A 60,948-nucleotide genomic window follows, 5' to 3' on the forward strand; every position below is an offset into this window, starting at 1 on the left:
TAGCCACCGCTGAGATCGGCAAGCTGGTCGCCGTCAGCGGCGTCGTCACCCGCACCAGCGAGGTCCGCCCTGAGCTTCTTCAGGGCACTTTCAAGTGCTTGGAATGCGGAAGCGTCATTAAGAACGTCGAGCAACAGTTCAAGTACACCGAGGTTTGTTTCGTGCTATTTCTCTCTTTCTCTGAAGAACGGATGAATTTGTGTATGATCAGGTTGTTTGATGTTAAATTGAGTTAGAATTTGAGAGGCTCTTAGTTAACATTCTATGGATTTGCTTCTTGTGTTCCACTGTTCCTGTTCTTGAGCAATCACTGGTGCGTAGCCACGGAAACTTTATAGATTGAAATCATAAAGTAACTATTGAAATCTTTTAAGTAACTTAGTCTTAATTTCGTGGCAGCTTAACCCTGTCTGCAGCATAATGAATTAGTGTTTCTTTAGCTTTGGGAGATATTGTATAAGACTAGCTGTGCATATGCTATAGAGGAAATCGATTGAAGTAATAGATGTGGTACACAGGTTGTAATGTTTGTTTTTTTGCTGTTTCGTTCATCTTTCATGCTATTCCAATTGTGGTCTAGTGTTCTCCATTGATGACAGGGTGGTTGAGTTGCTTTTTGTTGATGAATTTCAACAAAATCATGTTTATTTTAGATCACTGATAATTAGTAGCATAAGTAGAGAACTGTGCATTGTGTCTGAGAATCATTATTTCCAAGTTCCCATCTTACTTCTTTGAGCAAAGATAGTGTATCTGCCATTTGCTGATAGTGTATCTGAGAAACACCATCTTGACTTGCAGCCAATTATTTGTTTGAATGCGACATGTCATAATCGGACAAACTGGGCTTTGTTGAGACAAGAGAGCAAATTTACAGATTGGCAGAGAGTCCGCATGCAGGAGAGCTCTAAGGAGATACCTGCAGGTTCACTTCCCAGGTCACTTGATGTCATCCTTCGCCATGACATTGTTGAACAAGCCAGGGCCGGAGACACGTATGAATCACATACTTAGACATTTATTTCTTGCACGCTCTTCTCTACTAGACGGTCATCAATTTGCTTATGTTCTTTTCATTTTTTTCATACGATTGCAGGGTTATTTTCACTGGCTCAGTGGTTGTTTTACCTGATATTCTAGCATTAGCATCTCCAGGAGAGAGAGCAGAGTGCCGAAGAGAATCTTCCAGCCAGGCCAGGACTGGTCAAGAAGGTGTCAAGGGGCTTCGTGCATTGGGTGTGAGAGATCTGTCTTATCGACTTGGCTTCATTGCCAATTCTGTACAGGTTGGTACCCTCACTGAGTCACCCATGCTCACACTTAACTGATTTCTGTTTTGTGCTTTTAGTAACATATCATTCCATCTTTATTTATGGATATTAATTTATTTTTGTCCATTCTAGATTTCTGATGGCAGAAGGGATGCTGATATTAGAAAAAGAAAAGATGCTGATGAAGATGTTAGTCAGCAGTTCACAGTAAGTTTCTCAAATCACAACATTATATATCATTATCATTTGACTGTTCATCTACAATGAATAATACCCTATCTCCCTTCTAGCCATCTTGCTACTCATCTTTCTTGCCCTCAGCATTTATAATTTTTTCTTTATTGCTAGTTCCTATTAAATTTGCTGCATTTCCCTCAAATTTTTTTTTGCTGCATTGCTCAATTCTGAGACAGTGAGTTAGGTAATTGGCACACTCATTTTGGGGCAATTAATGTCTGGCAGGCAGAAGAGTTAGATGAAATACAACGAATGAGGAATACTCCTGACTTCTTCAACAAGCTAGTTGATAGCATTGCGCCAACTATTTTCGGTCACCAAGATATAAAGCGGGCAATTCTGCTAATGCTTATGTGTGGTATCCATAAATTTACACATGAAGGCATCAACTTAAGGGGAGACATCAATGTCTGCATTGTGGGTGATCCCAGCTGTGCAAAGTCTCAGTTTCTTAAGTGTGTAACTCTTCTATTATTTTGGTTTGTGTGTGTGTGTGTGTGTGTGTTTGTGTCGATTCCCTTTCTTATCAAATCATCTCTAAGTTTCCTCTTCCTTTCAGGTATACGGCAGGCCTAGTTCCAAGATCTGTCTATACATCTGGGAAATCCTCCTCTGCGGCAGGGCTTACTGCTACTGTGGCCAAAGAACCAGAGACGGGTGAATTCTGCATTGAGGTATGGTTTTCTTTGGGGTGGGGACTTTTGATACGACATTTTATCTTGATGTGCTTCCTAAGTTCCTATCATTTGCTCTTAGGCTGGCGCACTGATGCTCGCTGATAATGGCATCTGCTGTATTGATGAGTTTGATAAGATGGATACAAGAGATCAGGTAATTTTAAATAATGATTTTACTCCTCACCTGCCCTAACTGCTGAGATAGCTATCTACAATTCTAAATTAATAATTTGTACCAGCAACTTCTTATACTTGAATCGTGATTATACTTTAAGGTTGCCATTCATGAAGCTATGGAACAGCAAACCATAAGCATTACTAAAGCTGGAATACAAGCAACATTAAATGCAAGAACATCAATCTTAGCTGCAGCGAATCCCACAGGAGGACGTTATGATAAGACTAAACCCTTGAAGGTAAACATGTAACTGTATCTGGCTAGCTACTTGGTGTTGAATACTCCCAACTTTGCTATAGTGTTGCATACTAATTGCTCCTATATATCTTTTACAGTATAACGTGGCACTTCCTCCAGCTATTCTTTCAAGGTTTGACCTCGTGTATGTGATGATTGATGACCCAGACGACCAGACTGATTACCATATTGCTCATCATATTGTGAGAGTCCACCAAAAGAAGGAAGAAGCACTTTCTCCAGCATTTACTACTACACAATTAAAGCACTACATCTCATATGCAAAGACTCTAAAACCAAAGGTTTCCCTCGTTGTTTCCCCATAAATGTGACTCTAGTTCTGTATAAACATTTTGTCGTGTTTGACAGACCTATATCTTATGCAGCTGAGCCTTGAAGCTAGACAATTGTTGGTGGAATCTTATGTTGCCCTCCGCAGAGGAGACACCACTCCAGGTAGTAGAGTTGCTTATCGTATGACGGTGAGACAACTGGAGGCTCTGATCAGGCTCTCAGAAGCAATTGCAAGGTCTCACTTGGATACTCAGGTGCTTAACCTTTCCTACTAACTTAAAACCTTTTGTCAGAATTTGAAATTATTATGCCTTAACTCATTTACTTATTTCGGATAGGTTCAACCTCGCCATGTGCGTCTTGCTGTGAGATTACTCAAGACATCAATAATCAGGTCAGAAATTAAGTAACAACTTTCTTGCAAGACAATGCCCTAATGCTCTAGTAAATTCACTTGTCAGTAAATAATATTGTCTACATATGTTGGTTTTGATCGTCTTGCAGCGTGGAGTCAAGTGAGCTCGATCTATCTGAGTTTCAGGAAGAGAATAATGATGTTGATGGAAACGATGGTAGTGGTGGCAATGAAGATAATGCTTCTGGTCAAGGTGAGACTCTCACTCCTTCAACAAATATTTGAGTTTATCTAAAGGCAAGCTACTGATCTTGCTATATCATACGATCATGCAGAAAATGCAGAACCAGAAGCAGCAGCAGCGGCAGCCACTGCAAACAAGCAAGGAAAGAAACTCGTAATAACTGACGAATACTTTCAGAGGGTTACTCGAGCCCTTGTCATGCGACTTCGCCAACACGAGGACACTGTCACCCGAGAAGGTGATCATCCATATGCATTGTTCATCACAAAATACAAAATTGCTTCATAAAGAATACAAAAAAGAAATTAAATCCATTCCTAATTTTAATGATATATGCTTATTCTGTATACTCGTAAAGGAACGGGACTTGCTGGTCTGAGACAGAGGGACTTAATACAATGGTATATCAGTCAGCAAAATGAGAAAAACAGTTATAGCACTGTGGAAGAGGCTGCTGCTGAAGTCACAAAAGTTAAGGCCATTATAGAGGTAAATAGCCTTGTATATATATATCAAGCTTAGACTGCTCCCTCCCTCTCTCTCTCTCTCTTACTTTGCTTATTGATTATGGTGCAGAGCTTGATAAGGAGGGAAGGGTATCTGATAGTTGTGGGTGATGGTAGAGAAGAAGCAGCAGAGGGTGATGGCACTAGGCCTTCAAGAGATGACAGGATTTTGGCAGTGGCTCCTAACTATGTAGTAGATTGAGTGATTAATTACTTTCTCCAAATTCATTCAAGTAGTTTGCCCTTTTGTAAGGAACTTGTACTATATGTAACGCTGAGCCTACAAACTTAACTATTCGTTTATAATTTACATAGTACAAATTAGTACTATTACATAACTTTATTTGATGTTGATTATTGAAATATTAATCTCTGCATAGTTTAAAAGAAGCTTTTTAAACAATGTTTATTGACATCAGGTATATTACACTAGTTAATAAGTGGGATATAAGTGCTAACTGATAGACATTAAAACAAAGAAATGAGTGACTCATTCCGATAGCGCTTCAACATCATCCACTTTATATTACTCTTCATGTTTATCATTTTCTTTCTCTTCTTCTTCTTCAATTCTCCAACTCCTTCATTTCCTTCTCCAACATATTCAAACTATATTTGAATTCGAATTTTAACAGGCTCAAAATAAAATTGGATTGCTATATGCTTATCAATTATCAAGCTTCATAACCATATAAGTCCATCAATCTATATATAAATGTTTATATAAATTTTTTTATATATAAATGTTTATATAAATTTTTTAATGTATAGAATTTGATTAAGAATTAATGAGAATTGAGGAAAATTAGAATGAAGTGATTATGTGATGCTGCATAGGATAGATTTTATTTTGTCATTATATATATATATATATATATATATATATATCACTTTTTTTAAATTTTAAAATCTCATTCGGTCCCTCCCATCTCTAACTTTCTAACCCTAATTCCTCAAACTTCATCTCTCCCACACTCCAGCCGCCACGCGCAGGACTCCAGTTTTCCTCTGCGGCCTGCGTGTCCGACTCTATCAAAACCTTCACGCTTCAATCGGTTCCAGCTCTCGCCACCAGAGTCACCACCTTCACGCGATCATAGGCTTTCTTTTTATTATCGCATTGCTCGACTACAGAGAGCTAATATCTGCAGGTAATGCATATTATTATGCTTTCTGGGTAGAAACTGATGTTTTGAAGGGAATGTTACAGTAGATATATCAATATAGGCTTTGCATCTTTATTTAGTTTGATCCAATTGAAATCGGTTGATTCTACCAAAGTTATAGATAATAAGGTTTTTAAACCCTAGTTGAATTGAACCTTTGATTGTATGCAAATTTGACCCCAAAACAAAAATAAATAGCAAATTTTCTCTTGGACTGAACCCTTATTTTGTGTTCCTTTCCAAAGCGCCGCCGCCGCCTCCGCTCCCGTCGCCATGGATGTCGAAGCCGCAGCCGCTCCGCCGCAGAAGCCTACGGTTCTATTCGCACAGAAACCGAACTTCCGGCCTCTGAAGGCGCACGAAATCTCCGACGGTCAGATCCAGTTCCGCAAAATCTCGGTGCCGCCGCACCGCTACACGCCTCTTAAAAAAGCGTGGCTCGAGATCTACACCCCGATCTACGAGGAGATGAGAATCGACATCCGGATGAACCTCAAGGCGCGCAGGGTCGAGCTCAAGACCCGCCCCGACACCCCCGACGCGAGCAGCCTGCAGAAGTGCGCCGACTTCGTGCACGCGTTCATGCTCGGCTTCGACGTCGTCGACGCCGTGGCGATGCTCCGGATGGACGAGCTCTACGTCGGGTCGTTCGAGATCAAGGACGTCAAGACGCTGAAAGGGGAGCACCTGTCGCGCGCGATCGGGCGGCTGAGCGGGAAAGGCGGGAAGACGAAATTCGCGATCGAGAACTCGACGAGGACGCGGATCGTGATCGCGGATTCGAAGATTCATATGCTCGGCTCGTTTGCGAACATCAAGGTCGCGAGGGATTCGCTTTGCAGCCTCATTTTGGGATCCCCTGCTGCGAAAGTGTATTCGAAGCTCAGAGCAGTCACAGCTCGCCTCGCTGAAAGGTTTTAATTTTTACTATTTTTTTTTTCTTTAACTTTGATTGCGTTTTTGATACTATTATTGTTTGTTGTGAGATAGTAGCTCTTGATTTTTGGGGCAATTTTTGATAGTTTCTTGTTGATTATAGTGGAAATGAGGTGAAATGTCTTTTGTTTGTGATGTTTTCTTAATACAATGATGCCATATGAGATCCCTATAAACGACAAAGTTATTCAACACTATTGTCTTGATCAAAAAAGCATAAATTTTTAATGGTTTGAAATTCGGCTCAAAATTTGTTACTCCCTCCGTCCACCAATTAAAGGCCTTATACGAAAAAACACGGGTTTTAAGAAAAAATGTATTTTTATTAGTTGAGTGGAGAAAAGGTCCCACTTTTTTAAAAAAAGTGTATTTTTATTAGTTGAGTGGAGAAAGAGTCCCATTTTTTTGTAAAGAATCTTTGACTTTTTTGATTAAATAATGAATAAAAACTTACCAAAAATAGATAGGTCTTGTTTTTGTGGACGGACTAAAAGGACAAGTAGGCCTTGAATTGGTGGACGGAGGAAGTACATGACAATTCAAAAGCCGCAACTCCCTTCGAATGCAATATTTTGAATTTTGTAGAGAATTTGACACAAACCAAGATTATTTATGGAGGCAAAGAAGAAGATAATATCTATGTCTTAACTTGAATTTTTTACAAACGGCGCTACTTGTTGAAATCGGCAAAATATAAAAGCATAAAATGACACAAAGCATGAAATTGATCTCAACGGAAAATATAGAAACATAAAATGACTCAAGAATTTTACATGGTTCGATCATAATGATTTATGTCAAACGGAAGGTCACCGGAGAAATTTCATTATTGATGACCTGATTTTTCAATTACAAGGTTGAGTAATGCCAAAAGAATGAATTCCTCCCCCCGATCATAATGATTTATGTCAAACGGAAGGTCACCGGAGAAATTTCATTATTGATGACCTGATTTTTCAATTACAAGGTTGAGTAATGCCAAAAGAATGAATTCCTCCCCCCAATCTACCTACGAGAGTCATATTTATAGATGGTAAAGTAAACTTAGCCCTAAAGCTCACTAATTCAAGTAATTGGGCCCAAGCTCTAGTTACAATTACAATTATTCTTATCTTGGAGTTGAGTTGTCCGAGTTAGGCTCTTGACATAGCTCGAATGCCAAGGCTGAGTTCTGTTCCTTCGCGAGGAGATTCGAATCCTCGATGCCCCATGAGACCAGCCCTGTGACAGTCAATGCTGCGTGACATAATAATAATAATAATAATAATAATAATAATAATAATAATAATAATAATAAAGATCGAGAAAGATTTCAACCAAGTCTTCATGCAGTGCTAGCACATATTTTACTCATCATCAGCTAGAATAAAACAATTTTAAAAGCAAGCCTGCAAGAACCAATATTATTTCTGCAGTGGTCTTTAAATTCAACATACAATACCTGTATTTTCTCCTTATTCTCAAGTGAGTTGTCTGGTTAAAAGGGTACCCTCCTACCTAATGCAGACTCACAAAATAATCATTAAAATCAAACTTACAACACAGAAATGAGAGAGACACTACTTCCCTTTTAACTGCTCAACCCACTCAAAAGTAAGGAGAAAAATACAACAAGAATTTCATACTCTTCCAAAAATATTTTTCTTTATGCCAAAGATTAATGGCAATTTCAATTTAAGGAAAAGAATCAAATACTCCTACCTAATATCATATTCCTCTTCAGGTTCATCCACAGAGCAATTATTGGTGCCAGAGAGAGAGAGAGAGAGCATACCTGTGCAATGCTTGAGGTCTGACTTCCAGAAGAGGAGAGCATTGTTATGATTTACAATAAAAGATATCATTTCACCTAAAGCTTTAAAGGAAGATCAAAATCTACAAAAATCAAGCAGCATTAAACTCAAGTTCACTATGAAAATGGATTCTCAAATTCAGATCTATAAACACTTTCCAAATTCAGCCAATATAGTTGCTCGACAAAGAGTGACGTACCGATAAGATACTTTTTACATAAGAAAACATAATATTACAATGGCCCCAAGAGGAGAATGGTGCATGCAAGCCTTATGCCAAATCAGAATCTAACTCGATATATATTCAGACATACACACACTACGCTATTTATTCTACAAGATTGCAACGAGGCACAGGTTTGTACGAACTCCAAATCGCAGACAGACCCAGTTAAAGCGATATATGCATCTTATTAATGCTCACAATAAATACCCTCATCTATCAATAATTTTCCTCTACCTCAGAGAAGGATTTTCTAATCACAAGACTCTACTTTTCCTATGTTCTTGTCAGCATTTTCTTCTTCACTATCTTTTGCCGCTTCAAAAATTTCAAAATCATCAAAACCTGCAAATTGAAAATTATAATGAGGCCAAAGAAAAGATCACACCCTACGGGTATCTCTAGATGTAGCTCCCGTACCTGCACCAAGGGCATGAACATCATCAATCTGTGGGCCTAAGTGCACATCATTGACAGAAGGTGGATCGACATCCGTCCATCCCTTTTTTGTAGGGTTCTCTGAGCAAAAATCCTTCTCCATTACCCAGTCCTCAACTAAATCAATGTTCTTGTAAGAAATGATGTCAACACCTTCCTGTTGTTTGTCACCCGAAAACCTATGGATTGAGTAGGAATATGATTAAACTTATATTGGTTTTTAACATTTTATAACTCCAACATCATAAAATATCAAAAGGAAGGCAGATTTTCTACTTACATATGCTTCAAGGACATGTTGTACTGAACATAGACAAGATCGTTGAGCCTTTTATGCTCCAACCAATTTGTTTTGTTATGCAAGTGTTCGAGAGGAATTTTATCTAGCTTATGCTGGATCAAGCAGCAAGTTTGGCTGAGAATCCGGACAGCCAAGCGAGCCAAATTGGGACATCCCCCACCATATGTAAGCCACCACTCAGCTAAAAACAGTAAAGTTGAGGAAATAATAAGATGATTGCAGAATGTGATTTATCAAGTAAGAATAAGGATCAGTAAGGTTAAACTCTGCTGTAGTTCACATGCCAAACTATCTTCTCGTGCTCGCTCATTAACTAATTTTACTATTCTACTCACCATATATGAAACTACAGTCTATTCTTTGTGCATGCCTATATAGAGTTAGCAATGTGAGAATGGCTGAAGATGTTACATTAACAAGCTAATCATGGAATACAAGTGAAAAGATGGATAACATAACACAAACCTCAGGTACAAAAACCAATCCCCCCCTCCCCCCTCCCCCCAACTCACACATCCCACCCCACAGAAATGCATGTAGATTGACACCAAAATGCTACCTTCTTAAATCCATATGGACCCTTACCTCGTCACAGGGAGTTCATGGGGGCTAGAATGATGGTTGAAAGAAATTTTTTTAGCTACTGCAGAAACTGATATATAAACTGTAAAAGTTCGGGTCAGGAAGAAGACTCACTGGGAAGTAAAGTTTCTCTAGCTCTGATTGCCATCTTCCGCCCAAAGTCTCCAGCACCACTATGGTAAGAGGCTGTTTCCTTCATAATTTTATCCAAGACCTTAAGGTCAGGAACCAGTCTCTCTATGCAATCGTATACTAGTGACCGAATGTGAAGATGTCCGTCTCCTTCAAGACTGTAGAAAAATTTAGGATTCAAATAAAAACCAGCTGCATGAAGGGGATGCCTTTGAAGTTGTTCCCACCTGCGATCTATGATACTCCAATAGGCCATGTATTCTTCCTTAGTGTCAAGTTCCTTCTTAATAGCTTCTTTGGCTCGATACAACCCCGCAAAGACATACCCCATGGCAGGCATCTTTTGACTTCTGGCTATCCTTAATAGTCGCAAAAGTGGATCTGTTAAGCGTGTTATTGAGGCACATGAAGACCAGAATGATTGGCTACTAATAGAGTCTAGTACTGCATAAGCTTCCTGGTCCTTGGAGTAAGAGCTTTCCATCCATTCGTCAGAAGTAACCATGGCCTGCAAACTAGGTCTGATATTTACCATCCTTTTCAATGTCATAAAATTAGTAAATGACTGCGTAGTTCCCAGATCAACTAAATCCATTCCATATGTGTACCGTCTCATCATGTTTATGACAGCAGCGTTTGAATAGATATACCTCGATATTGATCTTGCCTGGTCAAGTATCATCTTCACTCTGGGTAGTTCTCCTATGTCCTGAAGCATCAAATCAATACAATGGCCAGCACATGGAGTCCAAAAAATAGAAGGATAAGTATCGGTGAGTCTTTTCCCAGCAATAACATACCGATCTTCACTGGTGGTTACCACTTGCAGAACATTTTTCAGGCCAACCTGTTCCACTATTTCCTTCAACAATTCATAAAGGACATCTGCAGAATCTATTGCACGAGATATATCGTCCGACCTCAAAAAAACTGTACCTTCTGGACAGTATGCAAAGAAGTTGACAAAGGTTTTACCTTTTCCTGAATTCCATTCATCTACCAAAATTGAGCAACCAGTCCTTCCCCAAGCTGCGCTGCACTGATCAACGTCATATCTCACTTCATGAATCACATTCTTCAGAACTGAGTTCCTAAGATCATGGTAGGAAGGGCCAACAGCTTCTGCACCTTGAGAAGCTATTGCATCAATCATTGGTTGAAAATAAGGAGAATTAGCAGCATCTGCAGGTATCCCAACATCAAAGAAAAAACGACCTACTGCCATACTAATCACAGTATTAGCCCTCTTCGAGTTCCCAGCAGTAAAACCAACCAAAGCTGCATTATTCGAATTAACCACATCCGGGGCCTTCCTCACCCTCCCTTTCTTCTTCCTAACACCACTTTTCCCACTCATACCATCCTCCCGATCCCCATCCACATCCCCGTCGTGTTCAATCATCTCGGGGACAGGAAGCAACACAATATCACTATTCAAACCATTCACTACTTCAACACCACTGTTCCCAGGGTTCCCAAATCCAGACATCTCCTCTGCAAGTTTCTGTTTTTTCCTCTTTCTCGCAGCAACCCCATTCAGGCTATCGAGCATTTGCATCCGTACATCGGGCTGAACCCTCAAACAAGTGGCAGCATTCCCCTTTTGGCCAGCGAGGTGTTCCTTAATCCTATGAATCCCACCGCCCTTAAAAATCTTCCCACAGTATATACACTTGAGCTGAACCTTATCCCCAACCTTAAACATTTGGCAATGCTTCCATGCCGGGTCATGCTTCTGCGAATTTACAGCTACTGGCTCCATAGTTGAAGCCATATCCTAAAACAACCATCAAACCAAGGTAAAAAAATTCAATCTTTGAATAGAACGTGAGAAGATCACGCAGCCTGGAGAAGAAATATCCTTGAAATTATGCCAAACCCCATAAAACAGAAGGAAATTATAGACAATAACTCCGGAAATCGACCAGGAAATCCAATTCCAGAAATGCAAAAGTGCCCTCATTGTTAACGTTTATGATCAAAACTATGAAACAACATACGAATTGGGAAAGAGGGGAGATGGGTTCGAGCAAATTTCGCTAGTTTTTCATAAGAATTCCCCAATTACACACATTGTTGAATTCAACAAACGAATCGAGCTCTGAAACATGCAGATGTTGTCATAACAGGTTTAGGACAGTACAATCATGAAAATTACACGAATTAGAAAGGGGAGGAATATGGGTTTGCTGTGACTTACTTGAATTCGATAAGAAAAAATACTCCTTTTTTGTTGAATCGATTCGAGATTTTGATTTAGGAGAGAACCGAGTTAGAGGGATTAGGTTTTTTCAGTTGTTTCGTATAAATGCGTAAAGAGCCGGTCGGGGGCAGCGATCATTGAGCCACGCGATTCTCAGCCAATATTTATTTTATTATTATTCTTATAGATAAATATAAGAATTATAAAAAAAAATCACAAAGCCCATTATAACTTTTTAGTTTGAACTTATAAAAATTATAAATATAACTTGAAATTATTTAGGGTGTTCAATTTATAGTTCGAATCAAAATTTTCTTTGCAAATATCATTGTTTCACTTAAAATTTCAAATTTCAATGTGATTTAAAAATTAGACGTTTGAGAGCTGATGTGTATAATAATAAATTGAATTGCCAAGTCAGCTTCGGACGAGCTATGTCACTCGTTACTTGGTCAATATAGATAAATTTATGCTATATTTATAATTTTTGTAAGTTCCAACTAAAACGTCTCATGAAACGATAGTTTGAAAATAATATTAAAAAAAAGAGAAAAAAATAAGATATTACTATAACATATTCTTTTTTTTTAGGAGAAACGAGAGACCCGTTTATTGATCACACGAACATGGGATATGAAGATGACCCACCACAGAATTCGGCGGTTCACTCCAAACATGATGTGAAAGAAAATCTCTCGCTAACTTCGCCAAACAATGGGCGATAACATTTTGATCTCGTTTAACATGCAAAATGCGAAAACCCGGCAGGGAAAGAAGCTCAGTCCGGCAGAGATCGGAAATGATACCCAATTCTGATAAATTCTTGTCTCTCGCGGCAATGGTATCACAAGCGCGCTTACAATCCGACTCAACCAAACCCACAGTATAACCAAGCTCTTTTATCCAAGAAAGCGCCTCCTTTATGCCAAACATTTCACCTTCCTCAACACTCCAGCAACCCCTCACCTTCATCGATTTTCCAGTAACAAACTCGTCCATATGATCTCGAATAAACATGCCAATACCCATCATATTTTCTTCTTCAAAAAATGCAGCATCCACGTTACATTTGATGGTACCCGTAGGCATGGGGTGCCAACCTTTACACAAGACAGCAGGGGCTGGACAAGAATTGGTCCGAGAAGGCAGCTCACGGGCAAGTTTCCAATCAGACCAAGCAGTGGTAGCAGCCACGACAGACCGAGCTGGAGCAGGCTGCAACTCTTTCCAAACAGCTCAATTTCTATCTTTCCATATTTGCCATAAAAGCATGCAAGCCCTCACCTTGAAGCTACCAACTGGATGATCAATAATCTTGAAGATTGCAAGCTCAAACGAATCACAGCTGGACGTAATACTATCAATCTCTCTCCAAAGATTGTTGTGCCGCCAGCAATCCTCCGCAAAGGAGCAGAAAAGGAAAACATGCCAAAGATTCTCGAAACCTTGTTTACAAATAGGACACTCGCCTCCAACCATAACCCCACGAGAGAGAAGCCGCTCTTTAGAAGGGAGGTTGTTTCGAGCCGCACGCCATAAAAAGTTCTTCACCTTAGGAGGGACGTCAAGCTTCCATAAACTTCCCCACTTACCCTCCACCGAATGAGGCACATCAAGCGTGAGGGAGCTTGCCAAATGATAGGCGGACTTGACAGTATAGCACCCATTGTTGGAAAAATGCCAGATAAGTTTATTAGGCCCAGCATTACAGAAGATGGGAGTGCTAATGATCGCCCGAAATTTCGCTTCAGAAACCATGTTATGAATAAGATCCACATCCCAACAGTTACCTCCCGGCATCAACAACTCCTGAATAGTAACATTCTCGAAACCCACAGGGCAAAGCTCCGGAGAGACTCGAAAAGACTCCATCGTTCTCAGCCACGGATCTTTAAAGAAGCGAACACTCGCGCCATCACCAACCCTCCATCGCACACCTTTTCTAACAAGATCTTGGGCCGACAAAATGTTGCGCCACGTGAAGCTGGGACTGTGGCCAATATTGGCAGTAAGGAAATCACCCCGAGGAAAGTACTTCGCCTTAAGAACTCTGGAAACAAGAGCATCAGGCTCGTTTATAAGGCGCCACCCTGTTTTTCCAAAAAGAGCAATGTTCAATAATTGAAGGCTGCGAAAACCAAGCCCTCCCAATTTCTTATCCACACAAAGTCTCTCCCACTTCATCCACTTAATACCCTTTCACACCTCACCATTATTCCCCCACCAGAATGAGTTGAGCATACGTTCTAGCTCATCTGTCAGCCCAATCGGTAGAGAAAAAATAGCCATGCAATAGGATGGTATGGCCTGAGCAATTCCTTTGATAAGAATTTCCTTACCGGCTTTGGAAAGTTTCTTATTATTCCATCCTTGCATCCGCGTCCACAGCTACTCACGGAGGTAGCTAAAAATATCTCGCTTCTTCCGCCCCACAAGCGAGGGCAGCCCAAGGTATCTACCAGTGTTGAGAGGAAGGGAAACTCCCATAAGAGTCGAAAGCTCATCCCGATCAGCAATACTGACATTAGAGCTGAAAAAGATCCCGGACTTCTGCAAGTTAATAGCTTGACCCGAGGCAGCCTCATAATCAGTTAAAACCCGTTTGAGAACCACACACTCCTGTCGAGTCGCCCGACAAAAGAACAAACAATCGTCGGCGAACATAAGATGGGAAATGGTCGGGCCACCTCGACCAAGTTGAACACCGTGCATATTTCCCCTATCCGTCTCATGATTAACCATAGCAGAAAGACCTTCTGCACAGAGGATTAGGGCTGTATACGAACCGAGCCGAGCCGAATACCTGCAGGCTCGGGCTCGGCTCGCGAAATTTTAGGTAGGCTCGAGTTCGGCTCGAGCTCGAGATCGAGCTTTAAAATGAGCTCGAGCTCGGCTCGACAGAATAATATTAAGTTCGAATTCGATTCGTATTCGGTTCGTTAATTATTCGTTTATCTCGAGCTCGAACTCGGCTCGATTTTGGAGCTCGATTTCGAATTCGAGCTCGATTTCGAATTTAGGCTCGAGTTCGAGCTCGGCTCGAATTTGATCGATTTTGGAGCTCGATTTTAAATTTGAATTCGAGCTCGATTTCGAATTCAGGCTCGAGTTCGAGCTCGGTTCGTGTATTAATAATAAATAAAATATGTTATGTAGTCATTCCAAAAATTTCAATCCACAATGCAAAATCACAAAATAAATCCAAAAAATGTATCAAAATTACACAATATTTATAAAACATGACATTTGATCTTGAAGCTCCTTGCAAATCTCATCCTACAAATATCAAAAAAATTTAAATTACATAAAAAATCACAAATGAGTAATACCAAAAATTAGACATATTCAAAAAAAATAACTTTACCAATGTTTTCTTCACAAAACTCTCAAGACATTGTATATTCTTTGATGTCTTGATTGTCATCCTGTAGAAAGACATATAGAAAAGTTTAGATATAAGAATATACATGAATAAATGTAGGAAAAACATCAAAATAAATAATGAAATTCCAAGACTTGAACTAATCTTAGTAATGAAATCCTGCAGCATAAGAAAAATTCCAAGACTTGAACTAATCTATTATATTTAGAATCTAACAAAGGTAGCAACATCAGGTAAAAAATGTGCTGTGAAATACAATAATAAACTGAAAGACAATCGTTTAATAGAATCACTTTTTATCTGATACTAACTCACGAAAACCAAGTCACCCAAGTCTTGTTGCAGTTTACAATCATATGTTAATATCTACAAAGAACAACCCAATACAAAATTACATCACAGACCTGGGCGCGGATCTTGGAGGGGCCTCAGGGCGGCGGACCTGGGCGCGGATCTTGGAGGGGCCTCAAGGCGGCGACCTGGGCGCAGTGCACGGATCGAGGAGGGACTCGGCGCGGCGGAGATGGAAGAATGGGTGGGGCTCGGCAGGGGCCTCAGGGCGGCGGACCTGGGCGCGGCGGAGATGGCAGAAGAATGGCTGGGGCGTGGGGGCGGCAGGAACTATGGGATTGGAGAATGAAACCCTAGCTGAAAAAATGAAGTTGTATTTAGCTTATATATGTTATATATATCTTATATAAATTATAAATATATATATATATATATATATATATATTAATAAATTTCAAATTATAACTTCTATTATTAGTTATAACTTATAAAATATATTTTCTCTCCCAAAAAATATTATAAGTTAGGTTTATATAATAAGTATTAATGTATTATACTAAAGCCTAAACATATCTAAAGATGTCTAATTATATATCTTGTATAACAAAAAATTATCTTATATAACAAATTTCAAACTATAATAAGTTATATAAGTATCTTATATTAAACACATATACAATAAGTTATATTGAGTAATTAAGTTGTATTTAGCTTATATAACAAATATTAAGTAAAATAGTAAGTACTACTAAAGATATCTATATAAGTTATAATTATATAGTATCTTATATAAGTTATAAATTATATAATAGTAAATTACCAAGTTATATAATAAGTACTATACTAAAGATAAGTATATAAGTTATAATTATATAGTATCTTATATTAAATACATCTTTATAAGTTATATAATAAGTACAAAAAATATACAATAAGTTATATTAAATACATCTTTATAAGTTATACATGTATCTTATATAAGTTATAAATTATATAATAGTAAAATTACAAGTTATATAATAAGTACTATACTAAAGATAACTATATATAAAAAATTATCTTATAAACTATAAAAAGTTATATAAGTATCTTATATGAAACACATCTTTATAAGTTATATAAGTATCTTATAAATTAATTGACTAATTAAGTTGTATTTAGTTTATATAACAAATATCAAACTATAATTAGTACATAGTAATATAAGTTAACATGTTACATGTATCTTATATAGTAAAATAGTAAGTACTACTAAAGATATCTATATAAGTTATAATTATATAGTATATACATCTTTATAAGTTATATAATAAGTACAAGTAAAATTACAAGTTATATAATAAGTACTATACTAAAGATAACTATATATATAAAAAAAATATCTTATAAACTATACTTATTATATAAGTATCTTATACTAAAGACATCTTTATAAGTTATACAAGTATCTTATAAGTTAATTGACTAATCAAGTTGTATTTAGCTTATATAACAAATATTAAAGTATAATTAATAAATATTAATGTATTATTATAAGTTATATAAGCATCTTATAAATTAGTTGTATGATTATATATATATATATATATATATATATCTATATTATAATAATAAATTTCAAATTATAACTTCTATGATTAGTTATAACTTATAAATTATATTTTCTCTCCCAAAAAATATTATAAGTTATGTTTATATAATAAGTATTAATGTATTATACTAAAGCCTAAACATATCTATATAAAATATGATTAGTATTATACTAAAGATGTCTAATTATATATCTTGTATAACAAAAAATTATCTTATATAACAAATTTCAAACTATAAAAAGTTATATAAGTATCTTATACTAAAGATATCTTTATAAGTTATACAAGTATCTTATAAGTTATTTGACTAATTAAGTTGTATTTAGCTTATATAACAAATATTAAAGTATAATTAATAAATATTAATGTATTATAAAGACATCTTTATAAGTTATATAAGCATCTTATAAATTAGTTGTATGATTATATATTTAATATATATATATATTATAATAATAAATTTCAAATTATAACTTCTATGATTAGTTATAACTTATAAATTATATTTTCTCTCCCAAAAAAATATTATAAGTTATGTTTATATAATAACTATATACTAAAGATATAATGTATAAAATATGATTAGTATTATACTAAAGATGTCTAATTATATATATATATCTTGTACCAAAAATTATGTTATATAACAAATTTCAAACTATAAAAAGTTATATTTAAGTATTTTAAAAGTTAATTGACTAATTAAGATTTATTTAGCTTATATAATAAATATTAAATTATAGTAATTAGTAAATAGTAATATAAGACTATTTAAGTTATCTTCTTTTAGAATTAATAAAATAATTATAAATATAAGTATATATAACTAATTAATATTATTATAATCATATTTCTAATTAATGATGAGTTATAATTTTTAATTTATTTTTAATAAATAGATACTTTGTAAACTTACTGAAAATTATTTGTTTTAACTATTATAATTATCTTAATTATTCAGAAAATGAAATATATAAAATTAATAATTTAATGAACCTATTCGCGAACCTATTCGCGAGCCTATTCGCGAACCTATTCGCGAACCTATTCACGAGCCTATTCACGAACTTGTTCGCGAGCCTATTCGTGAATATGTTCGCGATCCTATTCGCGAACTTGTTCGCGAGCCTATTCGCGAATAGGCTCGCGAATAGGTTCGAGCCGAACATATTCGCGAGCTCACGAATCGAATATGTACAGGCTCGAGTTCGGCTCGATAATTTTATAGAGCTCGGATTCGGGCTCGAGTTCGGCTCGTTAAGAAAACGAACGAATTTCGAACGAGCTTTTTTCGAGCCGAGCTCCGAATAGTTCGCGAGCGGCTTGGTTCGTTTACACCCCTACAGAGGATGAACAAGTACGGAGAGAGCGGGTCTCCCTGCCGAAGACCCCGCCCTGGAACTATAGGCCCAACTGCCACATTGTTTACCAACACATCATATGTAACCATGCATACACATATTCTAGACAATGAATTTTTAAATCATAGTACTACCTTATATTATGTATCCTAAGATTATTAACAATTGAACTATTGAAATTATATCATATCAATGAATCATAATCCTTACTAAAAAAGAGAAGCATTTATACATTATTAATGATATTTACATCCGTGCAATGTACTGAATTTTTTTTATCATTATATATATATATATATATATATATATAGGGAGAGGTTCAAGAAAGAACCATAAATAAAAGAAGACCGGAGAACCATTTTCAGCCATTCGATTATCAAGATCTACGGTGGATGCATCATCTTGTTGGATGAATGCAGATCCTGGGTTCGAATCCTGAAGGGAGCATTTTTTTAAAATTTTTTAGTGCATTAATTTTAACAGCGAATGCATTAATTTTTTACAGTGGATGCATTAGATTTGATGGTTCTCCTGTTCTCACAAATAATGTAGTTCTCTCTAGAACCACACCCTATATATATAGGGGCGCGCTCCAGTGAGACCCCCTATTTTTCGTGTAACATGAGTACAATGAATAAGACATATAATACTAATGAACAAAACGTATATCTAATGAACAATATATATATATATATATATATATATATACTGATGAAAAATAAAATTTTAAAAATTTGTAATGAATAAGACATATATACTGATGAACAGGGCCGTATATACTGATGAACAATGCAATATATACTGATGAATAACAAAATTTAAAATATTCTGCTCCCTCTAGGATTCCAACTAAAACGTCTCATGAAACGATAGTTTTAAAATAATATTAAAAAAAGAAAAAGAAAAAAATAAGCGATTACTATAACATATTCTAGACAATGGATCTTTAAATCATAGTACTACCTTACTTTATGTATCCTAAGATTATTAACAATTGAACTATTGAAATTATATCGTATCAATGAATCATAATCCTTACTAAAAAAGAGAAGCATTTATAAATTATTAATGATATTTACATGTGCAATGTACTGAATTTTTTTTATCATTATATATATATATATATATATATATATATATATATATATATATATATAGGGGTGGGCTACCGTGAGAGCACATCTTAAAATAAGAAATAAGAGCAATTTTTAATGTATGAATTTTATGTAGAACACGTATGAATTCGCTGTATAAAGGTATGAATTGTGAAAAATAAATTTTTGCTGCCTTTGGGATTCGAACTCAGGACCATAAATTCATCCAACAGAATTACGAATCAACCGTAGATCTTGATGATCTAAGGGCTGAAAATGATTCTTATTTTATATCTTAAGAAATGCTCTTATTTTAGCCCTTCCCTATATATATATATATATATATATATATATATATATATAGATATCAATTCAATTGCCATATTTATAATAAAAATTATAAATTTAATTGAATGTATTTTAAGTTTTTTTTTTTGACTTGTATGTATTTTAAGTTGAATATAGAAAAAAAATAAAATAAAGAAGAATTAACATTAAGAAATATATTATAATATTTTTATTACACAAACATATACTCCCTCCGTGCCTGAAATAAGTTTATCTTTTTCCTTTTTGGGACGTCCCCTAAATAAGTTCCTCTTTCTTTATTTCTATTTTTGGACAACTACCCCACCACTAATAATACTTTATTTATTCTTACTTTTCACTTTTTCACTACTCTCAATATTAATTATAACACTTTTTCACCTTTTCACCACTCCCAATACTAATTATAATATATTTTTCTCTAATATCAATACACTTTACCATTTTTCCTTAAAACTCGTGTCGTCCCCAGACAGGAACTTATTTTGGGGACGGAGGGAGTATGTACAATAGTAATAAATTTAGACATGTCAACAACCTAATGCAAGTAATAGTTAAATTTGGTCAACTAATATTTGGAATTTTATAAAGTTGACCACATATAAACAACATATAAGTCGAAGCATCTGTCACATTATATTGTTTATTAACGTCAATTCCAAGAATTGCTTCACCTTAAGTTTCTTTTTTGTTAATTTAAACCGTCAATTCGCCTAGAACGCGTATTATTATTCCGTTTGTCTATTTTACTCTTTTACAAAAGGAAAAAGACAAATTTATCTTTTTTTCATTGTCTATAACAACGTACATAAGCATATTTATCTACTTTTTTTTTTATAGCAATATACATAAACATATATTCTATCCGTTCATAAAAAAATATATATATATAATTTTTTTTAATAAAGGAGTCGTATTTTATTTTTTGAACTATCATATAATACGTTCTTTCATATATTTAATTATAAATTAGACTTTTAATTAATTATTCTATATTTTTTATAATGTATATTTATTCTATTTATAATAATTTTATTAAAACACGTATCTACATTTAAACTAGACTCTTTTTTATAAATGGGTTAAAATTTAGCAAACATATTAAACTTAGATGCATCACCTTTAGGGGCCGTTTGATTTGCAGTTTATGATTGATTATGATTAAAATTATCTTGAGAAATTAGTGTGGATTAGTGTGGATTTATATTATTTCATGGGTGTTTGATATCATGGCTACTTAATCCTATATTATGTTTGATATCCATAGGATTATGTTGGATTATATTATCTAATACCAAAACTATCCTCACATAATTTTAAAAATATCATGTGTGTCCACCATTACTTGGGCATTTGCATCGATATGCGTGAGGAAGGGTAGCAGAATTTTTATTCAACTTCTCAGTATTAAATTTATCCGAGGGGGGGTGGACGGATTATTAGTATGAGTTAATCCCACAAAATAACATGGAGAAGTAGGATTAAATAGGAGTTGACCATATTAACTGCACATGATATCAAACATCACACTAATCTGTATTAATTTAATTTATCCTACCTATAAACCCATATCAAACAGGCCCTTACGTAAAAATTATTTAATTTGTGAATATCATAAACACAACGTAAAAAAACACTATTAGCTCATATAAATGATTTAAATTTTAATTGAGGATTAATAATCTAATAAACTTTGGAGGAGAATTATAAATCCAAATTAAAATTAAAAATTCTAATTATAAATAATAGTCAGATTTTAATTTTAGTTGTGAAAAGTAGAAAACTCAATAAACGAAAAATCATTTATATATTTTTTTGAGAAAGGTAAATACTCCATTAGAAATCCCAGTCAGCTCCATCTTCTTCTTCTTCTCATTGTATACAAAAATCCCTGCAAATTCCTCGATGCTTACCACAGAAATCGAGATCTACAAATCCGCCTCAACGCGTTGCTGAGATCAAAATCAAATCGCTGAGATCAAAATCGAATCGCATGGCGCAATACACGCAGCAGTTCCTCAACAGCGTGCTCTCGCAGCGGGGGCCGGCGGCGCTGCCGTACGCGGAGGACATGAAGTGGCACATCCGGCAGCACCTGATGCAGCTGGTGGAGGCCTACCCCTCCCTGCAGCCGAAGACCGCCGTCTTCACCCACAACGACGGCCGCACCGTCAACCTCCTCCAGGCCGACGGCACCGTCCCCATGTCCTTCCAGGGCGTCACCTACAACATCCCCGTCATCATCTGGCTCATGGAGTCCTACCCCCGCCACGCCCCCCTCGTCTTCGTCAACCCCACGCGCGACATGATCATCAAGCGCCCCCACCCCTTCGTCTCCCCCAACGGCGTCGTCTCCATCCCCTACGTCCACTCCTGGCTCTTCCCCTCCTCCAATCTAGTCGAATTGGCGAGGAATCTCGGCCACTTCTTCGCCCGCGATCCGCCGCTCTATTCGCAGCGCAAGCCGTCCAGTCCGAACCCTAACCCCAACCCCAGCCCTAGCCCTAATTTGAATTCCGCCTACGGCAGCATGAATTCGTCCCCCGCGGCGCGGCCGGCGATACCGCCGAGGGAGTATTCGCCCTCGCCGACCCCGCCGCCGCCGTACGGGAGCGGCAGGATGGAGGATCCGGCGGAGGTGTACAGGAAGAACGCGATCAACAGGCTCGTGGAGAATTTGAACGGCGATATTAGGGAGATGAGGAAGGGGAGCGAGGGGCAGATGGAAGGCATGTTCGGCGCGCAGGCGGTGCTGCGGCGGCGCGAGGAGGAGCTGAGGAAAGGGGTGAAGGAGATGCAGGATGAGAAGGAAGCGCTGGAGCAGCAGCTGCAGATGGTTTTGATGAACGCCGATGTTCTGGAAGGATGGTTGAGGGATAACGAAGGGAAATTGGACGGCAATAAGGTTGAGAATGTCGATTTAGACGAGGCGTTCGAGCCGTGTGATGCATTGTCGAAGCAGATGATGGATTGCACGGCGTCGGATATGGCGGTGGAGGATACCATATATGCATTGGATAAGGCCGTGCAAGAAGGGGCGATACCGTTTGATCAGTACTTGAGGAATGTGAGGCTTTTATCGCGTGAGCAGTTCTTTCATCGCGCCACAGCTTCGAAGGTCAGGGCTGTCCAAATGCAGGCTCAGGTTGCTAGTATGGCTTCAAGGGCGTCGCCGCAATATGCTTTCTGATGAGGTCTGCTCTATCAGTTCAGGTATGGTGATGGTGAAATGGCTAGATGAATCAATCTTTTTTACACTGTGGTAAATTGGTAATGTCAGTTCATGTATACATCTGACTGCATTTGACTGCTCAATTTGATGTTGGTAGAAAGCAGAGATTGCGTTGGTCTGTATTTACGAGACACGGGCAATAATTTCAATGTGCAGCTTAAACAAACTGATATACTATACAATATATTCATGCATTTTTTGTAGGGTTGCTTTTAGTCTTGTGGCTGCTGTTGTCAAGAGTTGTGATTTTGAGGCACTTGATGAAATTGAATTGTTATTCAGAAGTTCTGGTGTTTTGATGTTGTTGGATATGTTGTGATGGTATATGCTTATGATTTGTTAGTCTTGATCCTTTGTTCATTACTCATGAGATGATCTACTTGTATATTTGAGGTGTAAAACTACCTCTAATGAGCTAGCATTTCATGCTTCACACGATCAAATTTGTTTTGGTTGTTTGTATGGGAACATAATGCATAGGCATTAGGCAATCATATGGTTGAAGTTCTTGAGCTCATTATGTTATTTTTCTGTTACGCATCATTGGTTATTATTTACATATACTCTGCATAAAGATGAAAAAGCAAGTAACATGAATGGCAAGGGTATATGGTTATGTCTGTGCTGAAAGGTGTTGTAGTGTGCTTTCTATTTAGAAAGAGCTGTTTGTGTATGAAATGAAATGAAATGAAATGAAAATTCTGTGGATTCAATGTTCTTCCATTGGGCAGAAAATCCAAGAATTTTGAGTTTACTAGTGGGTATATTTGAATTTCAGGTTTAGGTGAGCTTATATGCTCCTCAAAACATCTTAGAGGGTGTTTGACTAAAGCTTATTTTAAAGAGCTAATGAAATGTTTCAACAGCTTATAAGATGTATTGTCTCAAGAGCTTATAAGTTTTTGGATAATTGAGCTTATAAGTTAAAGAGTGAATTGTGAACTAGAGAGAGAGAGAGAGAAAAAATTGTAGAGATGAAAATTGGAAGTGTTATATGATAAAAATAACAAACCATAGTTGAGTTATTTATGTAAAATGATTGTTTCTTATAAGATAATGAAAAAATGAGTTGGGGTTGAAGAACTTATTTTTTGGGAGCTTATTTTTACAGATTATAAGTTGTTTAGGAGCTAATTTTCTTTTCAAGAGCTTATATGCTTCTTAATTATGCTGTTTTAAGAAGCTAATAAGCTCAGCCAAATAGCCTCTTTACCTCTCTTAGTTTGTAACATATTTCTACAGAGATTGTGAGCTTTGTTTGATTTTTGAATGAGAAAATGCTGCCAACTATTCTGTCATTCTGTGCCCCCTGCCTCTGCTCCTGCTTCACCTTAGTCAAGAATTCACTCACCACTGGAAATATTCACATATTAATGGCATTCTTCCCTTGTTGATGGGAGGGAGAGTATGTGCAAGTGTGCTGGCACACACATAATCTCCTTCTTTTCTTACCTTCCTTGGTCGAAGCAGCCTAACCTCAGTCCGGTCTTAACTACGTGCATCTCTGCATTCCTAGCCCTTTGCCCCTAGCACCATCTTAACTATAGAGTAAGACACCCATCATTATTTTCAAGATGTCTATTGAAGTTTGAAATTCAAAACTTCACACCTTGGCAAAGGAAGCTAAGAAGATCAGAGTCGGAATTAACTGGTCGTGGTTCTTGTTTTTTAAATCTCACCTTGCTATATTGGTGGCTGTCACTGTAATTTGTTCACGACCGATGGCTGTATTTAGCAAGTCGTGAAGGCCCCGCAGTTGGTGTCTGTGAGGCGGTCGCGTAGCAGGTCTGATTCTTCAATTCTTGCCTTGTTTAATTTAGTAGTTTATATATATGATATAATACAGGAAATAGAAGATCTATTGCGAGGTTGTCTCTTCATCCTCCTCAATTTCTTAGGATAACTTGTGATTCATTTCCAAGTGGTGAGACTGATTGTTAAGGTGAATTTAGAGGAATGGTTATTTAATTTGGAGCTTATAGAAGAGTATTATATACGTTCATCCTTAAATATTAATCTCTTTGTGAATCTTTTGATTGTGGTAACATTCATAAAGCTTATTCAACACATGCTTATATTATACTATTAATATTGTGAATTGTGATGCTCGCACACATTAGCTTTAAGATCTTATTGTTCGATAAACTTGATCAACGTTAAATCTAAGAGGCACTCTCCCGTGCAACTGGTTGCACCGGAGTATCTGTGTAAGTCTAATTAATTTTGAAATGTCGTGATCGGAGCATTTATCTTAGTATTCAATCAATGATACCCCACTAGAAGCAAGTTATTAGAAATGGAGACACAAAAAGCATATATAAGTTTAATGATCTATGAGTTGTAAAAGTTAACACAAAGTCCAAAAACCTAATATGTGTGCCAGCACACTTGCACTAATCATTTAAAAAAAATTAAAATCGTAACCTGGGAAAGAAATAGGAAATCCAAATCCACAATTAACAGAACATATGTGCAACAGAAAAAAATCCTCTCAAATAATGTACTTGAGATCTAGTAATTTTTTATATTTTTTGCATATTTTTTCCCCTTACGTTTCGATTTTGTATGCTTTAATTTAAACTTTTTTGTTACTAACTACGATTCATTTTATCCAATTAATGTATATAATTATTTTTCATCATTTAATTCCCGTTTTAATTTATTATTAGGGTTGATAAAAGTTAAAATGTGCAACTTTTTCAATTTCATTTAAAAAAATTAATTTAATCCATTAAAATAATAAATAATAAATATAATAGTAAAATAGTAAAATACAATGACAAACATAAAATTATGAAACGTTGGATTCCATCTACATGAAACAACCTTTACAAATAACTTAATATGATGATTTGAGAATAACTAAAATCAATTAGTGAACATAAACAATACCAAATTACTAAAATAATCAACCAAACTCTCAATATACAATCAAATAACTCATCATCAAATCCAAACAAATAAACATCAAATGAAAATGTCTCCCCTCAATTGGGAGGGCAAAAGGTGATGACATACCGATTTGCCCTACAACTCTTGAGCCCACTCGCTTCATCATAAGCATAACTATAAGCCCTCGGACACATCTCCTTAAACAGCTTCGAATACGACGTCGGTTTGCACGCCGCCGGGCTCCCGAACTGCCCCGTGCAGCAGTACCGGTCGCCGCCGACCCCCAGGCACGCGCTCCGGCAGCCCACCACCCGCCCGCCCCGCCGCACCGCCAGCTCCTCGGGGCAGCACGCGTTCACGTCGGCCTCGCACGCCGCTGCCCCGCACCCGGCCGCGGCGGCCCCCAGGGGGACCATGGCCACGGGCAGGTTGAAGCCGTCGACGAGGCTGACGTCGTAGTAGTGCACGGGGTTGGCGGGGGTGCCCAGGGTCATCTCCACCACCGTGGCCGGGGGCTGCCCCGCCATCCCCATGCACCGCATCTGCCCGGGGCCGCAGTCCCCCGTCTGGCACGGCGGGCCCCCAGGGCCCGCCGTGCCAAAGCAGCACCCCTGCCGGGCCCACATCCTGCCCGACCACCACTGGGGTGCCTCCACCACCACCTGCTGCCCGCTGCCCAGCGGGAAGCCGCCGTCGTTGAGGGTGTCGTGGCCGGAGTTGCCGAGGATCGCCGGCCAGATTTGCTCCTTGCAGTTGTTCGCCACGATCAGCTGAGTTCCATCTGCAAATGCAATAATCAAGAAGCATGTAATTAGTGTCACAAAATTAACAAAACACAAAATAAAAAATGATGGAATTTAATTTAATCTTAAAATGAACACACCGGTGGAGAGGAAGGAGGTGAAGAAGAAAATGAGAGAGAAGTATAGGATTGAAGTAGGCATGTTTGCTTGCTCTGAGCTTGAAAATAATTTGAGAGAGAAGATGAAGTGAGAGAGAGAGAGAGAGAGTGGAGATTTATGGAGGTAGAGAGAGAAGACGGTTAAGTGGCATAATGCAGTTTTTTTCGCACACATCTTCTTTTCGTGGAAAAAAGGTGGAATGTGGAGGAATTTTTTAATATTTTTTAGTTGCCATAAATCCGGTCCACTTTTTTTTTTTTTTTTTTCTTATTTTAATTTAATTCAGCTTGTGCAATGTTTCATTTTATTTTATAAATAAAACAAGAAAACAGCTGGTATAATATACTCCCTCCGTCCCATATATATAGGCTTGTTTTCCTTTTCCGGATGTCCCATTTATATAGGCTTATTTTCAAAAAAGTACTTCTATATATATGGGACGGAGGGAGTAGGTTTTAGAGATCAACAAAGAAAATATCGCATTTATGATTATTTGTGTGCCGTTTGATACATTTTCATGTTTATCGCAAATTCTATACCACCTCGATCCATTAAGAATGTGACACATAAAATCTGGTACTAATTTTAATAAAATAGCCTATAGAAGTTTTTTAGTGAAGAGATGATCGTATCATGTTGAATATGATTGATTGAAGTTGAATTATAAGAATTGAAGAATGCAGATTATGAGTGATTTTTTGGTAACAAGGAGTGTTTAATTATAAGAATTGAGTATATGGTTATATTCTAAAAAGAAAGTAATGTAGTATATTATTTGTGAACGTCGAATAAGGTAATTCTGCCGTAATTTTCGGTGAACGGAGTATTTGATAAATTTAAACTTGAAATTTTTGACATTAAATATTAACCATTTCATCACTAAATTAATATACGAACACAATTCTATAATACTATAATCCATTACTCACTGTTAGGTGGGAATTCAACACTCAAATTTGCTTCTCTAACGGGAAAGAAAGGAAACGTAGAAACCAAGTTTTTAGGGATCCAATTTATAGGTTATTGTATCGAGTTGGGTTGCACCAATTGGTGTGCTTTTCAATAAATCTCCTTTTGTTGTGCAATGCTTTCCGCTACAAGCAACAGATAATTATATTACTCCCCCCGTCCCGTCCCACTATAAGTGATCTTATAGACCATTTTTTTGGACACGAAAATTAAAAAATGTGTATTTTATGTGTATATGAAAAAATAAAAAAGGTGTTTAAATAATAAAACTTTTATCCAAAAAAAAGAGTCTCACTTATAGTTGAACGTCTAAAAAGAAAATAATCTCACTTATGGTGGGACTGAGGGAGTATTTCAAAAAAGGGGATTTTTTTTTATCACATTTCTATAAAAAAAAGAGAGCAAATAAAGAATTTAACCTTAATCGTGAACCCGCAATTCGAAGTTCTAATAGTGTGAATCTAGATCTAAAATTCAAAACTCACAATCTAAAATTGCAAAGAATTCATAACTCCTAAATTGCGGAAAATAAAAATTTGAAATTAATTATGATAACGTTTCATTACTAATTCGACTGCATCATTTATTAAACAAATTATCAAAAAATAAACAGAGAAAATAAAATATCTCACAATTGTTTAGACCTAAATTGCAGAAATTAAAATTTTGAACTTAATCTATATATAATATAAAAGACCAGTTTAACGGTCATATTTTCCCGGCAAATTTCTAGAAGTTATTTTTCCAAAATTTTAGGCATATTTGAAAAAACGTGAATTTAACAACAATTTAGTTTCTTCTTAATCGTCGAGAAGATGATATTTTGAATAGAAAATGTCAGTCGATATGCTTAAGCAAAGCAATTGAGCGAATGTGTTTTCTCAAAAAAAAAAAAAATTTGAACGAATGTGTATTGCATAAAGAACTTTCTTGCAAAAATTGGAAACGGATCTGCCGCCGGAGACGTCTTGAAGCAAGCGTCGATTCCCTGAAATAGGGAAATAATTAGAGATTTATTAATTTAAGGTATTAAAACCATAAAATAGAGAAAAAGAAAAGAGATTGAAGAAAGGGATGACAGCAGCAGCCGTGAGCCACCGCGGCGTGGCGACGACCGCCGGCCAAGAGGGGGCAGAAAGAGAGAGATCGAAAGGGACCAGAGAGGGGGAAGAGAGAAAGATTGAGAGGGAGAGAGAAGGGACATACCTGGGATGGAGAGGCCGGTGGTGCGTCGGAGACGGCGGTGATGCGGCGGGCCTTGCCGGAGGGACGAATCTCAGAGGCGAAAAGAGAGGCAGAAACCGTAAAAGTTGGGAATCGTCCCAATTTCACAACTATTAATTGTTTATGGAAATTAAAAAGAAGAGGGTGAAATTATTGTACAAACGAAGAAGAAAGAAGAAGGTGAAGAAAAAGAAAGACACGAAGCTGTAGAAAAAAAAAAGACAGCATGAAGAAGAAGAGGAGGATGCAGCGGCGGTTTGTGGAAAATCAGTCACGGTTCCTTTTTCATATTCTTTATATTATTTGTATTTAATTATGAGCTTTTAATCCCTCTAAAAAATACAATGATGGGCTTCTAATAATATTACATAAGTTACCCAAATGGCCAAATCTATTATGTTAGGCATATGTTAATAATTCATTTTAATTTAATTAATTAAAGATCTAAAATTATTTGCTTTAAAAAAAAAAGATCTGAAATTATTTAACTATGTGTGGGATATTGATTAAAATTATAGAACTTTAAATATGGCTTATAATTATTTATTTATTGTTTGTGTTTGTGTATGAAAATATATGGAGTATTTATTTTTGTATAGCGCCTAATACTCTATAGTTATAATGTGTGATGTCAATTATAACTAGCATTTGCACGTCGTGCAATGCACGAGAAACATTTTTCTAATTCTATATTTATATAAATTGACAAAACTCAATTATTATATTTATAAATATAATAAAAAATAATTTTAACTAAATATATTTGAGTTTAATATATATTAAAAAAATAAAGAAAATTACACAATAATAAAAATTGATATTATGAAAAGGCAAACACAAAGTTAAAAAATAAAAATGAAAATTGAAATTGAAATTGAAATATGTCTTTTTAATATATTATAGATTGTAGATTACTAATAATTTAAATATTCACATAATATACTCCTTTAGATTATTAACTATTTTTTGATAATAATTTATGAGTATCATATACCTAAACCAATTTGTTATTTTTAGATTATTAACTATTTTTTTTATATTGATGATTTAGTATTATTTGTTCAAAATGAGATTGACTTAACTTATTTACTTTATAATTTATAAATTTAATTAATAATATACGATACTCATTAAATTTAATATTATACTCATTCAGTTGATAATCTATATACAAAAATAATTATTGTCATGTTCCTTTTCGGAAATTTTTCGATCTATGCTTATTTTCAACTCCTCGAATCATTTTTGAGTTTCTTGACGTGTATCCTCTCACAACTCACCAATAATATCATTGTTCATATAAATATTGTATTAGAGTTTAAAAGTAACAGTTGAAATCCAATTAAAATATGCAACATTATTATTCAATGGTACATGATTAAATTTAACAAATCAAGCAATTTTGTTTATGAAAAAAAAAATCATATCTTATTTATAAACTCTATATAATATAGGGAGATATAATTTATTTAACGGTAATATTTTTTCAGTAACAAAAATGGAGTAGTTTTTTTCCCAAAATTTTAAAAGTTATTTAAATAAATGTGTATACATTTTATTTTTCACTTAGATTATAAGAATCGAATTATAAAATGTAAGTGATGAGGAGAAACAAAAGCGCAATAAAGAGAGAAATGAACGAATGTAAAGACGCACATATATAATTTCCTTATTTTGCAAAAGTCGTGACCGCTTAGGTGATAAAGAAAAAATTAGGGGTTGTTCATATATTTTTACATTAATATTAGACCAATTAATTTGGTTCATGAGATATAATGATTTTAGTATATTTTATTTAATTAACAATGAAAACTAACTATATTAATTTGTAAAAAAGTATTTTCATTTTTCAACTAATTTTCAATTCTTTAAGAAGGAAAATAAAGGTTTTTTTCAAACATGATGAAGATTATTATTATTATTATTATTATTATTATTATTATTATTATTATTATTATTATTATTATTATTATTATTATTACAAGAGGTATCCGAATATAATCAATTATGCAACTCGCATGCAGGCGAGATTGAACCCAAGACCTCTCACAAAGGAGAGTCTTTAAGTGCCTCAGCTTTGCCCCTAGAGCAAGGCATAATAATAATAATAATAATAATAATAATAATAATAATAATAATAATAATAATAATAATAATAATAATAATAATAATAATAATAATAATAATAATAATAATAATAACCTGGCTTGAATGGATTATAGCTATATGGAGTAATATATAATTCATACTCATTTATATATGTTTTTCATTTTTTAAAATTGTATATATTTATATTCATTATCAATTAAAATCAATTAATGTATTTAAAAGAAATCAACTATTAAAACTATAAAATTGGAAATTTATATGTTTTTAAATTCAGGTTCTTTAGTGAGTAATTGGTAAAAAAAATTATTTATATTTATTTATTTAAAATATTATTCGATTTCGATGTTCGCCGTGCATCGCACGGGCGAGCATACTAGTTATGATGAAATGACAATGTTTCATTACTAATCCGACCGTGTCGTTTATTAAACAAATGATCAAAAAATAAACGGAGAAAATAAAATGTCTCACAACTGTTTAGACCTAAATTGCAGAGAATAAAATTTTGAACTTAATTATGATGAAATGACAATGTTTCATTACTAATCCGACCGTGTCGTTTATTAAACAAAGGAGCAAAAAAAATAAACAGAGAAAAACAAAATGTTGCTGCCCAGGATCGAACTGGGGACCTTTAGTGTGTAAGACTAACGTGATAACCACTACACCACAGCAACTTATTGATAGTAATTTGTATGATAAATTGCTAAATCAAAATTAGATTACAACATAAAAGCCCAATGCTGTTTTTGGCTTTGTATCCTAATCCATAGACTATAGTTCTAACTTATAAAATCCAAATTTTGTATGGACGTCCGATTATTCGAAATTAAATTATTTGTAGATTATTTGAGATTGAATTAGTTCAAAATTAATTTTATTATAGAATATCGAAATTAAGTATCCTATCGTATATTATTTACATTCATCCAATCAAATATAATGTTATCAAATTAATCCAATTTAATCCTACAAACCAAACGACCAAATTACATGCTTCAGATGTTAGGTTTTTGCCATCTATTCTCTTGAATCCACTCATACATTGTTATAAAAAAATTAAATGTTGCAACAACTACAAATTGTAAGAGGTTTTTGCATAATACTAAAAAGAATTGAAATCCCCACACAAAAAGTGCCAATTTACAAATAGGGCAAAAAAAAATTCCCCCACATCTAAATATACATATAATTATCCATCATTTCCAATTCATTATTCAACACTTCAAGGCCAAAAAAAAAAAAATCCTTCAAACCAAAAAATTATAAGAGAGAAATCAAAAAAACCCAAACGAAAAAATCTAAAAAAAAAGAAAAAGAATTATTAATTATACAAAACCAATAAAAATAGACAATTAATATGACGAATGCAGCATGAAGCTGCCGACCATCTTCTTCAAAGCGTCAAGAACTTCGCCGGCCGGCCCCGATTTCCGGTCGGCGACGATCCCATCATTTCCGGCAAGAACTCTGTACTTATCCTTCCTCGTGAAGTTGGTGCACTCGAACCCCAGCGTCGCCGCCAGAATCCTCTGCACGTAGTTCGCCACGTCGTGCGGGCTTTTTCCGGCGGCGCAGGTGGCCTCCGCCGGCAGCTGGCTCAGGAACGTCACCTCGTAGACCGGCCGCGGGTTCATGAAGAAGAAAATGGGGTCCATGGCCTTCCACCCCCTCGCCGTCGTCGCGTGGAACAGCCCTACTCTGTAATTCATCGCCACCGGCACGATCTTGTCGGTCAGCTCGGCGAAGAGGGCGCTGAATCGGAGGAGGAACGGCTCCCGGCACGTCGTGCCCTCGGGGCAGACGGCGAGGTCGCCCTTCTCCAGCTGGTTTTTGATTCTCCGGGCGTCGACGTCGCGGATCCGGGTCAGCCGGACGGTGGGGATCGGCGAGAGGATCTCGGAGAACCGGGAGACGGAGTAGGTGACGGCGGGGATGCGGCGGCGGAGGACGGCCGAGAGGACGACCGGGTCCATTAGGGTTCGGTGCGTGCACACGAAGAGGACGCCGGAGGTGGAGGCGGAGGCGGGCGGGGGAGGGTTTCCGCGGACCACCACGCGGGCCCCGAGGAGCGGGGCGATGCGGGTCGCCACCGACATGGGGAGGAGTACCCCGATGGCGATGCGGATGGCGGCGAGTAGGATGCCGATGGGGATCCATAGGAGGATTAGGAGGGCGGTGGCCGGCGTCGGCCGTTTCGCCAGGCGGCCGTCGTGGAAGATCACCGGCAGCGGCCGGACGACGTGGTGCTCGTGCTTCTTGGTGGTGGTTAGAAGTGGGTGACATTGTTCCTGTTTCAACCAACATGCAGTTTTTAGTTAGACTTTCGGATTAAATTAATTAATTGCTACAATATAACATGTCTAATATGAGCATGTCATGTCCTATTAGACACCAAAGGGTGCGAACTCTTATCTACGAACAGTGAGGTTCAGGATTCAAACTTCATCGCTCCCCCTCTCCCAAAGTCCAAAGAAAAAAAAAGATACGAGCATATCATAATTTTTAGTGTCATATATATTAGAATACATCAGTGTTTCCTCTAACAATATTATGACTATATGTGACATACATGCACTAATGAAATAAAAGAAAATTGTACATAAACACATATGTAAACTTTTATCAAATTCTGAATTCGTAGATGAATTAAAAATCCTAACTCCAAATACACAAATTTTTAATTATTTTAATTTTTACACAATTGTCAATTTTCGACGAATTAATATCATCACAGCTAGCTGAAGTAACAAATTAGCTTCATCGTAACTAACTGAAATAGCATTAGCATCCAACTTATCATTTAGTACATCGTCCAACGTATGAAAAAATTAGAATAACCAAAAGATCGTATGTTTGAAAACAAAATTTTCAATTCACGTGCAAAATCAGAATTCGATAAAAGTTCATACACTGCATGCGAACCCTAACATAAAATATTAAAACAACACAAACAAGATTGAAACTAGGGTTTAATTAATTCCTTAGCAAAACTCACCTTACACAAAGGTAGGAACAATGAACCACAAGTAGAACTAGGCCTCCCAAGCCCTAAGCTAGGCTCTTGATCACCAAACAATGAAGCAACTCTCTTAGCAACAATGGAGCCAACATCTCCTTCCACAAAGCCAGTCGCATATCCAAATCGATTCGAGCAAAGCTCAACCCCAACCACCTCATCCCCACGAAGATGCTCCTTCACGAACCTCTCCACCATCACCCTCGGCATCTTGGTGACGACGACGCGCCTCTCGCACGAGCTAAACACCCGCCACGCCTCCATGTCGACGTCGTCCAAGTAGAACTTCGGCAACACGGCCCTCGCCACGGCCTCAATCTCTTGCAGGGGGACCCCGGCCGTGGCCACGAAGATAGTGAGCTTCAGGCCGCGGTCCCCTCTCCCGGCCGCCTCAAGGAGGCGAACCACGGGCCACAGGGCCAGCAACGAGGCGAACCGGATCAGCCCGGACGCCTCGAAAGCTATCAACATGAAGTAGGAAAACACATCTTGCTCCCTCAAAATCCCCCCTTCAAACTCCGCAACGACGGACTCCATAACCCTAAGCTAAAATAAATTTCGTTTAGTTTTTTTGCAAAATATCTTTCGAGAAATTATATGCAACAAATTGGGATTTTGATTATAACGATGAAGAAGTGAATTGAAAATGTTGAAGGGAAAATTAGATGAAGGTTGATACGACTATGGTGTAATAGAAAGAGAAGGCTGTTTATCAGTTTGCAACAAACCATTTTGCATGAGGTCTTATTTATAACACAACTTGTCACCTTTTTTATTATTTTGAAATTCAATTTTTGGGTCTACACGCCACGTAAGCTAGGTTGTTGTTTTTTTTTTTTTTTTCAGAATTACTAAGCTAGGAAATTTTTTTTGATAACGTAAGCTCAACAACTTTGGTCAGAATGTGAAGTCTTTGTATTTGGAGAAGTCCACGTGTCCACCCAAAATTGGGTGTTGTCAAAATTAGGTCACGTACTAATGCAGGCAGCCGTATATTTTGAATAATTGTGGAAATGCAAATATTAAAAAAAAAAGAAAAAAAAAAGAGGGGCTTTTACGCATGAGTGATTCTTGGCTACTCCACGTTTGTGAATAAGGATATTTCTGAGGTCTCTGTTTCAACTTTGGAAGCATTATAATTAATGTTCTTTTTTTCTTTTCTAGATTATTAAGAGTTTATTATATAATTACGTATATATTGTGACATAATTAAGTAGATATTATTATGAACGTAGTTTAGTATGTAATCTCTTCGGTCAACTAATTTTAGAGCTTTTACTTCGATTTTCCTAATTAATTCTTGGTTCAATTTTATTAATTTATTTCTCCAATTCGACGTGTCGATCTCTTATCGCCTGTTGTGTAAATGTGATGCAATAGCAGAATATATATATATATCTTCCTATTAAATATATTAAGTTTCATTTTTTTAATCTTTTTTTTGGGGGGGGGGGGTTGATTCTTTTCTAGCTAGTTGTAATAATTCTCGGCTTATACATTTTTGACAGGTGTGTATTAATGTTATAATAAAATGGAATAAACTATAAATTATTTAAAAAATTGCATGGTCTTTAATTTGAATGTGTTATTGTTATAATGGAGCAACACTTCACTAATATCTTCACCATTATTAAGTTCTACTAACACTTTGCATTTTAATCTCTATTAATATGCAATGTTAATCATGTTCAGTGTTTCCAGCTTTCAATTTTTACGAGATATCCTCAATTTTCATGTTCTCCGAAACCTGTCAACTTTAAGTTTTTTCATAAATATTCCAAAAAAAAAAATATTTAAAAATCTCCAATTTTCATCTTTTTTCATAAAAATATCATCAATTTTCATCGTTTTTCAAAAAGCATCATGTTATATATATAATCCGGCGATGAAACGATAAGTCACCTCACCAGATTCTTAGGTGGAATGATGTCAATTTATTGAGTGAGATGGAAAAAAATATTCCATCTAAAATTCGGTGAAGTAACTCATTGTTGCCGAATTTTGTGCAACTGAACATATTTTAGAAAACACTGAAAAGTTGTATGTATTTTAATATAGGTTGAGGACATTTTCTAAAAAATGCTAAAAATTGGGGGATATTTTATATATAAAAAAAAAGCTAAAAATTGAGAGATTTTGAAGAAACCATTAAAGTTGGGAACATTTTGTAGAATTGTATACAGTACCACATAATTACTGCTTGTCATTTAATTCAATTTATTATTCAAATGTTAATAAATAAACCTGCAAATTTTAAATTAATAGCTTAAATTTCTTCGATTTATCTATTTTTAACAACCGGGGTCAGTTTATTAGCAGAAAATATCCACAAGGCAAAAAATAAAATATAAAATACAACCAATACTACTACTGCCAGCACATTATAATTAATGCAACTGAAAATTGAAAATTTGAGAAATCTGGTTACTGTGCAGCTGTCAATAGTATTTTCTGATAATTAATAGATAAGGTTGACAGCAAATTAACATACAATTAATATAATAATGTATACATACTTTTAAAAAGTTCAAGTTTCTTAAGAATTTTTGGAGTCAAAGGTAGCTAAGAAAAACCTCTTAACTTATTTTAGTTGAGAAGAAATATTTGATTTGAATGTGTGAATCCAAATTTGCTGCACTTTAGGGTTTAAGTAGGTTGGGAATTTGTGGATTTCTTGATCATCATAAAACGCTTCTTGCAAAAGTTTCAGCAAGATGAGATTGCATATCTTTTATGAGTTATATATGTATAATAATACAATATGTTTAATCAAATTTTTTATTTTATCATTCCCAATTTTATTTTATTTTTTTGGCAAAGTTAACGTGTAAAACTCAAAACATTACCGTTTTTATGTTGAAAAAATTAGGAATATATTGTATTTATTATTTGTAAAGTTGTATTGTAATTGTATATATATATGAAGAATATTTAGTTATCTACAACAATTAACTTTAATTTTTAAATGATGGTGGCATATTTAGTGTACTCATAGCAAAACTACACTCAACACTATACTTTTTCAGAAATGTTGGATGCAACGATTTAGAAATGAAAATAAATTAATTACTTTAAGAATGTAATGATAAGTCACGATATATTAACTCGTAAAACTCTATAATTCTCACGACCCAAAATTCAAGAGTTCAAATAATATTGATTGATTTCAAATATAACAACGTACAAGCTTTAGTCTATATATGCTGAGATTCATAGCTTATTATTTACATTTAGGATCCGTTTAGTTACTTTGATGAAAAATTAAGAAAAAAATATTTTTTCATCAATTTTCCACAACTTTCACATGTTTACTATGGAAAAAAAATTATTTAGATAAGGTGAAATATTTTCTCGAACAACTCTTTTTCACTATTTTCTCTCCAATATCGGATAATATTATCTTTGGATAGTGATGTGAAAATATTTTTCAATATTTTATCATTTTTTCATCTCTAGTAAACATATGATTTAAAAAAAATCCAAAAAAACAAAGAAAAAAGACACCTATATATATATATATATATATATATATAGGGTGCGGTTATAGTGAGAACCACACTTATCGTGAGAACATAAGAACCATTAAAATCAATGCATCTACTATATAAATTAATGCATTCGCTATTAAATTTAATGCATCCGAAAATAATAAATTTTTTGCTCCCTTCAGGATTCGAACCCAGGATCTGCATTCATCCACCAAGATGATGCATCCACCGTAGATCTTGATGATCGAATGGTTTAAAATGGTTCTCTGTTCTAATTTTATTTAATGGTTCTTATTTGAACCTCTCCCTATATATATATATATATATATATATATATATATATTACTATCACACTTCGCTAACGTTATTTCCATCATATTAGCAGTCCAAAATTTCAACATGACCAAATCGGTGATGAGAAAAAAAAATGATATATATAGTATTGAAATATACTGCTGAAATAGAAATTTTATTAGAAATAAAAAAAGAAAGACAAGATTCAAAACAAAAGCAGTCTCAAACACCCGCGAGAAACCACGGGTAAACGAAAACAAACACCCAAACTATGAGAAAATATTTAGAGATTCATCCTCATCCACAGAGTCGTCGTCATCCAACATATCTCCCCATCTTTTAGAAACCACCGCCGACATAGCTCGAGCAGCGTCGGAAGAAGATTGAATCACAAAATTTTGTAGAAGCGCACCTCCATCCTGAGCATGTTGGACTTTATTCAAGAACTCCACTGGCACAATATGTGCTCCTGCGCCCTGCAAAACGGCACCATCCGCACGACTCTTACTCATATCCATACCATTCTTGATTATACGCCGGAGCCGGTGCTTTATAGAGGAATCGGAAACCCTCCCCTTCTTGGTAGAACCCTTTGGACGCCCACGGCCGCGAGGAATGGGAGAATCCTCCATCATCGCCTTTCCTGGCATCACCACCAAAGCTAGATCCGATTGCGGGACCTGAAGCATAGTCTCCGCAGAGGAAGACGACCCAAGTTGGGTCTCAGGGATTGTCTCCTTTCCTGGCGTCACAGTCAAAGCCATGTCTGTATTGCTACAATGCAGAGTGACAATATCAACCTGTGTATCTGACACTATAGTATTTTCCACCGGATGTCGGGTAGTGTCATTCATCACCGGAACAATCTCCATACCAACAGACTTGTCCGCCCTGTTATCACCAACCGAGTGTTCAGAGACAACATCATTATCCAACTGAACCTCAGCATCCAACGACTCCAGAGCAGCAAAGGGGTTGTGAAGGTCCACCTCCACCTGCGCAGCATCCGATCCAAGATTTAGGGAACCAACGACTTCCTTCCTTGTTGAATCCGGGAAGGTGTCCATCTCGTCATCCCCAAGAGCAGAGTCACGATTCGAGGGGGTCAGGATTCCACCCTTCTCATAAACAACCATCTCAAGAGAAGCCTCAGAGCAGGCCTGTTTACGATCCACTTGTTTCCAGTTGGAGCGATGTTGCTGAACAGGGGCTGGGTCGGTACCTTTGCCAGCTGACTGACCCTCAGTATCATTCCTCCCCTCTTTAGATCTTCTGCAAGAGGTAGTAGCATGACCAACAACACAGCAAGAGTGACAATAATATGGGAGGTCTTCATATCCGAATTCGAGAACAAAAACCCGATCCCCACATTTGACATCCAAAAAATCAGGCACAGCCTTGGAGACATCCATCTCAACCAAAATACGCGCAAAATGACCCACAGAAGCCTGAGCAGATAAACCATCAATAACAATTGGTGCCCCTACGTGTCTAGCAATACCAGAAAGCACCTCCGGATGCCAATACTCGTGTGGTAAATTAAAAACACGAATCCAAACTTGTGCTTTAGTGGATGAATCCTTGTATGGATCAAAATTTGGGACCCATGTCCGCAAATGCAAGATGCCCGGACATAATTTCCATGTATTTTTAGCGAAAGCCAGTGCCATATCTTGCGCAGAGGAGAATTTGAGGGTGAAGTAACCTTTACCCAGAGGAATAATTTCCCAGGATAAATTCGGCTTCCATAACTGCTGTAACTCGACATGCAAATCAGCAGCAAAACGAGGACGATCCCCCTTGCGAAGGATAATCCGGCCATGCAGGGCATGAGAGAATGATCGCACTTGTCGTTGATGGAACCCTTCCGAAATGATAAGACAGGGTTTATCGTTCACTAAAGAAGGCTGAAGAACCGTGAATTCATAGGCAGGAACATCAGCTTGCCGACTTGCCTTCGTCTGTTTGAGAGTATCCGCAAAAGATCGACTGGATTGCTGTGCTTTAGATTGACCATTCCCGACGAACTGTTCCAGTGGCGGCAAAGCCGAGGTCGGCCCCCCAAGCCGAAGATCAGACCCCTTCGGAGCAGACGGGGCGGCCATCGCAGGGTTTGGATTTTGGAGAAAATTGTTAGAGACGACCGGCAGATTGAGCGCCCCTCTGTCGCCCTGTGAACTGAGTCCACCGGAAACCAAAGACAGCGGCGGGAGCCAACCAACGCTCGAGGAGCCATTGCCGCCGTTTGACGCCATCGGACGGACGGATCAGCAGCTGGAACCAGAAGCGCTCCACGCGATCCGCCGCTTCTTGAGTAGCAAGCACAAGCGGGCGGCCGCCGCCGGCTTCACCTGCTGGAGCTCCGGCAGCCGCGACCTCTGCCGCCCCTGAAACCCCCTGCCGCCACTCCTGCTGCCTCAGCAGCTCGCTGGTGGTGCCGCGGACCGATGCAGAGCAGTGGTTGCAGCTGCGACTTAGGACGGATCGTGAGGTGCAGAACAGCAGCGAGCACGGCGGTCGGAGATGAGCAGCGGCGACCGGGCTGCAGATCCCCTTTGCCGGTCAACGGGCTGAAATTCCAGACGGAACGTGCTGGACTGCTGCTTCTCGGAGGAAGGATTCCGGTGTCGGGGTGGCTAGGCGCAGATCGCAGCAGCGTCACCGGTGAAAAATGGAGCTGCTGGAAGTTATGCTCCGGGTACTATTCATCTACAGTTGCATACTGTTCATCTACAGTTGCCTACTGTAGATCTACAGTTGGAGAGAGCAACTTTTTCGTTCCCCCTTTTCACAAATGATCATAGTATTGAAATATACAAAAATATTTTTTTTGAAATATACAAAAATATTGTTATGGATATGAATTTCAAATCCAGAAATCATTCGATTGAAGAGAATTATGGCAGGTTGAAGGGATCGTCTTGCTATCCAAACTTAAAGAAAAAATAATGAAAAAAAAAAAAAAAAAAAAAAAAGAAAAAATAATGAAAAAAAAGAAAAGGATAGAGAATCCCATGTGAATTAAATGGATACTAGTAGGTAACCCGTCGAAAATCGACGGGAATAAATGAAAATATATAAATATTTGAAATTATTTATTATATTTTTTATTTGATGATTTTCTTCACTAAAATAAAGCATTAAATAAGTTTGTTTTAAAGTAAAAGACGTTAACTAAATATATTTTTAGTCAAACAATTCTCTGAACTCAGAAACTAATTTTAGACACTTCCACCAATCCAATCTAATTATGATGATTTTAGAATTTTTCGATGCTTAAAAATCAACTTCTGTGGGATTGTTTTGCACTACTTGGAAGTTTTTAATAACTGTTATTTGTCCCTCTTTAAGTAACTCATGAAACTTTTTCTTGTTCCCTATAGAGACGGATGCTTGAATTTTGTTGCCCTACATAATAAAAATATGTTATTAGATAGCATAAATTGAAAGTTAATAATTTTACAAAACTATTTATTAAATAAAATTGTGATAAGACTTACCCATTCATCAATCACGATCATTTCAAGTGCTTCCTTGCCCAATTTATCTTTTTGAACCCATAAGCGCAAAATTCTGACAACCACATATTTATTTCGTATTTTTTCCTTGATGGCATTCAAAGGAATAGCTTCATTATTCGTCGACATTTCCTATATTTAGAGTAAGTAAATAAATTATTATGCTATTATTCACATGATTGGCAAAAAAAATATTTTGCAAAGGATAAAGACAGACATTGAAATAGGTAACACAGATAGAGACATTGATCTCATGCAACACGACCCACAAACAGAAATACAGCAAAGATGAAACCTCCCTATTAAAAAAAGCGCCTTTCTTGATTTCTTTACATAGCCAATTTAAAAAAGAAAAGGAAAAAAGAATGTAGTGTACAGTACACTTTCTGGAGAGAGAGTAGGATACCTCTGCACGAACCTGAAATAAATGCCACTTAATGCTGTAATTATACAATGTAAAATACTCCTATCTTTTAATACTGTATGTTCAAAAGGAGAAATACAAAACCCCAAAACCACATATTTGCATGTTTTTACTGAAGACAGCAGATGTAAGATGCACGTAGCAAAACTAATCCATTTCACATCCACAAATAAGGCAAGCATATACAATGAAAAATAACGTACGGGTTGTGCTGAAAACTCGACTTCACGATCAGAAACTTGCTGAGTCACCTCCTCGCGGCCTGAATTTTCAGAATCAATACAATCACAAATTAAAACACATTATAAACTAATCAAAAATAAAGTGTTTACTATAAATATTGAAACTCTTAGCAAATAGAAAGTCCGGAGGGAGAACTAAGAGAAAGAGCTAACCCGTACTAATATAGATTATTCGATTCAATGAATACCATTACGTAGACTAATAAATAGATAATCTATATTAGTAAGAACAATAGATTTAGAGATATGTTGGTAGAAAAATGCAAGTAAAGAATAGCGCTGATTCATAAAAATATTTATATAATACGCAGCTCCTTATTTATAAAACCAATTCGATTGAATGAATATCATTACGTAGACTAATAAATAGATAATCTATATTAGTAAGAACAATAGATTTTGCTGCCTCCAGAAATCAACAAAATATACTTGTTTCCATTAAAACCAGATTCACACAATTCTACGCACTTTATAAATACATCAACGAATTTCGACGGGCTAAATAAATACCTCTACGTAGAAAGAGAGCAGAAACTTCAACTTACCAACCGGTAGAACAATGGAGAAAGAAAGCAGAACAGGAGAAAGAAAGCAGAACCGATCATTTTTATAGATGAAATATAAGATTGTGAATTTGACAAAGAATTCTACCTTTGATAGGATTTATCTAAGAATTTGAGTCTATCTATAATTTGTTAATAATTGTGATGTTGAAATACATATTAATAATTAAAATTAAGAGAGAGAGATATTAAGAGAAAGAGATAAAGATTATAGTTTCGATTCAGTCTTTCCGTCGAGCACTTGGTGTGCTGCGTGCTTTTCTGGTTCATTGGACTGTAATACTCATTTTAGATATATATGATTGGGATATAATTAATGTATAAGAAATTAGATATAGAAATTTGTTGATGATAGGTTTGAAATTAGATATATAGAAATTTAAATATCTTGTTCTTTTTTTGCTATATTTTTAATTAAAATGTCATGTTTTGTCATATATTCTAACGAAAATAGTTTTTCCTGTTTTAGTTTCACATTTTTAGTTAGAATATGTTGTCATATTTACAATTGTATGTTTTTTTTGTTATATTTTCATTTGCACATTTTCAGTTAGAATATGTTGTCATGTAAAAATTAGTTTTTCCTCATGTTTTTGGCAATATTTAAAAATTAATTTTTCCTCATGTTTTTGGCAATATTTTCAGTTTCGCATTTTTAGTTAGAATGTGTTGTTAAATAGCATTTACAATTGTACTCATATTTAGATTCCTTCTAACGAAGTAATATATAAATTTTCATGATTGGGATATAATTAATGTATAAGAAATTAGATATAGAAATTTGTTGATGATAGGTTTGAAATTAGATATAGAAATTTATTGATTAAAAATTTAGAAAAAATAAGAATGAATGAGAATGGAGGAAAATTAGAATAGAGTGATTCTATTACGCCACGTAGGATAGAGCTTATATTACTTTTATATATATATAGATTTTCATGATTGGGATATAATTAATGTATAAGAAATTAGATATAGAAATTTGTTGATGATAGGTTTGAAATTAGATATATAGAAATTTATTGATTAAAAATTTAGAAAAAATAAGAATGAATGAGAATGGAGGAAAATTAGAATAGAGTGATTCTATTACGCCACGTAGGATAGAGCTTATATTACTTTTATATATATATAGATTATTACAATTAAATGCCCATTCATCCTAATGAAAAATGTATTCACAAGTTAATTAATTATTTGTCCTCATCAATAATTACAATATTCCACATACAAACCATTTTCTCCTTATTTCTTAAGATACTAATCAGTAGTATCATTAGTTAAAGAGTGATCATCACAACTAAATTGCGCAATTAGTGACTATCCAAATCAAATTCAAATAAATAAATAAATAAATAAATACTCCTCTAATAGTATCATTATGCACAATATATTGACATATTCCATGAAATATTATTAATTAACAAATGGCGAGACACAATCTCCAAACCTTATGCATCGGAGCTGCGGCGTCAGCTGTAATACTATTTCTCCCTTTGTGGAGCTTCACCATGATCACCACCACTCCCAAATCCGACGTCGTTTGCGGGCTGCAGGCCCGTGCAAAAGCCCGCATCGAAACGGGCCGAGAATCGAAGGATCCGACATTCTACGACGACAACACGACTACATTATACAGCATAGACGAGCCCGTGATAGCGTGGGACGAGAAGAGAAGCCGTTGGTTCGAACTCCACCCGACGTTCTCGCCCTCGGAGAATCGCCTCCTCGTCGTAACGGGCTCTCGGCCGCCGGCATGCAGGAGCTCTATAGGGGATCATTTTCTACTGAGGTCTTTCAAGAACAAGGTCGATTACTGCAGAATTCATGGGTATAACGTCTTCTACAGCGACGGATTCTCGAATTGGGCCGTGATTCGGGCCGCGATGGTGGCCCATCCACAAGTAGAGTGGCTGCTTTGGGCCGAGGCCCATGTGGTTTATACCGACATGGACTTCGAGATTCCATTGGAGAGGTACAAGGATCACAATCTCGTTGTCCATGGTCGGCCCGAGGCGATGAAGATGGGCCCGGGCTCGGGCCCGGGTCTTTTCTTGATACGGAATTGCGAGTGGTCGATGCAGTTTTTGGATATTTGGGCCGGCATGGGCCCAGGCCCTGAATATCGAAAATGGGGTGGAATCTTGGAATCCACTTTCAAGGACATGATCTACGTGGAGAATCTGAATCTAGAGGGCGACAGCTGGCGCGACGTCGTTGGTAGATTTGAAGAATTCGGGGGTATGTATGGGGAGCTGGAGAAGCGCGTGGTGGCACTGAGGCGGCGCCACGCAGAAATGGTGGGTGGGGGGTACGCGGCGGAAAGGGGCAGGCAGGCGGAGGAAGGTGGGTGGCGGCGGCCGTTTGTGACGGATTTCTCGGGGTGCCGGTGGTGTGGCGGGAAGAATGTTTCGGCGTCTTGCGCGGCGGGGATGGAGAGGGCGCTCAATTTTGCTGATAATCAAGTGTTGAGGAATTACGGATTCGTGCACCCGAATTTAGGGAGTGCCTCCTTCATCACCTCTTTGTCGTCTAGCTATAGACGAGCTCGATTCGGTTACCTTAACTGAGAGTTAGGATCGAAAATTTTTCTATTTACTTTATTTTATTTTCTTGGATTTTGGGGGATGGAGGGGATGGGTTTTTTAATACGAAAATAATTGTGAATCGACAATTGATATTGTAACTATATGGCTAAATACACACATTTGAAGTTTATCATTGTACGTAGATAAGTTCTTCTTTATAATCATTTTAAGATAAGGTGAATTGCTCCTCTACATCTAAGTCAGACCATCATATTTAATTTTAAATGTGCCAAAAGTTTGAAGAATAGAAGAAACAGAGCAAGTCCTACAAAAAAAATGTTGGAGAAGCGCATATTTTATATTCCAGCTCATACATTTTTGAGGTTGAAAAAATCAAATTGATGAAAAAAAGTAGTCTGTATTGTAAGAGCATTGGCATCGCTCTACTCGATGCCTCTTACTCGAGTAAAGCGAGGAATCCTCGATGCTACGAGCACCCCACATTCGGCCATATTTCGGGCGCGTGTGTTCTACACGCGCCCAATTAAAAATAATAATAAATGCTGAATTTAAAGTTTAACGGCTATGTAGCCGATTTCAAAAAATTTTTTTATTTAATAGCCAACGGCTATTTTAGACGGTTAAACTTTAATTTTTTTTTCCTATCTAGTTTTAGGATTTATTTTTATTTTATTAAGTTTTATGTAATGTTTAAGATTTCAAAATTAATGCACTTTAAATTTGAAGTAAATTGTGTTAATTTAAATTTATGCAATTAAACTTAAATGAAAAATACAAAAATCAAAACTAAAAAAATCAAGTAGGCTATCAAGTAATCCCAATGCGGCCTCCTTACTCAATGTGGTCCCCTCCTATCAAGTAAGCTATCAAGTAAAATTATCAGTCAAGTCAATCAGCAGTCTGTTGAAGGGGTATTTATTTTGCATAATTGATTATATGTATAATTAAGTATTTTTATTCTCAAAAATAAGATTTCTCCAATTTCACAATTTTCATGGGATAAAAATTAAACAAAACCAGCCTGAATGATAGAAATAATCAAGGGCCTTGAGATATCTCAAATTTTCAATTCATCAAAATAAACAAAGAATTAGCCTTACTATTTCATCTATTAAAGCTAATCCTCTAATGTAAACGCTCTCTAATAGGATTAGCTTATGTTTGATAGCATCTAACAAGTTATAATTGATAGGTCAGCTGAAGAAGTTAGTTGATTGATGTAGCAGTTTATGACGAACAGCTAACTGATGAAAAATGAATTAGTCGACAAATTTTATTAATTGTCGAGAGATTGTTAACTTATGACGGTTACATATAATCGGTTCAAACTCCACAGCTACTCCTCCCCCAAGTAATATATATATTAAAAAAAAAAAAGTTATGGCTCTATTCAACGGTGGTTAACATAAATAAATGGCCAATATATGCCACTTAAAAAATTAAAGCAAAATACATTTAAAGACCCTTTTATTAATTCTTTTTTTTTATTAGATTATTGTACAATTTTTTCAGTTTTTGTAGGTGTTCGTACTTTGATATTCAATCGATTCCATATTATCTTTACTTAACAGATCTAACAAACTCGTTAGTTTTCCTTTATTAGAAACATCACTCATTTTTATTAAAATAAATTCCACGTATTATTCTATTAAGAAATTTGAAAAATAGCCTAATAGTCTTTGCAACTTCTTCCCTAGCGATGAAAATTGGATTATAAATATATCGGACAGTGTACCAATATATATTGATTTTTACTGTAAAAAAAATATATATTGATTTTTAATTTTTTTTAGGGGTACCAATATTATATATTGATTTTTACATGCTATCTATAATATTGACATAATATGGATTATCCTTATTAAACGAACAATTATGACCTTAATTAAATGGTGGTTGTTACAATTAAATGCACTTATCCTAATGAAAAAATATTCAAATTAATTTAATCATTTGTCCATTTCGATAATTACATATCGATAGAATCTACATAAAAGTTTTTAAGTCTTCATTGAATCGCCAACTTGAATGTTAGTTAAAGACCGATCATCATATTTAAAGAGGCAAGTCAATTTCACATATTAATTTAAAGATTAAATTTGCAATCAATTGCAAATTTAAGTGACAAAATTGTAATTTGAATAAAACGGCACGATTAATTTCACATTATATAACAAAATCATGTCCAATGTGATTGGAACTACAAAATGGCTAGACGCAATAATCTCCAAAGCTTTAGCATCGCATCGGTTGTAATATTTCTTCTCTTATGGAGCTTCACCGATGATCCATGGCCGCCGTCGCTCCGCGTCTCACCCTTCCCCAACCCTAAGCCCGACGACTTCGTTTGTCAGCTACAGGAACCGAAGGATCCGACATTCTACGATGAGCCCACGAACATATACGCCATAGATGTGCCCATGCTCGAGTGGGACAAAAAGAGAAGCCGTTGGTTTGAACTCCACCCCGCATTTTCGCGGTCAGAAAATCGCCTTCTCGTTGTCACTGGCTCTCAGTCGTCGCCATGCAAGGATCCATTGGGAGATCATTTCACACTAAGATTCTTCAAAAATAAGGTTTGTAACTCAAATTTGAACCACAATGGGACACACTACAACAAAAACGCTGATAGAAAACGGTTTTATCTATTAAATCGACCGGTTTTGTAGGTACATATGGATATTGGAGAGAAATTCTTTAACACTTCAATTATGATTTTTTGATTTGTTGTGTCTAAATACTGATATGGAATTGTAGGGATTCTTGTGCTTTAGACTCGTTTCTTGTGTCTAAAACTCGTATAGAGAAAGCCATATTGAAATTGGAACTATGGATTTAGAAAACATAATGAATTCTATGTGTAACATGATAAATTTAAATTTAAGATTATGAATTCATTCAAGAAAGTCTACCATAGATTATCTATATATATATATATAGGGTTGAGTTCAACAGAGAATTATCTTTTTCGAGAGAACGAACAAATGTATATATTTTACGAACAGATCAACATAAGTAACGAACAGACGTATTTAGTAAAAATATGGAAAAACTCGCCACCAGCAGGATTCGAACCCGGGGCAAATTGTTGTTCATGCGGTACATTGATCTGTTCATTAAAATTATAGATCTGTTCGTTTTTATTTTACGAATTCTCTATTCTCCACAATATTTAGCTTCTCTGTTGAACCCTTCTCTCTCTCTCTCTCTATATATATATATATATATATATATATATATATCAAGATTTTGACTTGGTGCTGAAGAAAGCAAAATTTTATCTATACCATACCATACAATGGTATGTATTTTTATTGATTATAAATAATGTATAATTTTGGATTTTATAATATTTAAAAAATTAAATAAATATTACTATAATGAACAAAATAATCATAAAATTTTGGGTTCCTACAAGGTTGATTATTGCAGAATCCACGGCTGCAACATCTTCTACAACAACGCCTTGTTGCACCCGAAGATGCGATCGGCTTGGGCCAAGACGCCGGCAGTTCGAGCTGCGATGGTGGCCCATCCAGAAGCAGAGTGGTTGTTTTGGGCCGATTCTGATGCTATCTTCACCGACATGGACTTCGAGATCCCCTTCGAGAGGTACAAGGATTACAACCTCGTGGTCAACGGTTGGCCCAACTTGTTGGTCAATCGAAGTTGGGTCGCGGTCAACGCGGGCCTCTTTTTGATACGGAACTGTCAATGGTCCATGGAGTTCTTGGATGTTTGGGCCGGGATGAGCCCGAAGAGCTCGAACTACAAGATATGGGCCCGAGCCGTGAGCTCCACTATCAAGGATAGGCTGCTCCCCGACAACGATGATCAGAGCTCGCTCATTTATTTGATTTTGAAAGGGAGGAGGAAATGGCGCGAGAAGATCTACGTGGAGAATCGGTACGCGCTGCACGGCTACTGGCGCATGATCGTCGGGCGGTTCGACGGGCTGTGCGGCAGGTACGCGGAGCTCGAGGGGCGCCAACGCCGACACGCAGAGGCGGCGGGTGCGGGGTACGCGGCTGAGAGGGGTAGGCACGCCGAAAAGGGGGGATGGCGGCGGCCGTTCGTGACGCATTTCACGGGGTGCCAGCCGTGCAGCGGGGACCACAACCTCGAGTATGACGGGGAGACCTGCAAGGTGGAGATGGAGAGAGCGCTCAATTTTGCGGATAATCAAGTCCTGAAAAATTATGGGTTCGTGCACCCCGACTTAAGGAACGGCTCCCTCATCAGTCCTTTATCGTATCGATTCGATCGCTCGAGTTGAGAATATATGAATCTTTATCTTTATTGTTATTTCTTTTTTTAGGTTCGGGTATGAGGGATTTGGCATATTTTTATTAAAAATTAAAATATAATAGTACGAAAAATAATTGAAAATGGAAATGGGAGTTAGACACATCACTCTATCAAATAAGTCCTCTTCTCATATTAATTAATCTATTGTATTTTCACAACAATTCTATCATTGCTCGAACAATTCCTCATTCATAAAAAGATAAAATCCTCTTTTGCAGTGTGACAAATGAGAATAGATTGGGCTGAAATCATAGAATTAGTTGGGCTGAAACTTTTTGGGATTTCAATGTGTTTATTGGGCCGACTCTATGTATAGTTACTTCACTAAGACCCCATAATAAATTTTTAATTATATAATTTTCTTTTTGAAACCAATTTATCTATACTTTTTAAAACATGAATAGTGTGACCTATTTCAACATATTAGAAACAATCATTTTTTCAATCACCTCATTAGTTTCAATAAACTCGATATGAAGAAGAGGTTTTACCATATTATAGCGACTGGTCATAACAATTGATACACTTGAAAATACATAAGAATTCTTATAGTAAATTTTATTTAAATTAAATAAGCTTTCGCCAATTAATGTCAATTCAATTCGAAACTAACATATTTGTATGATTAGTTCGAGAAAAAAACAGATGATCAGTATTAAAGTTGAAAACTAATGGCTCAATAATTCAATAAAATAGATATTTGTCGTAAAATACACGAACTTAATTTCAGTAAATTCTGATTTTTTTCCATGACCTTTAAAATTTAAAAAAAAATAAAAAATACACCACTTTTCAATTTTTTCTGATTTTTCCCATCGGTATAAAATACCCCAAATAGATGCTGATATTAGGGCTTTTGACTTAGATTGTTGATACATAAGCTGATGCATCAACTTTATTATGCCACATTTATTATCCGTCGTGTTTAGGTGTTGAATGGATTGGTCTCTTAAAAATATCAATAATAGTAGAAAATTGATAGATTGACCTAAAAATAAATGAATGGACCAATTGATATGGTTAATTATGCCCATAACCGAAATGCAACTCCCAATATTTTCCTTGTATTCTATGTGATTATTATTCAATTGATGAAAAAGAACAAAATAATTAGTCAACCACTACTATTTTGGTTCCCTACTTTAGTCATTTTCTATCAAATAAAGTAAGGTCCCAAGTTGCCACTACGGCTTTATTTTTATATGATATGATATCACTATTCCTTTTTTTTTATAAAAAAATTAAAATAAAAATTGGAATTTTGAATTATCCTGAATGCGTAACGATTCTTTTGCCAGAATAATACGACCATAGGTTGCCTAGGTTATGTCTTAAGCATTGGCCATTGAGATTTGTCATTTTATAGTAATGAAAAAAAATTCAGATTTTAATTTCTTATACATATTTATATATAAATATAATCTGAGCTGATTTAGTTGATGAATGATTATGTTGCCGTCTTATTGAATAATTTATTCCTATTTTTGTGAAACCTTCGTTAAGAAAAAGTTTTCGAATAAGCTAGAAAGTAAATACTAATAAATATAAACAGTTATTATGTGAAGAAAACATAGTTATTTCATACTATTTTGTAAAATATATAGCTCAATCTCCTTTCAATAATAATCATTCCACATCTTACTACACCCATTAAATTCAATTTTAGCTAGGATCGTCGAACATTTTCTATGTTTTTATTTTCAAAACTACGAATAATTATATTTTAAATCCAAATCTATTAAGAGATATTTTAGGTATTCGAATTAAATTTATATATAACTTAATACATTCTATCGAATAATGAATTTATTATAGATATTTTAATACATCCTAACCAGATATAATTTAAATATTTTATATAATAAAAGACATATGAATCAAATATATCACACTATATTTCATATTGCGCATCAAACGAGTTTTAGTAAGGATACAAATATCATAAATTTATGTATAATCTCCATGTATAAATTGATATATATATATATATATATTTTAGAATTACAAGAGGTATTTCATTATATAATCAAATAAATATAGAAGAACATGAATTTTGCGTTGCTTGACGACAGAATAAATGATGAAACTAGAGAGAAAAATCTTCAAAATGTAAAAAACCTTAACTCTAAAGTAATAATTAAAAAGAATTAATAATTATAATAATATTAACTCTAACCGGTTACACGAATCCGACACGAAATTATCGTGCTCTTATCAAATCGACACGATAAGGACACGAATTTGATAAATGCTTGACACCAATTCATTAATTTCGTGCAGTTTCGTATCGTGTTTTCGTATCGTATTCAAAATTATCAATCCTAAATTTTATCACCTGAATCAAGATCCGAGCCATAAGATTAACCAGTACCTTAAAAGTTTTCGAATTTAAAAATCGAAGTATTTATAAATATTTGTATATAGTTTTTGCCGCTTCCGTATAAAATACAACTCAATTCATTCTGTTAGTTTGTCTGTTTATTAATAAAGCATATAAGTAGTATTTAATTTAAACCGTTGATTGATTGATTCTCAATCAGTCCCTTTTAAGTTTTAAATTAGCTTTTTTTCATAACCAATCTTTTGGAAACACAAAAAAAACGTTACAGCGCAAAAGCTTCTGCCCATTCCCAAAATTTTGTTTTGCTGTTTCTCTATATGTAAGCACACAATAAAAGGTTGTGGAAAATGTTCCATTAGATTTATCCTTTATTTTTTTTTATGTTACTATATGTTTCTATATATAATAGAGATAACATAATTTAATTAATCATATACTATATGGTTGTAAGTTATAGTTTTAAATTCTATTTAAATTCTATTTAGTTTCCAACACTTCTCAGTAAAATTTAGTACTACTATATTTTTTTAATATATTATTTACTATTAAAAGTTGAAGCTTAAGAAAATTATATACCCTAATTATGAAATAGTCAATATTAATTAATAATCAATTATTGACTAAAAATGAAAATTAAATACTAAAAATATTTGTAATCCGCTATTTTATAATCAATGATAATTAATCATTTTAAAATTAAATTGAAATTAAAGACAAAATTAATATAGAACTAAAAAGATAACATAATAAATTCATTTGGTACATCATCATATAGTATTATACATACAGTACCAAAAAATTTGGTAGCTTATTTAAATACAATAATATTAATATCACATGCAAAAACAACAACTATCAAACACTAATTTTATTTTCTTCAATTATATTCTCTATTTTGTATAGGGCATACGTAATTTAATTGAATTCTCAATAAAAAAGTTTGTGCTTTTAAAAATAAAATAAATACATTAATATCAAACCAAATCGAGAGTTACATTAATACCCATGACTAATTATGTCGGTGCTTCCCTACTAATCAGTAATTAGGGTCGATAATCAAATTAGTGACCTCCTTAATCAATCGCAGATTTTCCCAACTGGAATTAATTAATAATTAGGTGGAGGGTCACATTTTTTTTTTTTTTTAAATTTCGCATCATGGGATGAAGATCAAGATCCTTAATCTTATGACACGTTAATTAAATTTTAATTATGTCGCACAGTTTGATGCTGGTTTGACTTCCCATAAAATTGTAATAGTAATTGTTTGTAATTAGTCTCAGTTGAACATAACAACTTCGACATTATTTGGCTTGGTTGTTAAGCCAAACGATACCTAACAAAAGGATCAAAATAGTTATATCAATTATTTAGAATAAAATGAGTGGAAAAGGTCACGATAAACAAAAAATATAAGGTAGTAGAACTCGATAGATCGGTTTATTTGTACATACAATATTAATTATTTTATGATATTGTTTCATTAATTATCTATATACACAAGAATGTTTTTATACTCCCTCCGTCCACGAAATGAGTACCCATTTGTGGACGGCACGGGTTTTAAGAAATGTATGGAGTGTAGTGTGAATAGTGTAAGGGTCCCACTTTTTGAGTGTATTAATTAAAGAGATGTGTGGGGTACACTTGCCAAAAAGGGAAATGGGTACTCATTTCGTGGACGGACGAAAAAGGAAATATGGGTACTCATTTCGTGGACGGAGGGAGTAATATATACTCGCTCCGTCAACGAAAAAATTACCATAATTCTATTTCCGGTTTGTCCACAATTTTTTAATAGGATCCACACAACTCCAATCAACTTTACTCACATTTTATTGAAACTCATACTGTACACAATGTGATAAATTTTTGTGGACGGAGGAAGTAAACTACTAAATTTTTATTTTTTATTTTGAACTTCAGAGAGAAGAATTTATTGAATAACTCCCGAAGGTGGAAACAAAATAAAATCAAGCAATATACTTCCTCCGTCCTGTGAAACTTGATCAGTATTTTTTTTCGGGTTGTCCCGCGAAATTTGATCACTTTATTTATATGGTAAAAATTTTTTCTTTTATTCACCTTTTTATTTTTTTCACTTATCGTTCTTTAAAATTTGGAATGAAAAAAAATGATCAAATTTCGCATGACGAAGAGAGTAGTATAGTATCTATTTTAATTTACCAAACCTTAGAGACACTATCTTTCATTAAAAAAAAATTATACCGTGGACTCCGATGTCGAGACATATATCTACATCAATATCCTAATCTAGTTTGCATCAATGTCATTTTTAAAAAGCCTATAATTTTAGGCTTGCAAAGGTGGGTACAAAAAGTAGAAACAAGCACCACAAAATCATGTGAAATTGCTAGGAAATATAGGACCATAGTAACCATGCTTTCGTGCCCAAAGAGACCATTTGAGTACTCAACTTTGTTTATGAAATAAAGACCTAACCTTTTGAAGGACTACCAACGTTAAAGTAAAATGTTTCCATACTTTATTATATCATTTTTAGTGTAAAGTCATGTTGTTTTACAATGTAATTGCAAAATTGGAAAAAATTAATTAAGCTATACATGATAGAATCGGAAAAATAAATGAGATGTTACAGTTACAAGATTGAAATTGAATAGTAATATTGTGATTTGTTACATTTAAAATTTCATATTTTAATTGATAATATGGATACAGTATATACACGTAGAAATTTAGTCGATGTTAGATTTATAATCAGTGTGACCCCATCAAAATAGGTTGAAATAATTAATTGACACGAAGTCGTTTCACTTGAAATTGTTCAAATCAAATTGCAAGATTGAACTGTCTACTTCTTCGCGCACCCGGGCAAGAAGGTGCAGCCGCACGACCCGCACTACTCTGGCGACGCTTGCCACGACCTATGAGTACACCGACGACGTCTTTGAGTCATGGCTATACCTCGCGCAATACCGTACGCAATCGTGTAAGGACCACAACAAAGAGTAAAATTATGATGTATAGTGATTTTTTTTTTAAATTGCCAAATCAACTTCTATCGAGACACGTCAGCCTCCATTCAGCATAATTTGACTCTCGAGTTATAAATTAAGTGATAAAGATAATAAGTAAATACTTAATCTGCATTGATAGCAAATTAATTAGTCAAGTTAAAGGGAAATAATGGAAGAGCGTCGCCTAAGAAAATGCCCTAATTAGTGATATTGAGAGAATATTCCTGCTTTAGTAGTGATGGAAACAAAAGGAAAGGTACAAAAATTAAATGCCATGTTGGGTGGCTGGCCAATAAATAAATAAATTAATTAATTAAGTGTAGAGCCAAACAAATCAAACATGTGATCCCAGTCAGCCAATTGTGGCGCGCCACATCTCAATATCAACAATTTTCTCATTTCGCTAATCCACTTTTTTTAGTATGAATTTATTGATAAAACAACTCATTTGTTTTATAACTTGTATGGAATATGTATTGTGTTCAAATTGATTAATTTATACTCTAAAATAACAAATTATAATAGAAATATTTTCATAATTATTGATATGAATAGTACTTATCAAATCTTGAAAACTGTCGTTGAATTTGTAGTCTCATAATTCATCCATTTGTAGTGTGCTTCAGTTTGTTCATATTTCCTGATTTAGAAGCTTATCATGAGTTACTCTTCATTTGTGTCTCTACATCGATAGCCACTCCTTATTTTTATTATGAGCATCACATGTCCATCTGATATCGTTTGTTTCGTCATCAAATCACACTGTACTGCGTAATCGATAACACCGTAGTCTATAAAGAGTTACAGTGGGCTCCGTCAGTAATTATTTGGCATCAAAATTTTTACCAAAATAATTCATTAAACCCACACACACCCCCCAAAATATTCAATATTAGTATTTTCTTCAAAAAGATTAAAATGACTCTCAAGAGTTAAATGCTTATTCAAATATTCAAACTCGTCCAACCAATGATATCAGCGACATTGAAAGGCACATGAGTTTAGGTATGACTATCATTTATGATAAATAAAAATGTGCTTCTCTATTAAATCATACAAAACATATTTTTGTAATTCAACATGATAGAAATTTCAATTCTCCAAAAATTAGTTTCTCCTTTCTGCTTTCACGAGGAAAAAAAGAAAAGAAAAGAAAAGGGAAACCTTAATTTTGATATTAAAAGGAAATAAAGACTCTAAATTTAGGCATTAAAAAAAGGAACTTATTTTTTGCATCTAACAATAAAAGGAAAAAAAAATCTCTATCTTGGAGAATATAACATGAAAGCATCGCCAAACACAAACACAAATGATTAAATTAAGCATAGTTTCCACAGCCCGACACGTGTCCGCATTCCAAGCGTTGATCAAAAGCCAGCATCCCGATGTAGAATACCAGATTTGCCCCTGCTCCCCCAATTTATTTACCGTAGAATGCCCCCATTCATATAATCCCCAATTCGTCGCCCTCAAATTCATTTCGTTTCTGGGTAACCCGAAGCTCGCCCCTTCTCTCTCTTCCCCTCTCTCTCTCTCCGCGGCCCTCCCCCTCCCAATGTTTTCTCCAGCTTCTTGATTTCTTGATAGAGAAAGAGTCCAATCCTTCAGATCTGAAATCGGATTCTTTCTTTCTGAATCTCTAGCTTTTTCTGCAGAAATCGATGTCTTCAACCTACTGGTGCTACAGATGCAACCGCTTCGTGAGGGTTTGGACCCAAGATTCCGTCAATTGCCCCGATTGCAGCAGTGGATTCATTGAGGAAATCGAGACTCCCAATAGATCTTCGCTCTCCGACTCGCGAAGGCGCCGTTTCCCCGCTGCCGCCATGTATATGATGCGAACGCCTGATTCGGGGCCTGGGTCGGGGTCGGGCGCGGCCACGGGCTCGAGCCCGAGGCTGAGGAGGAGCCGCAGGAATGGGGGCGATCGGTCGCCGTTTAATCCGGTTATTGTTCTTCGCGGACCGAATGAGGGTGGCGGAGGAGCTGCCGCCGGAGGAGGAGCTGCTGCCGGAGCAGGGTTTGAATTGTTCTACGACGACGGAGCAGGATCGGGTTTAAGACCGTTGCCAGCTAGTATGTCGGAGTTCTTGCTGGGTTCTGGTTTCGATAGGTTGCTGGATCAATTGGCTCAAATTGAGACGAATGGAATTGGGAGAATCGACAGCAATCCGCCTGCATCGAAGGCAGCCATCGAGTCTATGCCAACGATCGATATTTCCGATGATCATGTAGCTATCGAGTCGTATTGCGCGGTCTGTAAAGAGGCTTTCGAGGTGGGGGGTGAGGCTCGTGAGATGCCCTGCAAGCATTTGTATCACCAGGATTGTATTCTGCCGTGGCTGTCGCTGAGAAATTCGTGCCCCGTGTGTAGACATGAACTGCCGACTGACAATGAAAATGTTAGCGTTGGTCACGATGTCAATGAAGGGAGTCGGGCGAATGAGGTCGGGAACGATGATGAGACGGTTGGTTTGACGATATGGAGATTGCCCGGTGGCGGATTTGCTGTGGGGAGGTTTTCCGGTGGGAGGAGAGGCGGGGAGAGGGAGCTGCCGGTGGTTTACACGGAGATGGACGGCGCCTTCAATAACAATGGGGCGCCGAGGAGGATTTCGTGGGGTTCTAGAGGTAGCATATCGAGGGAGAGGGGTGGAGTGAGGAGAGTCTTCAATCGTTTGTTTGCTTGCTTTGGGAGAGGTGGATCATCGACTTCTACCTCTAGCTCCGACTCTAGGATGAGTAGGAGGAGCGGCACTGGCTCGTTGTCATCAGTTATTAGCTCTACATCACTGCAGCGAAGAGGATGGGGTTTTGAAGTGAATGATGGGAGTGAAAGGAGATGGTGAGCTTTGGATGGATTGGAGATGGTGATTTTTCATGTGGTGCTCCAATTTTTGAATTCGAATGTGGCTGTCGTGGTGAAGGATGGTGGAAAGGTAATAAACTCTCCATGATCCAAAGGCCTCTCGCGATATCGAATTGGCTTTGTGGGAAATGGGGAGAGGAGTATCCATTCAATGTATCAAATTGCTTTCTTAAATTCAAGAGTCCCTTTTATTTTGCCCTCCTCTGTAGCATTTGCACAATATGTAGTTACCTTGGTAATGCTATTTTATTTGAGATTTTGTAATTTAAATATCTTAGTGCGCGTATAAAGCTCAATGAAAGTGGATCCTTTTTTTGTGAATGTGTCATTTGCAATTTTGCATCACATTTTTTATGCAGCAGCATATCTTTGGGTTATGTTATGGTCTCTTTGATATCTTGATGTGAATTGAACATCATACTGATTGGTAGTTGATGTGTTAAGTCCAGTGGGGAATGCTGCGGATCATATTATGTTTTCGTATGGAGATATGCGAGGGGAATGCTTTCTGTTTTTGCGCAAGCTGTATATGATGTGAACTTACCATTGTTGTGTGTTGTTTTGCGTACTTGACATGAGTGCGTGCGTGCTCTTGAAGGTAATGCATTCGGCATGATGTTATTTATGAACTTACACTTGATACATCTGTTTCTAAAATCGTCTTCAGTTTTTGGAGTGCTATCTATAGACTTATATTTGATTTATCTGTTGCTATAGTCGTCTTCTTCAGTTTTTTGAGTGAGTAGCTACTATTAGATAGGGGAATAAATGCTGTGTGATTGATCGTCTGAGTTTGGTGTACTTAGTCATATGATAAGTCAATTTATGATAGTTGATGATGGACCTTGTTCCTGTGTTTCAATGGCTGGTAAATGGATTTATTTTGAACTCATCCGTTTCTTTCATTTCTTCTATGCCATGGTCGTCGGATGTTATGGTCGAAGGTAGGCCTTGACTTGAACAAACTCTTTTCGAGTTCTTGTGAGTACGATTAACGTCTTAATCTTATAGTTTCTTCCTTTCTGTAGCGTATTTTGCAGATCTGACAGGGTTTCTGATCCTTTCTTCTAAGAAGATAGTTTCAGCTAGATGGAAAGCAGAGTCAGATTAATCTCATCCTGATTTACAGCCAAGCGCTTCGGCCAGTCTACTTCCCCAGTGCTTCGTGACTCCATCAGCCTCATAGTAAGCATCTCATAATGCACTGATGATACCTGAATTATCTGCTCTTATTTTGCTTATATCTCTCAGGTACGATTTCGTATAATCTTTTGATCTTGAAGTAGAAGTATTTAAACTTTTTTAGGAAGACATCTCTAGGTTATTTGCAGCATGCTGTTGCTCAAACACTCTGTAGAGCGATGGATATGCCTCCTTGAATTATTATGTATTGTTTTAGTATGTTGATTGCTTTCAGTTCATGCATAACACACACAGTCATATTCATGTACACTTCACAATTTTTTTATATGCATACCTAACTGATTGATGTTATCAGTGATGCATGATGATATGGTTAGTTGAGTAGGGTATAGTGTTATTCTTTTTTAATGTGCTATAACTTTTTGCTGACATCTTTGCTGAATAATGATCGAATAAATAACCTCTTGAAAATTTGAAATGAAGTAATTTTTTATGTGAAGTAGGAGTACTTCATATATTTAAAACGAGGGTTGAGGAACTTATTTTTTTGGAAGCTAATAGGTTGTCGGAGCTTAGTTTTACCGCTTATTAACTGTTTACTAGCATATGTTGCCAAACATTTTTCAAGTGATTATAAGCTTAGCCAAACACCCTTTTAAATTAATTACTTGAGTTGTTGTCTACGCAGGCTGCCGCATCATTCATCAACAACTCAACCCAATTTTTAGATATAAAAAATATTTTTGTCCCTTCATATATACCCCACCTGCAATCTGATCTAATAGAATGGTGACATGTGTCAAGAAGATTCACAGTGAAGGTGTGTGAGGCTGTGACTTTGGTTGGCCAACCAATTAATTTAACAATAGTTCATGAGGCTATTATTTTTAATTCTTTCATGTTCTTTAATCATCGGTCATTTTTATTTGTGGTTAAAGATGGTTATTTTATTGTATGATCATTTATAATATTATTGGTTAAATTATCTTATGATCATATATCATCAAAGTGATTGCTCTAAGTACTCCACAAATTGTATGGTTGTGGGCTCGTGGGCTTTAAAATAGGCCTTGGCTTAAAAAAAAAAAAAAACATATGGATCAGTTAAAGTTTTATAAGATGTGATATTTTTATCCTTATTATTAGGATAAGATATGTGATATTTTTATCCTTATTATTAGGATAAAAGTTAGTTTTATATGATGGGAATTATGAAGAGCCTGGGATATTTTAAAGTTTCAGTTTTAGTAATTTTTATTAGGATAAAAATTAGTTTTATATGATAGGAATTTTTATTGAAATTGATGAACTTCTTTATAAAGATTTGAGGTTAAATTGGTCTCTTCAATAAAAATTACTTATCTTCATTAATAAAAAAAAAATTATAGCAAAAATTTATGTACATTTGAGCGTACGATGCATCCGCCTCAATAAGCTAGAATTCATCAACCAATTAAGATTTGTAAATTCTTAGTTATGATTTATTAAACACGATGAAGATTTAACTAGAACGAAATAACTTCTAAGAAGGGAGGGACACGAGTTTTAAAACGAAATTGTTGAATGTATTGGAAATAGTGAAAAAAAATGTTATAAATAGTATTTTTGAGATTGTGGAAATGTGTTATAATTAGTATTGAGAGAATGAGAATAGTGGAAAATAAAAGTAAATGAGTATTATTAGTGGTGGGGTAGTGTTCAATAATGAAAAGAGAAGTTATTTGAGTGACGGTCCAAAAAAGAAAGTTATGAAGATATTTGAGAGGCGAATGATTATAATTAAAAATGTTTTCATAAAAATTTATGTGAGACTATCTTATCTTATGAGTCAAATTGCGATTAAAACTTGTATTCGAAGATATATTTATATTCAAGATTAGTTACATTGTACGCATTAAGCTCGTATTTATAACGTATAACATATTTACTGGTCTCCTGTGAAATCGGTTTCACGATGAAACTGATTCGAATTTATAACGTATAACATATTTACTGGTCTCCTGTGAAATCGGTTTCACGATGAAACTGATTTTTCGAATGATA

At 35.7% G+C, this 60,948-nt stretch overlaps 9 protein-coding genes, 3 long non-coding RNA genes and 1 other non-coding gene across 14 annotated transcripts in view; 6 read left to right on the forward strand and 7 right to left on the reverse strand.

Moving 5' to 3' along the window:
• The window catches only part of LOC131005869 (DNA replication licensing factor MCM6), a 4,808-nt gene extending 471 nt beyond the window's left edge, over positions 1 to 4,337 (forward strand). The window contains exons 1-15 of the mRNA XM_057932973.1: positions 1 to 152; positions 802 to 995; positions 1,097 to 1,286; positions 1,404 to 1,478; positions 1,734 to 1,963; positions 2,068 to 2,182; positions 2,265 to 2,339; positions 2,461 to 2,601; positions 2,699 to 2,902; positions 2,987 to 3,148; positions 3,233 to 3,288; positions 3,399 to 3,502; positions 3,585 to 3,731; positions 3,852 to 3,982; positions 4,070 to 4,337. The exon at positions 1 to 152 is cut by the window's left edge and continues 471 nt beyond it. Of these exons, the coding sequence (XP_057788956.1) occupies positions 1 to 152; positions 802 to 995; positions 1,097 to 1,286; positions 1,404 to 1,478; positions 1,734 to 1,963; positions 2,068 to 2,182; positions 2,265 to 2,339; positions 2,461 to 2,601; positions 2,699 to 2,902; positions 2,987 to 3,148; positions 3,233 to 3,288; positions 3,399 to 3,502; positions 3,585 to 3,731; positions 3,852 to 3,982; positions 4,070 to 4,201 (2,108 nt within the window). The 3' untranslated portion in view covers positions 4,202 to 4,337. The remainder of the gene's footprint in view (positions 153 to 801; positions 996 to 1,096; positions 1,287 to 1,403; positions 1,479 to 1,733; positions 1,964 to 2,067; positions 2,183 to 2,264; positions 2,340 to 2,460; positions 2,602 to 2,698; positions 2,903 to 2,986; positions 3,149 to 3,232; positions 3,289 to 3,398; positions 3,503 to 3,584; positions 3,732 to 3,851; positions 3,983 to 4,069) is intronic.
• Positions 4,338 to 4,888: 551 nt separating this feature from the next.
• Positions 4,889 to 6,228, forward strand: LOC131005989 (uncharacterized). Its single transcript, XM_057933141.1, has 2 exons — positions 4,889 to 5,150; positions 5,411 to 6,228. The coding sequence occupies exon 2, from the start codon at positions 5,439 to 5,441 to the stop codon at positions 6,084 to 6,086; it is 648 nt and encodes a 215-aa protein (XP_057789124.1). The 5' UTR covers positions 4,889 to 5,150; positions 5,411 to 5,438; the 3' UTR covers positions 6,087 to 6,228.
• Positions 6,229 to 8,019: 1,791 nt separating this feature from the next.
• LOC131005871 (uncharacterized) lies at positions 8,020 to 11,919 on the reverse strand. 2 transcript variants are annotated; one of them, XM_057932976.1, is made up of 5 exons: positions 11,771 to 11,919; positions 9,553 to 11,347; positions 8,836 to 9,037; positions 8,538 to 8,734; positions 8,020 to 8,462 (listed from the first exon to the last, which is right to left on the reverse strand). In XM_057932976.1, exons 2-5 carry the CDS (start codon positions 11,342 to 11,344, stop codon positions 8,371 to 8,373), a joined length of 2,283 nt encoding a protein of 760 aa, XP_057788959.1. In that variant the 5' UTR covers positions 11,345 to 11,347; positions 11,771 to 11,919; the 3' UTR covers positions 8,020 to 8,370. The 2 variants fall into 2 exon arrangements, with proteins under 2 accessions (XP_057788959.1, XP_057788958.1); XM_057932975.1 differs by having other exon boundaries at positions 9,553 to 11,843.
• A 2,989-nt stretch (positions 11,920 to 14,908) lies between these two features.
• LOC131006044 (uncharacterized) lies at positions 14,909 to 15,822 on the reverse strand. The gene is made up of 3 exons (XR_009095397.1): positions 15,560 to 15,822; positions 15,138 to 15,198; positions 14,909 to 15,049 (listed from the first exon to the last, which is right to left on the reverse strand). It is a non-coding gene; the product is annotated as an uncharacterized LOC131006044 (long non-coding RNA).
• Positions 15,823 to 21,593: 5,771 nt separating this feature from the next.
• Positions 21,594 to 23,267, forward strand: LOC131005928 (protein ELC-like). The gene has a single exon (XM_057933049.1). It carries the CDS (start codon positions 21,814 to 21,816, stop codon positions 23,008 to 23,010), a length of 1,197 nt encoding a protein of 398 aa, XP_057789032.1. The 5' UTR covers positions 21,594 to 21,813; the 3' UTR covers positions 23,011 to 23,267.
• Positions 23,268 to 25,865: 2,598 nt separating this feature from the next.
• Positions 25,866 to 27,009, reverse strand: LOC131005964 (thaumatin-like protein). The gene is made up of 2 exons (XM_057933095.1): positions 26,828 to 27,009; positions 25,866 to 26,725 (listed from the first exon to the last, which is right to left on the reverse strand). Exons 1-2 carry the CDS (start codon positions 26,886 to 26,888, stop codon positions 26,040 to 26,042), a joined length of 747 nt encoding a protein of 248 aa, XP_057789078.1. The 5' UTR covers positions 26,889 to 27,009; the 3' UTR covers positions 25,866 to 26,039.
• Positions 27,010 to 28,576: 1,567 nt separating this feature from the next.
• LOC131006056 (uncharacterized) lies at positions 28,577 to 29,303 on the reverse strand. Its single transcript, XR_009095410.1, has 2 exons — positions 29,022 to 29,303; positions 28,577 to 28,803 (listed from the first exon to the last, which is right to left on the reverse strand). It is a non-coding gene; the product is annotated as an uncharacterized LOC131006056 (long non-coding RNA).
• Positions 29,304 to 31,752: 2,449 nt separating this feature from the next.
• TRNAV-UAC (transfer RNA valine (anticodon UAC)) lies at positions 31,753 to 31,825 on the reverse strand. Its single transcript has one exon. It is a non-coding gene; the product is annotated as a tRNA-Val (tRNA).
• Positions 31,826 to 32,224: 399 nt separating this feature from the next.
• Positions 32,225 to 34,892, reverse strand: LOC131005900 (glycerol-3-phosphate acyltransferase 5-like). Its single transcript, XM_057933020.1, has 2 exons — positions 34,147 to 34,892; positions 32,225 to 33,439 (listed from the first exon to the last, which is right to left on the reverse strand). Exons 1-2 carry the CDS (start codon positions 34,702 to 34,704, stop codon positions 32,504 to 32,506), a joined length of 1,494 nt encoding a protein of 497 aa, XP_057789003.1. The 5' UTR covers positions 34,705 to 34,892; the 3' UTR covers positions 32,225 to 32,503.
• A 6,397-nt stretch (positions 34,893 to 41,289) lies between these two features.
• LOC131006058 (uncharacterized) lies at positions 41,290 to 42,200 on the reverse strand. The gene is made up of 3 exons (XR_009095412.1): positions 42,095 to 42,200; positions 41,450 to 41,599; positions 41,290 to 41,357 (listed from the first exon to the last, which is right to left on the reverse strand). It is a non-coding gene; the product is annotated as an uncharacterized LOC131006058 (long non-coding RNA).
• Positions 42,201 to 44,069: 1,869 nt separating this feature from the next.
• On the forward strand, positions 44,070 to 45,345 carry LOC131005936 (putative glycosyltransferase 7). The gene has a single exon (XM_057933057.1). The coding sequence runs from the start codon at positions 44,124 to 44,126 to the stop codon at positions 45,264 to 45,266; it is 1,143 nt and encodes a 380-aa protein (XP_057789040.1). The 5' UTR covers positions 44,070 to 44,123; the 3' UTR covers positions 45,267 to 45,345.
• Positions 45,346 to 47,452: 2,107 nt separating this feature from the next.
• LOC131012773 (putative glycosyltransferase 7) lies at positions 47,453 to 49,521 on the forward strand. Its single transcript, XM_057940793.1, has 2 exons — positions 47,453 to 47,821; positions 48,664 to 49,521. Exons 1-2 carry the CDS (start codon positions 47,453 to 47,455, stop codon positions 49,519 to 49,521), a joined length of 1,227 nt encoding a protein of 408 aa, XP_057796776.1.
• Positions 49,522 to 56,344: 6,823 nt separating this feature from the next.
• LOC131005930 (probable E3 ubiquitin-protein ligase RHC2A) lies at positions 56,345 to 58,083 on the forward strand. Its single transcript, XM_057933051.1, has one exon. The coding sequence runs from the start codon at positions 56,555 to 56,557 to the stop codon at positions 57,740 to 57,742; it is 1,188 nt and encodes a 395-aa protein (XP_057789034.1). The 5' UTR covers positions 56,345 to 56,554; the 3' UTR covers positions 57,743 to 58,083.
• The last annotated feature ends 2,865 nt before the right edge of the window (positions 58,084 to 60,948 follow it).

The sequence above is a fragment of the Salvia miltiorrhiza genome, chromosome 1, assembly GCF_028751815.1.
Source record: "Salvia miltiorrhiza cultivar Shanhuang (shh) chromosome 1, IMPLAD_Smil_shh, whole genome shotgun sequence".
Lineage (NCBI taxonomy): Eukaryota > Viridiplantae > Streptophyta > Magnoliopsida > Lamiales > Lamiaceae > Salvia > Salvia miltiorrhiza.

Bases quoted from the DNA above. Each gene is read 5' to 3' on its own strand.
- LOC131005989 (XM_057933141.1), top strand. From the start codon at position 5,439: ATGGATGTCGAAGCCGCAGCCGCTCCGCCGCAGAAGCCTACGGTTCTA.
- LOC131005871 (XM_057932976.1), bottom strand. From the start codon at position 11,344: ATGGCTTCAACTATGGAGCCAGTAGCTGTAAATTCGCAGAAGCATGAC. The intron at 9,038-9,552 runs GTGAGTCTTCTT...TACTGTTTTTAG, and splicing joins TAGAGAAACTTTACTTCCCA to CTGAGTGGTGGCTTACATAT. The intron at 8,735-8,835 runs GTAAGTAGAAAA...CTCAATCCATAG, and splicing joins AACATGTCCTTGAAGCATAT to GTTTTCGGGTGACAAACAAC.
- LOC131005928 (XM_057933049.1), top strand. From the start codon at position 21,814: ATGGCGCAATACACGCAGCAGTTCCTCAACAGCGTGCTCTCGCAGCGG.
- LOC131005964 (XM_057933095.1), bottom strand. From the start codon at position 26,888: ATGCCTACTTCAATCCTATACTTCTCTCTCATTTTCTTCTTCACCTCC. The intron at 26,726-26,827 runs GTGTGTTCATTT...TTGCATTTGCAG, and splicing joins CACCTCCTTCCTCTCCACCG to ATGGAACTCAGCTGATCGTG.
- LOC131005900 (XM_057933020.1), bottom strand. From the start codon at position 34,704: ATGGAGTCCGTCGTTGCGGAGTTTGAAGGGGGGATTTTGAGGGAGCAA. The intron at 33,440-34,146 runs GTGAGTTTTGCT...TGGTTGAAACAG, and splicing joins TGTTCCTACCTTTGTGTAAG to GAACAATGTCACCCACTTCT.
- LOC131005936 (XM_057933057.1), top strand. From the start codon at position 44,124: ATGGCGAGACACAATCTCCAAACCTTATGCATCGGAGCTGCGGCGTCA.
- LOC131012773 (XM_057940793.1), top strand. From the start codon at position 47,453: ATGGCTAGACGCAATAATCTCCAAAGCTTTAGCATCGCATCGGTTGTA. The intron at 47,822-48,663 runs GTTTGTAACTCA...GGTTCCTACAAG, and splicing joins TAAGATTCTTCAAAAATAAG to GTTGATTATTGCAGAATCCA.
- LOC131005930 (XM_057933051.1), top strand. From the start codon at position 56,555: ATGTCTTCAACCTACTGGTGCTACAGATGCAACCGCTTCGTGAGGGTT.